Consider the following 72089-nt stretch of genomic DNA (forward strand, 5'->3'; position numbering starts at 1 on the left):
TCTTAGCTACTAACAGTTTTGGAACAACGAAAAAATAATGGAACTTTAGTTTCATATCATTCTAAAAATAATTAAGAAACTTGAATTAAATTGGGCTATGATATATTAATGATGGACATTTGGTAGATGGAGCCACAATGCTATTTATCTGTTAATAGCGTGGGACCCTTGTGGAATTGAAGTCCAAACTACTTGCAAAACTTTGTACGTTATTCTTATCTTAAAGGTTCATTTGCTTAGCCATTCTCATATTTTGATTATTGAATACAGCATAAGATGTATTGCAATTTAATTAATAAATGTTCTCATAACACGTGAAAGTTCTTGCTCTGACAGAACATGACACAATGTCAGGCATCCCTGAGGCTCTAGAAGCTGCTCTCGATGCATATTGTTAACATAGAATTGATGATATATATATATATATATTGATGATATATATAAATGGTTTCAGGGGAAGTGAGCCACTTGCAGAAGAAGCTATACAAATTACAATTGATATCTAATGCAGGGGTGTGGCTGTTCTAGCTCATCCATGGGCACTGAAAAATCCTGTTGCCATTATCAGGAGGCTGTAAGAGGCTGGCCTTCATGGGATGGAGGTTTACAGAAGTGATGGAAAACTAGCAGGTATATATCTTTTATTTTTATTGTTGTTTGTGGAATTTTGTTTTTGGTGACTGTGCAATCAATTGCCATAGAATGTAAAAGGTTTATTTCTCCATCTTCAGATATGTAACTTTCTCATTTACGTTTTTCCTTTGAAATTCCCAACAATTTCCAGCATAGCCAAAAAATTTAGACCCATTATTTCTCGAAAACTCGAATCTTCAAACCAGGGCCGGCTCAGGCCCTAGGCGAGTTAGGCCCTCGCCTAGGGCCCCCAATTTAATAAGGCCCAAAAAAAAAATTTTTGAGTTAAAAAAAATTATTTTGGACCAAAAAAAAAATTGAAGGCCCAAATTTTTTTTAATAGGGCCTAAAAAATTTTTTTATCAAAATTTAAGGCCTCAATTTAATAAGACCCCAATTAATAAGTCCACTATAAATTTTAAAAATAATTCAAAAAATAAATTAAAAAAAAACAAAGCATTGAAGCCTTATACCAATTCCCTAAAGCTCCTGACGCTACAGTACCCTGACGCTACGGTACGCCTACCTCATTCATTCATCATCATGTCCTCTCTCTAGAAATTTTTTGTTTTTGATGAAAATATAAACGTTAGAAATAAAATATTATAATTTATTTTTTATTTATTATTTAGCCATATAGGGAAAGCCAAAAGCCAAAAATATAAACTGCTGTCACCATGGGCATTTTAAATATCAGTCTCTATATTTGCCACTTTACCTCTCCTTTTTGCTTGTTCTTTTCTGAGTTTTTCTTCTCTGCCTATCTCATCATTTTCTCTTCCTCTCCGACTCCGAGTGACTAAGTCTCTTGTCCTATTTCCAAGAACTGCTTCATAATTCCTTCGCCAAATCAGGTTTTATTGTTCTATTTTTGTTATTTATTTTATTATATTCATAATTTATTTTTGATAAATCGTGTTTGTTTAATTTGTTAGTATTTTTAATTAAACATGTCTACTAGAAAATATGCATCTGGATATGAAAAACTTAAAAAATAAAACAAAATAAAAATAAAAGTAGACAAATTGATTGAATCTCAAAGATGAGCTCTAAATAAATTTGTTATTAGCAATAAACCAAATATTGAGGATAATTTAGGTGAAAAACTCATAAATGAATAAGAAACTCATCAAAAAGAATTAGAAGATAATGAAAATGTTATTGATGTATCTAAATCTATTGCTACAAATATTTATGACCTTGGCCAATGAAAAAATATTGATGAGAAATTAAGGGATTTGTTAGTAAATGGATTAGCCATATTATCAATTGAAAAAAAGATATTAGAAAATCTTGAATATAAAAACTTAATCAGAAATTTTGCATCTCAAAAAGCGAGTAGAAGAATATATATATATATATATATATATATATATATATATATATATATATGTTACTTTAAAAAAAAAAAAAAAAAAAATTGAATTTTTTTTTAAAAAAAATTTGGTACTTAAAAAAAATAAAAAATTTAGACCCAATTTCAAAGTTTTGCCTAAGGTCCCAAAATATGTTGAGCCGGCCCTGCTTCAAACTAGGATCACCAAATTTTCATAAGATTCAAAATACTGTACAAGATACTGTTCATAACACTGTTTGATGATACTGTTCATACATCATTGCGGGTACCGTTCACATAGCGCTGCGTGGGTCATTTACTTTTATATATGCATGACAATCTCCTTGTATGCTTTCTGCACTGTAGAGCCCTCTTGACGATTTTAATATGATTATATGCTGTTGTTGAACATTTACAATGCTGATATTGTGAAGGGAATTTATGTCCTTCAAAGTCATGTAATCTCATCTCCTGCTTATATTCTACATTTGGCACTTACATGGTAATTTACTTGTGTTGGTCAACAGCATACACTGACCTAGCAGATGGTTATGGTCTTTTGAAGCTGGGAGGATCAGATTATCATGGAAAAGGTGGGAATGGTGAGTCTGAACTGGGAAGTGTGAACCTTCCAGTATTGGCTACTCATGACTTCCTAAAGGTAGCTCAACTAATCTGGTGTCGTGCCATCCAGGACATTTTAGAGAGTTATGCCAAGGAGTCTTCGGATTCGAATCTAGCAAAGATTAGAAGATTTGGGAGGGCCCGGATATTTAAAGGGGGCTCCCCCATGAGTTGCTGTAAGGACTTAATCGATCGTTGCTTGTCTTTGTGGTTGACCAATGAAGAGAGGCAAAATGCAGAGTTTGAAGCCATTAGGCTGAAGCTTTCCAATATCTCTATTAATCAGGGAGGACTTCAGGTTCCTATCGAGAGTAAATAGTTGTGAGTTGTTTCTCTATACTAATTTTCTTCCTAGGCCATGATATCCATCTTGTTTCTCAAATCCAATTTCACCTTCTCATTTTTGGCATTTTTGCTGTTAACTAATTGTTTCTCTTCAAGATAGATATGTCTAGAAGAGGAGATATTACCTTGAAGAATCTAACAAGACACGGAAAATAGATGATTGTTTTGTTTGCTACTTTGTTGTCTATATAAAGTTGGATTTTAGGTTTTTTTAAAAAAAAAAAATTAATGAGATTCAATTTGAGTTCTTACTTAAATAAAAGTTTGTTTAGGCCACCTATCCTTACCCTCCCCTTTTATTGTCACATCGTTATAGTCTCCTTTAAAAATACTGTTAACTGATTAACATTGTCAAGGCAAATGTGTCTTCCTTTGTGGGGCCGGACATTTTCATCTTGTAAGCACTTGTATTTCATTCTAAATATTTTTAATCTCAACTTAATATATTATATATGTTAATTTTCTCATCCATTTTTTTTTCCTTTTTGTTCAACAACATTTAGTGACCAATAAGGATGATCTTGAGTATGCATGATGTTGTTAGGATTAATGTTAGGGTCCGTGCCCTATGAATCATTTCGAATTTGATTTTATTTGTATAAAAATCCTTCTGTTTTTTAGACTTATTTTGTTGGGGAAATTGTCATTCATGAGATGGATTCAAGGGCACTGAGTATGATTGATGTAAAAAGATTTAAATCACAAGCTCCTTTTAACTTGTAAATTTGAGTTGATAGTCAATGATAAAATTGAGCATTTTTGTGGTGAAGACAATGACATATCAATACTATATGATAGAATGGTTTGTGTTGATCATTGAAAGTGATTCTTCTACTTCATATATATGTTGATGCATTGAAATGAACCACCATAAGAATGTGTTCTACAAATTGCCATCACCTGAATGCATTTCTTATATCTACTAATTGAAAATAATATTAATCTTGAGGGAATAGTAGACTCATATGCGAAATAATAATCACTTTGATTTACCAATTGGCAATTGAGATCCATACCTTGTATTTTGAGTATTGTAAGAAAACTTATTCTTCATATGAAATATAAATATCTCCTTGAAATAATTTACTAGAATTGATCATTTAAGTTCATGCCTAATAATTTTAGTTAAGTGGTTACCAAAATAAATACTCTTAAAAGATTTTATTCTTCAATACAAGTATTGTGGATGATCATGTGATTGAGTACTCAAGGAGAGGTTAAGTTGAGTAAATTATAATTAATAGGACTTGCAAAGTTTTATTTTTAGGTCCCTTCCCTATTTCAATATAAGTTTTATTACTGCAAGACACTTTTTTTTTTGGGGGGGAGGGGGGGGGGACTATTTTCTCAGCCTCTCATGTAGCCGTGCATGACATAGAGAATAGGGAAGAATATCAAAAAAAATTTATTTATTTATTTATTTATTTTGTCTTTTCTCACCCTCTCATGTAGCCGTGCATGACATTGAGAATTCAAAATATCAAATATATTTTAGGGTTTACATTTTACATTATTTTTACATTCAAAATATCAAATATCAAAATATTTTACATTCACAAGAAAAAAGATTCTCCCTTCATGTATATTGAATTCAATTATATACACTAAGATTCTCTCCCTCCATGTCTCTGTCACATAAACAAATATTATAACTAATCGAAATAAATTCTTCCAAGAATACATTGAGAATGAGCCGCAAAGTCACAATTTTTACAGTAATAGAACCATAGTTTTTCATCCACTTCTTTTTCGCAAATTTGACAATAATATTCGTCGGTGTCGTCTTTAGCAGTGTAAGTAAGAGACAGGAGATGTGTGTCATATCTATGCTTAGTTACTAGTGGAAGAGTGGCACATTTAATGCACAAGCGGAACTCACAAGTAGTGCATTCAAATGTCTGAGCGTCACTAGGTCTTTGACCACAAGCATTGCACTCTAGTTGATTAAATTCACCTAAGAAGAGGGGATGCTGGTGACCTTCATGTTGAAAGACTTCTGGAATTAAAATACATTGAGCATCAAATACTCCATCATCATTCAAACACTCGACACATCTGTAGCTGAAGCCACTTCGAGTTCGGTTGCAAGCCCAACAGGTGAACATTTGCACATTGGAATCTACATTACGTAGGGTGAGTGGGTGTTTGTGACGCAATTCTCTCATAACCTTTTGGGGTAGTTTAGTACATCTTATATGGAGAGAGTAGTTGCACTGTACACAGTCGTAAAATGGGGGCAACACTATAAATTGCATACACCCTGCACAGCTCTTAACATCCAGGAGCTCTTCATTTTTAATGATTAGTTTATGTTGTGGATGACTCGAATGTTCAATCTCTTGAGGGGCAGCTTTTTCATCCTCTTTTAGAGCGTTGCCCTCGACCAAATGAGTAGCATAGTCAATGGAATCATTAGTCTCATCCATGATCCTAAACCAATATGCACACCGTAAATGGGCAATGTAGTCACACTTCTGATCATCACAACAGTAAGCTGCATACTTTGTATCCACCTCTTCGTAACAAACTTCGCACTTGTGCTTTTTAACTTGACTAAGAGAGAAGGTGCAAGTGAGAGAGTGACCGTGTCCTCTAATTTTGATGGTGTCACTATGTACAAATTTAGCACAGTTAGAGTGAATCAGAATCAGACAGTTGTTACAATGATACGCGATGTCACTGTGTTGCACACCACACGCTTCACAAGTGAAGTGGATCGAATTTCGAGTGGGGTTGAATGTGTGTTGGTTACATTTTCTAGCACCAAGTCGCCAACGAGAAGCACATTTAATGTCAAGCATATAATCGCAGTCGATACATTCGTAAAAGAAGCGTTTACTGAAAACTTTAAAGCAAGCACCGCAACGATTTTGAGTCTCTTCTGGCAATTTGAGAAAAAGGTAGCTGTGTGTGATGTGCAGAGGATGTTTTGGTCTATAGTAGGGTAATTGTGCACATTGTTGATGAATGAGGAAGGTGCAGTTGGGGAAGTAGCATTTGTAAAAGGTAATGTAGTTGTTGTTGTTACCTAACATTAACAAAGACGATACCGGTTCCTCGCACAATGAGCAAACTACTACTTTCTTCTTCTCTCCATTCTTCTCCACCTCGTTCATGGATATCAAGTGATGTGTATCTCTCAAATCATGTGATCGGTTGTGATCTGTTGGCTCGGGGCATGATTCATGAATCAAAAAACTGCATTCCTCGCATTTGTAGTCGCGACTTCTCAATGCTGACTTTTGAAGCAGCAAGCAATCGTCTCTACTTTCCAGCTTATCTATGAGCTGCACGTGATGCCAATGGACACCCGCCATCGTACTTACTCCCTGCTAACACACACACACGCAGAGGCACAAAACAAACCCAAAGGGTGGTTAGGCATTTACGTAAATTTGACTAAGGAAAGATTAGTTCCAAGTAATACTCGGCCACAAACTGATTTAAGAATCCAACCAAGCTAAAGCAATTATTGAAGTGATTTCAGAAGGATCTCCTTTTGTAAGGGTATATACGTACAGTTGTCATTAAAGGAGATTATCATGGTGATTTTTGGAATCCTTTTCAGAAATCATAAAATTGTTAAAGATAATGGAGAGGATTAGCTCCTTTTTTTTGTTATTATTATTTTTTTTTTTATAATCTTGTCAATTAGAATTTAATTCCTTTAAGATTTCCTAATAAACATGTAGGATAAAGAATTGTGAGATCGATAAATATACAAAAGATCATATTATCCATGATTTATCATATTTAAAATATTTGATTTTGGGTGGATTAATCATATAACTAGCAAGGAAATTGTCTTTAAAAGCTTATATTTGTATATTTGATTTTGGCTAGATTAATCTATTTTTCTATCTTATATCTCTTGATTAATTAATTGGTTTCCTTTCGGAAGAAACAACTTCCAACTTTACAAAAATGGTTTCTTGCTAAGTAGATCTATGGCCGAAAGGAAAACTTGAATGGACCAATAACAGGTACTATAAAAATTAACAGCTAGCTTTTGAGCTTTTACAAAATTCTTGAAATACATGTTAATTAATATCACCACAAACATAATAGCAATAGAAAAGACCATTATCAAGGAAAAAAAATGAGAGAGGGAGAGATAAGAGTGTGTAGTACCTGTTATACAACTTCAATCTTGTTGTGCCTTCTTTCTCCTTAATCGATCACACAAACCTTTTTTATCTCCTTTGGTAAGAGAAAATACCAATCACAAAGATGGTTTACAAAGGATGATTTGGTAGAAGAAATAAAACAATATTGCTATGCTTCCCAAACTCATGTGATTGCATGATTTATAATGAACATAATTATTCCTTTCTTTTTTTTTTTTTTAACTCTCCAAACATTCTTTTCTTTATAGGTGCAGGTTTCTCTGTTCTCTTGAATTTGTCTGCTTCTTCATCTCCACATCTTCTTTTCTTTTCTTCTTCATCAATTTTTCTCTCTCTATGTACATAGCCCTTTATTCTCTTTCCCTATCTTTTCTTTTTCTCCACAATTTTGTTTCTTGCAAGTTTAGATGGTTTATAAAAGATGAAATTTCTACTGTTGTAGACAAAACAAAAATTTGTTGTGTCCCTAAAAAAGGTATGGAGAAACAGGTTATAATAAACCTACTTAATTTTATTTTTCCTTCGCCTTCAAACCTTTGGGGGGTTCTTCGGTTAAGTTTGCTTTGTCTGTCATTTTCTTTTCTCAAAATAAAAACATTAACAAACAATTTAAAAACAAAGCACCATTAAAAATACTTTTTTTTTTTCTAATTTTTGTTACGTCAGAACACTTTTACAAGTTAAAAACTAAAAACACTCCAAAATACAGTAACAAACAAACCTGTTATTTCTTTTCATACATGCTCATTTTCTTCGTCTTTAAATCTCTTTCTTTTTGCTTCCTCCTTTTCTTTTCCTTTTATACGTGCTCCTTTATTCCTTTTTTTTTTTTTTTTTAATCTCCACATGCTCTTTTCTAGCAATCTTAGATATCTATTGCAAGCCTCACCAAGTTAGCACCAATATTGAAGTTCATTATCCTTGAGTACTAGGCCTAACAATAATAGAGATGGTTTATAAAGGATTAAACTTCTAATTTCATGGAAGAAAAATAAAAAAATAAAAAAATAAAAACTTTGCTACGGTCCCAAAATTTCGAATTTTTAACAGCGATGACCAAAGAAAGTAAGCGCAAGAGCAAGAATATTATGAAGCGGCAACGATAGCTCAACGCTTGAATAAAGCTTTAGCTATTTAATCATTCCTGTTATATCTTATCAATGTCATTCTTTTGTCTTTCGTTAGATAGTTTTATTATTATCTTTAGCTACTTATCTTTCATTTATCTTTCATTAGATAGTGTCCTTTTCTATAGGTCTCCACATCTTTCCTTTTTTTTTTTTTTTTTTAATATATGTGCATGCTTCTTCATTCTCTTGCTTTTTCTTTATCTCTACACTGCACATTATTTTCTTGCTAGTTATTTTGAGGAATAATAGTGAATGAGCCTTTAGTTTTGTGCCCTATCATCTTCTGTTATCATTTCTTATCAAACCCACAAAATGAAGGTATGGGACGGGGTTGGAAGAGATTTAGAACAAACATAGCTATGCCTGAGTACATGCATAGAAAATGAAGGGAAAACAAAAGCGAATGCAATTCCTAGAAATCTTTAATATTTTAGAGATGGCTTTGCGCATTATCCATTGGGTGCAATCAAGATTGTCAAACCCCTGGCTAAAAACATTTAAAAAAAATTAAAATTAAAATTTAAAAAAAAAAAAATTAAAGATTTTTGGGGAAACATCCGGCTAAAATTTGATCTCAATCAGCCTCTTATTGTAAGTTGGGTTTTCTTGACAATGTTAAAGCATATTCTATACTCATCTGACCCATGCTTTTCAAGTGAGGCTCAATGCTTGCGGGTTACGATTGTCGGCACCAATTTTATTTTTTTCAAAGATCAGAATTTGCACGGCATTTAATTAACAAACCTTTATCCTATTGAAGACCACAAAATTAAGAAGGGTTATTGTCCTATATATATTCAAAGTTGAAACCTTTAATTTTAAATAATGCAAGGAAATGGACCTTTAACTTATCCTTGAAATTCTATTGAAGGTAAGTTGGCTCATGTAGTCATGTGCATGATTTATCTATCTAGTAGCTCTTGATTGGTATTTTTATAATAGCACCTGTCATACAACTTAATGCTTGTCGTGGCATTTTTTCTTCTTTGGTAAAAGAAAATACAAATCTGTCATGCCTTCTAACCATCACAAAGATGATTTATAAAGGATGATTCGGTAGAAAATATAAAACATTCCTACGCTTCCAAAACTGTGAGAACATGATTATTCCTTTCTTTCTTCCTTTTCTCTAAACCCTCTTTTCTTTGTGTACACATTCCTCTATTCTCTTTCTTTATTCATTTCTTCATCTCCAAATCTTCTTTTCTTTTCATCTTCATCAGTTTTATTTTTTTATTTTTTTATTTTTTTTATTTTATTTTGTGTACATAGGCCTTTATTCTCTTACTTTATCTTTATATTTTTCCCAACATCTTCGTTTCTTGCAAGTTCATATATTTATTACAAGACTCACCAAAGTTAAAATCCAATATTGAAGTTCATCATCCATGAGTACTCGGCCTAACTACAAGTAAGATTGTACAAATGATGAAATTTCTACTTTGGTAGACCAAAAAAAAAATTGATATGCCCCCAAAACAATGAAAGAAACGGGTTACAATTAACCTTTTTTTTTTTTGCCTTTTTCTTTTTTTCTTTGTCTCCAAACCTTTGACTTCGTTTGTTAAATTTTTTGTTTTCTCTTTTAAAAACAAAAACATTAATAAACAACTTAAATACAAAACACTCTTAAAAACATAAAAATAAAAAAATAAAAATTCACCAAAAACATCTGAACAACCTCCAAAAACATCACATCGGAACACTTTTTTAAACTAAAAACAAAAAACACCCTCCAAAAACACATTAAGAAACACTGCCATAATTTCATTTTCTACACTCATTTATTCTATTACTTTATTATTTTCTTTGTTGTTACCATGCACAATAATTGATGAATAATATAGAATCAAAAAGAGAGTCGAAAACACAAATTTAACGTGGTTCGGCAATTTGCCTACGTCCACAGAGAGGCGGCTATATTTTTACTCTTAATGATTCAAGGTTACATCATACATATATATATATAGAAAAACCCTAAACCCTATTTGTACGGACTTATTAAGAAAATTCCTAAAATATCCCGTACCGTGCCGTGGAGGCGTTGCCCCCGCACCCCCACAACCTAATCATTCCCCCCCCCCCGCCGCCGCAGCAAACTTAATTATGCCCATGGACCAATAGACTCCCACTGCGTGAACGTCTACTTGACCTTCTACTGGTATTAATATGAGCTACCAGTTCCAACATTCTTCTTCTCTTCATCTTCTTTTCCTTTCTTCTTCCTACTTTTATAAAAATTATTTTTTCATGCTTATTTATTCTCTTGCTTTATTTATCGTTTTATTAATCTACACACATTTTCTTGCAAACTTAGGGCCCATTTGGAAGTGCGATTTTAAAAATTATATTTTTAAAAATTGCGTTTTTAAAATCGCTACTTTTTAAAATCAATTATATTAGCATATAATTGCGGTTTCATGGCCAAATAGGTAAATATTGCGCCAAATATTGTTTTAAGCGAAATCGTGCTTTTGGTTTAAATTTACACTTTTTTAAATAAGCACCCCATTGTCAGCTGATAAAAATCGTAAATTTTTCCACGATTTTAAAATTTATATTTTTAAAATCTCAATCTTAAACACTCTAAAATTGCAATTTGATTTAAAAACGTAAAATTCTTTTTTAAAAAACACACTCCCAAACGAACTCTTAGATATCCATCGGAAGCCTCACCAAGTTACCATCAATATGAAAGTTTATCATCCTTGAGTACTAGGCCTAATTATCATAGAGATGATTTATAAAGTATAACATTTCAACTTCAGCGGACAAAAAAACAAAACTTTGCTATGCTCCCAAAACTATATATGACAAATGTTTAATATGTTAGGCTTTTCACATTAAAAACTTGGTGCAATCAAGATTTTCAAACCCCTGGCTACATACATAAACACGAAGGAAAGATTTTTCTGGAAAAAAACCCTGCTAAAATTTGATCTCAGTAGGCCTCTTATTGTTTCAAACAACATTTAGATATTGTAAGTTGGGTTTTCTTCACTGGACATGTGCATCAGATTCACAATCCCATCCAAAGTTTCGTGAAAAACCAATTGGCAAGTGGATCTATGAATGAATGAATTGAAGGGGAAAATAAAAGTGAGCAATTTGACAAAATGAAATAAGAATTTTGACACAATTCATTCCGTGAAGAAATAAGTCACATGAATTTAATATATAATTACAACATCAATTAATAATCCTCATAAGAAAATGATTTCAACGATTTCCCTACCCCACAATTTTCTCCTGCAGAAAACCAACCAGAATATTGGAGCAACACGTGCAGAATGGCGACAATATCAGGCTATATATTTGCCAGTTTACATTTTTTTCTTGATTACTTTTTGACTGTGATAGATGAATGAATCTATTATTCCCGCAACTGTGAAAATACCTAAACAAAGAGATAAGAGATCTTAAGTAATAAACCAACATCCAGGTAATGCATCTGGTCTATAGAAACATAAATCTTCACTACTAGAAGAGAGAACCCTTCATATGTTTTCTTAAATGAAATACTTGGTTGAAATGTATACATGCTTATGTCTAGGGAGAGAGAGAGAGAGAGAGAGAGAGAGAGAGAGAAAGAGAAAGAGAAAGAACAGAACCTCCAATTATTGCAGAAATGTTGGTCAAAAAGTGTAAAAAAGGAACATGCTCCTCCTTGAAAGTCACCTGCAATATAAAACGTAAAAGATGGATCTGGAATATTATGATGCATCTGATTTTTGAGTTTATCTCAAGTGACATAATAATAGCCCCTTATTTATCTATCCAGAAGTGCAAAGAACTACTGATACTTGTATGATAACTTCCATGTTGGGGTTGTTGGAATATACCGCTATATATATATATCTTAATCTACCTCAGCTTCCTTTCATCCGCAGATTTTTCTCCTTTTTGGTCCTTATCATGAGTGGAGATGCAGCTATGATAATGTGCATTTATAATTTTTCTTTCGAATGGAAACAAAACTAAACATGTGAAAATGGAAAAAGAAACATAATCTTTCATCAATGACACCTAATCCACCCCAATAATCATGAGAGACTCCAAAATCACACTTCCAAATGGCCTGTTAGCTGTGAACAAAGATACCAACCTTAACGGGAGAAATGTCATAAAAGAAGAAAATTCCAGGAAGAGACTGAAAAAAGTGACCCGATTCGGAACTCCTAAAATGCTCTGTCACAGAATACTGTACAAAACCATTGAAGGTGCATCTCAGGCATATAGTAGATCTAATCAATAAAATAAAAGAATAAGATTATGTCATCTTCAATGTACCTGATTTGACTGGATGGTACGACCTCGAATGTCAGTGTATATAGTAGGGACCACCTGACAAATTTATAAGAAAAGTATAAAGATCCATGCTGATTTCCAAACAGTCACAAAGAATATAAGACCAAAATTCTTCAACCAGATGTTCAAGACTACCACAAAGGTTCCTCATCATCAAAATATATATATGATTCTGATTACGACTATCAACAATGTTAGTGGGAAATCCATAAGATGTTATAATATATTCAATGATCTGATAAAACAACACCATTCCTTAAATGAGTTAAGCACATGATGATTTTATAAAAAACTCCATAGACAATTTAGATACAATGTGTTACAGCAGCCCAAGATCTACAATCATCATAAACTTTTCCGATTGTTAGAAGAGTTATGGTATTAGAGCCTTAGGGTTTGAATCTGGGCACCCTTTGTTTGTAGTAGTATTTTTCCGCTATATTTGTGTTGTTTTGTAAAGTGCTTTTCTGGTGGCAGCACTGCCCGTGTGGGCATAATGCCCACACGGGCAGTGCCTTGGTAGCAGAATTTTTTTTTGTTTTACAGTGACCAGAGGAACACCTCGGGTGAAGAAAGAAAAAAAAAAAAAAAATCAATGTCGTTGCTGCTGGGGTGCGAGTTCTTGTTGCTGGGTGTGATGACCGGCATGTTCTGTGGTGGCCGGCAAAGTTGCAATGGCCATCAGAGAAAAAAAAAATCCGGCTGTTTGATGTTTTTGTTGTTGAAACGTTGATCTGTGATCATCATTTGATGCTGTAGTTGCTGTTTTTGAAGTGGGCGGAATATTCTGTCTTCTCCGGCAAGCTCCAGCGAAGGTCCGGCAAAGCTCCGGCAACTGTTCAGTTTGACTTTTCTGCTGTTTTTTCTTCTGTTTTTGGCTCTGCCGGGGTGGTCTACCTGTCTCCAGCCAGTTTTGAAGCTCCGGCAAAGTTTTTTTTTTTTTTTTTTCCAGTAGCTATTTGCCGGCGAAACTCGTTAGTTAATCATGTGAAAAAAAATAAAAAATAAAAAATTATTGTTGGTTGTTGGTTGTTGGTGATCGATGTATCCGACCGGCCTTAGTGTTTTGCAGCGAGAATCAATCCCAAGTTGTTATTGATCGATGTATCCAACCGGCCTTGGATTCTCCGGCAAGAACCGATCCAATGTTGTGACCGATGTATCTGACCGGCCTTGGTGTTTTACGGCGAGAACCGATCCCAAGATCGTTGTATCCGACCGGCCTTGGTGTTTTGCGGCGAGATCCGATCAAATCTTGGTTGTTCAAGTTTCCGATGAGTTTTCGACCAGTGTTGAAGTTTTATTTAATTATCTTGTGATTTGTATTGTGTGCTCCAAATTGTTCCAGCTTTAGGGGGAATGTTTTTCTAGTTATTTTTCGTTTGCTTGTATCTTCCAAGCTGGATTCATATGATGTATATGCTCCAGCTTGAGGGGGAGTGCTAGAAGAGTTATGGTTTGAGTCATTAGAGTTTTGGAGATACTTTAGTCTTTATGGTATTTCCCTAATCCTATATAATAGGATTCTTGTATTAGGTTAAAGATAAGTTGAATAATATAATTGCCTCCGCCTTTTGTGTGTAAACCATTCATACAAACTATAACACCGATATTGATTGTATGTTCTTGCATTTAATTCAAATATTAAATTTATATCACTTCTTAGTTTTCAGAATATAAACCTCAAAATTAATAAATGAAAAAAGAAATTTCTATACATAGGAAATGATCATTCAGCATTTGTTTATGAAACCTCAAAGACAGAAACATAACAAGAACATAATACCAACCTTGATGAAATATTGGTGCATACCATTTGGTGTTTCATGTACCCATTGCACCCTACAAGGCGTTGAGAAGTGAAAAATGTAAATAACATATTATATCCAATAAATTTTGATTTAAGGGTTCCTTACTTGCCTAAATAAAATAATAGAAGAGGCTATTTAATAGACGCTTAACACTTTGAACTATATAACTATTTCACTTTTTTTTGGTAATTCTTGAAATATTAAGAGGAAGAAAGACAAGAAGAAATGAGTAAACATGACTATGGAAAAAAAAAGTGGCATATAGAAAATGCAATTCCCAATTTGGAAGAGGTTGCATTCATCAGAATTTTCAAAAGCCAGATTTGATTCAATACAGCAGTTTTATATGATACAGCCTATGCACTTTTTTATAAAACATTCAACTAGAAACAGTGTTTCTGGCTTTATTCAATTTGAACCAGTATGCATTAATGCAATATAGAATACTTCCAGCATTTCTAAACATGTAAAAAGCAATGCAGGAGAAGAAAGAAACAATTACCCATCAAGGGGATTTACCAAGCCAGGAAAGTAGTCACCAAAAGCTAATTTGTTAATCCTGTGACTGATCTGTATCGTGCACAAGACAGTTAAAACAGTCGTGATCTCAAATTTAGAACATAATACTCCAGGAAAAATGATAAAGCTATGTTAAAATTCCATAAAAGAAGATTTTGTTTAAACCAAAGAATTTTTGGTACTAAGGTAATCTTACATTATAACTACCCTGTTGGAAACCAAGCAAATCGTGTCCCTGAACAACTGCATGCTGAAAGCTTTTCCCAAGTGCAAAATCAAACTTTCCAGCAACTTTATTAACTTCAATTGATCCATGAATATTACATCCTTCACCTTCCTCATTCTTGATCTTTTCAATATAACCTTCTCGTTTGCACTGAAAGCCAAAGGACAAATAGGAAAGTCAAAAAACAATGTAAAGCTACAGAAAACAACTCACCAAGCTTGGGAACTGAAATATGCATCGAGCATTTTCAGTTGAAAACGTAAAAGTTTACACAAACTGCACAAGACAACTAAAAAAATAAAAGTTTTTCTTTATAACTAATCAAGATATCATTAAAAGAGTAAAGTGCCTCCATGTACACATGAATTATACAAGAGAAGCCACCAAGTTATAGGGGCAAAAAGAACAAAAAAAATCATGATAATTAATCACTAAAAGAGAAACAAAAGCAACTGTCGAAAGGTACAATATGTTGAAAAATAAAAACTTAATCTCCATTAAAGTTCTCCCACAATCCTCAAAACTTCTATCATTCATTTACCTCTATAGACATTAGACACCATAAAAGACACAAAGGCGCCATCTTCCACACAACAGCACTCAGAGTGCTGCTGACTATCCATCAACAACCATACAAATCAACTACTCGTCTAGGCATACCCAAGACAACACAAATCAAATGAAGAAAACATTCTTAATGGTACAAGCAACCTCACAATGAAGCAAAAGATGGTCCATGGACGCCCCATTCCTTTCACACATACAACACCAACAACCACAATGACCACCACTTCCGGAAATTGTCCATAATAAGGATCTTTCCTAGGCCTCAAACCAACCAAAAAGGCCACCCTCAATAAAACCTTAGTCTGCCAAACACTTTTCCAAGGAAAACAGAAACCATCATGACTACCCATGACACTGTAGAAGGATTTAATACCAAACAACCCTCTTTTGAAAGGCACCACAACTTGTCCTCCCCTTTCCCGTCTCATTCTCACTATATACAACACCATAAACAACAAGGAAAAGGCTACAACCTTCAAATCAAGAGCCACTCTAACAAAGTTCACAATCCACTGAATAGTACTTACTAGAAATTCCACGTGAGTTGCCACAGAAGCAACCTTTGGGCAAGCAACACCAAATAAAACTGTAAAGGCTTCCTTGAGGGTTGTATCCCCACACCAAAGATCATGCCAGAATCTAACCTTTGGGCCATTTCCCACATCAAATCTAGTATGACTACAAAACTTCCCCCAACCTCTCATAATTTTCTTCTTTAAACCCGCCCACATGCCCCAATAGGCTCACTAGAACACCACCCTCCCCGTAAACTTTCATTTCGAGAGTCCACCATCACTATCCACCAATGCTCTCCCTCAAGCCCATAGCGCCAAAGCCATTTACTTAAGCGAGCAAGATTGAACCTCAGCAAGTTCCTATCCCCTAATCCTCCCACAGAGATTGGTGAACAAACCATAGACCATCTCACCAAGTGATATTTGAATTCTTCACCTAGCTCACCCTATGTAGAAATCACGTTGGAGCTTCTCAATACAGTTTGCAACACTCATAGGAAGAGGAAATAGGAGTGTGAAGTAAGTAGCTAAGTCGAATAAGCACATTAAGATCTAGAGTAGTTGTCTAGTGAAAACAGTTTTGAAAAAGAAAGACTTGTTCCACCACCTTCCTTTCACGCACTTCAAAATTTATGTCATTTCTTTCCCTACAAAGACACCACAAAAACAAATAAAACCATCTTCCACATTGTTGCACCTTGAAGACTACCACACCCCTTTTCCAACAGGCGAATAGATCTCTACTATTTTAGGCTTCTTTTTCTTTTCTTTTTTTGATTAATGAGAACTTCATTGAAAAAGCGTAAGGCACCATGAAATACACGGGCCAAATACACAAGCTTTTACAAGCCCAAAACCCAAGAAACAGCAAACCCCAGCAAAAATCCTCCCAAACACCCTCCAAACCCAACAGAAACAACCAAGAAAGACCCCACAATCACACTAAAGACATCCAAAACCCACCTGAAGCCATACAACAAGGCGGCTCTACGCTCACAGGAATAATACAACAGACAAACCCCAACAAAAACCCTCCAAAAACACCCCCAAAACCCAACAGAAGCAACCAAGTAAGACCCCACAAACACCCCAAAGGCACAAAAAAATCACTTGAAACCCCACAAAAAGACATCCCCCATCCAACCCATGATCACCAACTACTACCTTCCCCTCCCCGAAATCGTCTTCGGTACGGAGAGGAGAGAAACAAACACTCAAAGAAGTCAGTTGCCAAGGAAGACTTACCAATAACCGACGAAGATGAACCACCGATGAGGTCTATTGCCAGAGACAACGGCGACCAGGCCAGAATCTAAATTGATAGAGACAACCACTCACGCCACCATCAAATTTGGAATCTCCGTTGGAGGCTGAGATCCCTCAACTATGGAATCTACCGATGGAGACTGAACAAAGGCTTCATTTGTGGTCACCGAAAGTAGAACCATCGCCGGCAAAGCAACCAGGAACATAACCACCACAAGTGAAACAAAAACAAGGTTGGACACGCTCAAGGCCCTACAACCCTTAACCAAACCCTAATAGACCCTGAACTTAGAGGAAAGGATCTGAGGCTTGAACTTGGGCTTCTGTTTGGGCTTGTGAAGGGTAGCCCAACTCTGCCAATCACGCACCAAGGAAAAGCACCCAACATGCTTGGGCTTCAGAGAAAGCCCAAGTTCCTTCAAGACGTCCAAAAAGACCCCCAAAGCTCGAACCAACTCAGAATTCAAACTCACAAGCTGATCCTTCCACACCCAAGAAAAGTCAACAAACCCTTCTGCAAAACGATCCCTTCGACTACAACACCAACAAGGCACGCCACCTTCCCTCAAGCATTGGACCTATGTTGGGCGGTAGAGCCATACCCAAACCAGGCTCACCCTGCTTCCCAAACTTCTTCCACACCAGAGAGGAAACATCATATGGTGGAGACCCAACCGTGGTTTCAATAAAGGTCAAAACCTTTCTCATCTCCCCAACAACTCGGCTCCATCCCCTCCCTTCATGGCCCTCAGGGAACAAAAACCACCCACTCCGACCACCGACGGCGTAGATAGCCACTTCCAAGAAACAGTAGCCCCATCTCCACCTCTCCAGACAACGAGCACCTTCGACCCCTCTTGAGAGGAAATGACAAACTCGAACCTAGGATTGCACAATAACTCTTCCACCATCGAGCCAACCATGCGGAGCATTTGTAGCCCAAGACCACTACCATTAAAAATCTTAACCTTTTCTCCGGCCAGAGCTCAGACATACCTTCCACCACCAAAAAAATACAGGAATAAGCCTCCACGAAACACCGCTTCGCCATCCACAACCTTACGCGACAACCCCCAAGGAAGATCGCACCCAACACACCTCCATGCACCACTCACATCGTCGCTGGAGTGATAGGAGCAATCTTACTTCAGCCGAGTAGCCACTCAAAACAATGACAAAACACCACCAATAGGCCTCCAACTTCAGTTGAGAATGGCCCAAAATCCAATAATAAAACCGTGCGGGCTTAGCTCAAAGCGGACAATATCATACCACTTAGAACAGGGGTGTTACATAAAGGGACCTTACTCCGCCAAATACACTACCAAGGAAAGGGGGTGCTATCATGAGGTACAAGGACGTTATAGAAAGATCTAATGGTAAACATCCCTCTCTTGAAAGGGGCCCAACGAAGCTTGTCTTCCCCTCCTCGGCTCAATCTAAGAGAGTACAAGAAGTTAAAGAACGAAACAAAGGCTTCCACCCAATCTCTGAGCTGCTCTGATAAAACTTACATTCCACCAATGAAAATTACTAGATAACTCCAAGTAAATTGCTGCGGAAGCATCCATAGCGCATGCAATACTATACAAAACTGGGAAAGCTTCCTTAAGGGCCTAAAATGCCACACTATATGTCATGCCAGAATCTAATCTTGAAGCCATCTCCCACTTCAAATCCGGTATAACTAAAGAATTACCTCCAACCCGTCCTCATATTTTTCCATAAATTTATATTGAAGCTAGAAAAAGAATACAAGCTAGAAATGTACTAAATTGATTTCTATGATTGAAAAAGTTCTCCAATCCATGGATAGGGACAAAAGCATAAATATATAATATATTCTTTAGGGGGAAGAGAGCATACATTTTGTAGGGACCATCATTAATAAAATCTAAAAAATAAAAAAATCTTTCAAATTTTTGGATAAATTTCATCTTTAAAGGAAAGGGGGGGGGGGGGGGGGCCTGCGCAGGGGGGCACATTCTTGCCTGCCACAGATATTAACCTTAAGATTCAGAAGCAATAGAAATCACTAATTCAATTTCAGTAACAGAAACAATAATTCAATTTGCTCAACTTGTTCAAGATCCTAAATGTTGATGACCTTAGTTTTTACATTTTTATCAAAGAAAATTTGATGTGTGCTTGTCGCTTTCAATAAAACTGGCTATTACTTATCAAAAAAAAAAAAATTGATGTGTGCTTGTGAAGTAAGAAAATACCCTGAAAAGGAAGAGTATTGCAAACTGACTAACCTGGTCTATCAGATCCATATTTGTTATAGCCCAGCCTTTTTTCCTATATGCTTCACGAACTTCTTCACATGAATTACAACAATCCTCATCAGACTGCAAATGGGAGCAAGCGAGAAATTAGGAAACAACAAAGCAATTACAGAAAGAACTGACCTTTACAGATTGCTTAAACATGTTAGGGAATATTCTAATACAAATCAGCCAGAGATCAGTGCTACAGGAGAAAAAAGAAAGGCAGGCGAGGATATTAAATGAGCAATTAACACAACATTTTAATTTTAGCATATTGTGTCTCCGTCCTCTTTGCACAAATTTAATTTAAGTACACTAGATTAAGTCTTTAAAAACAAGAACAATCAACAGAAGTTAGAACCCCATTGTGCAATGCATTTGAAATACAATGGTACTAATTTCCTAAAATTTTTATTTCATGAATAATACTATACAATGGTATTAATTTCCTAATGTTGCCATTCAAACAAAGAATGCCACTCTCGACGGCGCCTTAACTTTTTCGAAATACTCTTCCAAGGGATATTTGACCTTACATTATTAGATACCTAATAATACGACTTAACTTCAAATGTTTTCCTTTGAAGATGGAATCCAGCAAATTGTATCCTCGCCTGCATGCCTTAGTGGGTGCCTTCTCACCTATGTCTCTTAATGCTCAGTTATCAATGGTAACATTCAATTCCACCACACTTCCTATATTGATATGTAATAAGAAATTTTATCAAGAAAAGAAGAAACTACGAGTATGTTTGTTAATGTGTTATGGGGAGTATTATTGTTGTTGATTTGAAAAGGTGTTTTGATTAGACGTAAAGGTGTAAACTCTTTTTAGAAGTTTTTTGTATTTTTTTTTTTTGTTTTTTTTGATAAGTAATGTAGTATGTATCAAAAAAGCGCAAAGCGCCTCTAAGTACACAATAGAGTATACAAAGGAACCCAACCAAACACCCTAACAAACCAAAAACCCAGAAAAACCTCTAAGTACACAAGGAAGAATACAAGGAACCCAACCAAACACCCAAAAAAAACCCTAGTGCACCTCAGGGGGAATCCTAGTGCACCTCCGGGGGAAAGGAAAATGCATTTTTCGACCCCAAAAATCCCCGCCGACGCTGGCCCTTCACCAGAGAGATGGAGCAATCCAGATTTTTGAACTCCCTCATCCCCTTGGCCTTAGGGGCAGAAGCTTCAACCAAGGGCTCCCTCTTTTCAATGACAGAAAAAAGGTCCCGAAGTTTTTTGTCTTCACTTCCCCAAGACAACCCCACAACGGGAGCGAGGCTCATCGCATCAAGCACCCTATCGGAATAGCCCTCCTCCCCTTCCACCGAAGTATCAACCACAACCTCGGCAAGCAGGTCCTTGTTCTTATGCAACTGCTTTGCGACTTTTTCCTTCACCCTCCGAGTATACCATAGTTGGGACGTGGAAACAAAGGAATAAATGGGAGTACCACTCTCTGTCATGCGAGGAAAAGGACGGCTAAGACTCCTACCCATCTCAGCCGCCCCATCGGAAAGGGAAGTAGTCGAGAGAGAAGTGCAAACCTGAGACGAGGGCAAAGAGGCAGCAGCAGGGGAATGAAGACCCAGCTCAGCCACCCCAAAGGTAGGCGAGACAGTAGAACCTACATGAACCTCCACCGGCAAAGTGGGAGAGACTTCCGGAATAAGGTCATTTCCCTTAGAAGACAAGGAAGATTCCTTTAACACCACCGGAGAGGGAGAGACAGCTCTCGGACCAAAGAACCCACGACGAATCAAACCTTTCGCCGGAGAAGAAGGACGAACAACCTGAGTTTCCTCCCCCTCAGAAAAAGGAACCTCCCTATCCCTGCAAAGAGGGCTCGCCGAAAAGTCCACCTCCCAAGGAACAGAGAAGGCCTCTTTGAGAACAGAAAGACGCACCGAATCAGAAAGCTCTAAAGACACAGGCGCACCTAGGCGGGCTTCAAGCACCGAAGAAAAAGAATCCTCCCAGTCCCTACGCAAAGGGCTCGCCAGTAAATCCTCCGCAGAAGGGACAGAAAAACTAGGATCTGACAACAGAGCAACGCCCTGAGAAGACCCATCACTGGCAAACCCAACCTTCTCGCCTAGAACTTGCACCGGAGAGAGAGAGAACTCCGCCGAGGAAGACCCATCGCTGGAATCCAAACCCGTGACTTGCAAACTCAAAGAAGACCTAGCCAACAGCTCCAAAACATCTTCAAAGACTAGAGGAAGCCCTGGAGAAGACACCAAGAGCGACGCAACAGCAGAAACAACCTTTGAAGGCAAATAATTCGAGACAAATTCTGGATTTGAACCCAGCTCCGAACCTGGATCCAAGTTTTGACCCGACCCCGTTTTTGAAGACCGACCCGGAAGCGCAACCCAAAACAGAATTGGTTAGGCCCAAAATATGAACCCTTTTCCTCTTGCAATTGGGCTTCAAGGAAACCCCAGCACGGACCCAGTCCAACTTATGTTGGATTTGCCCTAAAAGCCTCAACAACCCACTAATACCGATCTTACCCTTTTTTGTGTTTTAGAAGAGTGTCTTGTGTTTTACGTTGTTTGTGAATGTATTTGTCTTGAGAACAAAAAACAAAAGCATTAATAAACATAGTCCAAGTACCCAGGGCACAAAAGGTTCGCCCTCCAAGATTGTTCCATCTTATAAGCTCGTCAAGTACAAGTGCTTTAGGATATTAGATGCAGCTGAAGGGGTAACTAAGCTGACCTAACTTCTTAAATAATCATAGATAGGAATGCTACATCTTAGCCCCACTTCATCAAAAAGAAAATTTCACGTTCGCAACATGATGTTCTACTTTAATTAGTTCAAACCTATGGATAAAAGAACTCAAGAATATGCAGAGAATTAAATAAAAATTTTATTAGATAAAGCACTTAAAATGAAGGTCTCAGGCATCTGAAAGGAATAACTAGGTGGAAAAGTCCAAAATATAAGTATATGAAAAGCATCTGCTATAAATAATTTAAATATATAATAAAACTCTAAAATTGGATTTTCCAAAAGCAGGAGAGGCCCACAAGAACCAAAACATAGAATGCTATGGTACAAGACAAATTATCTAGAATGGTAATTTCAAAAGAAGATGATAAATTATTTTTATTTAGCGTAAAAGGGGGAAGGGTGGGGAGGGGTGTAAGGTAAATAACTATGGATTGAAATATTGAAAAAAACAAAAAAAACAAAAAACAAAAAAACAAAAAACAAAAAACAAAAAACTAAAACTAAAACATAAACTAAAACAAAAACAAAACAAAACAAAAACAAAAACAAAAGCAAAACTAAAAACAATAGCAAGAAGAAAAACTTAATTAGATAAATGTGGGAAAAGAAAAAGACAAAAACAAAGGGAAAGATATGGATGATTTCGCATAGGGTTCCAATCTGAATAGATGGAACCAGTTTGATAAAGGTGATTGTTGCCATCTCAAATCTAAAGTATTCACGATTCATACCCACAAGAATGTCACTAATCCACAATATATATATATATATATATATATACCAAAATCTAAAGTATTCATGATTCATACCCACAAGAATGTCACTAATCCACAAGCATTTTCTGGTTTGATGGTCCACATTGGTACCTACTATATGGCACTGTTCTCTGCTTCAAAATTACATATAAAATCTAAAGTATTCACGAAGTGCCATATAGAAGGTATCAATGTGGACCATCAAACCAGAAAATGCTTGTGGATTAGTGACATTCTTGTGGGTATGAATCGTGAATACTTATATAATTTTGAAGCAGAGAACAGTGCTGCCATATAGTAGGTATCAATGTGGACCATCAAACCATAAAATGCTTGTGGATTAGTGACATTCTTGTGGGTATGAATCGTGAAAACTTTAGATTTTATATATAATTTTGAAGCAGAGAACAGTGCCATATAGTAGGTACCAATGTGGACCATCAAACCAGAAAATGCTTGTGGATTAGTGACATTCTTGTGGGTATGAATCATGAATACTTTAGATTTTGGTATATATATATATATATAAGTAATGTTTATATCAAAAGCGCAGAGGGGCGCACCCAAGTATATAGGAAGTATACAAGAGAAAACGCCTAACTAGAAGAAGAGAAAAGAACAAGAAAATCAAGATAGCTAATCACTAAAGGAGCAAGCCAAGCTGCTGTCCAAGTGAAGAGCGTATAGAAGAAGAAGGCCGTGAGTTCCTCCAAAGATCTCTCCGAGTCCTCAAAGCATCTCGCATTTATTTCTAACCATAAACACCACACTAGGCATAAGGGAACCATCTTCCACACAACAGCGCTCCGGGATCGCCCACCCGCCCACCAACAAGCAACCAAGTCTGCCACCTTACTAGGCATAACCCATGACAATCCAAACCGGCTAAAGATAGCATTCCATAAAGAGCAAGCGATCTCACATAGGCCTAGAAAAACTTCCTTAAGACATGCTTCTCCACACCAAACATCACCCCATGAGGCACAGAAATGTCAGCCGAATGCCAACTACCCCACTCAGAACCATACTTGGCTTCCACGACAATTCTCCACCAAGCCTCTCTCTCGTGTGCATAACGCCATAGCCACTTTCCTAACAAAGCCTGGTTGAACAGACTCAACTTCCTGATCCCTAGTCCTCCTTCAGAAATAGGAGCGCAAACCTTGTCCCAGCTAACCAAATGATATTTGAACTCATCATTTAAACCTCCCCATAGAAAGTCTCGTTGGAGTTTCTCTATACGCCTGGCCACCGAAGCAGGAATAGGGAAAAGGGACAAAAAATAAGTAGGAAGATTAGAGATGGTGCTCTTTATAAGAGTAACCCTACCTCCCTTAGAAAGATACAATCTTTTCCAACTTGCCAACCTACGATCAATCTTTTCCAAAATATCATTCCAAATGGGTTTAGCCTTAAAGCAAGCGCCCAAGGGGAGCCCCAGATATTTTTTTTTTATAAGTAATAAACTGTTTTAATAAAAAGCGTAAAGGCGCCCCAAAGTACACTGGGAGTATACTATAGGATCACCTAACTAGAAGGAGAAAAACGAAAGAGAAAATCATCATAACTAATCGCAACTGGAAAGACATGCGCCACAGTCCAAAGATACAAAGTATGTAAGCAAGAGGCTAGAATGTCTTCCCAAGTCCCCTCCAAATCCTCAAAACACCTATTATACATTTTCCTCCATATACACCAAAAGAAGCACGTAGGCACCAATTTCCAAACTGCGGCACTCCCACTCCTCCCTGAAGACCACCAACAAGCAAGCAAATCCGAGCCCCAGATATTTCAAAGTTAAAGAATCCGTCTCACAACCCAAAACACCAGCCAATTCTCCCATATTGTCCACATCACCTACCGGGACCAAAGCTAATTTAGCCATGTTCACCTTTAAACCTGAAACAGCTTCAAAACAGACAAGTAAGGCTTTAATGGAACGAATTTGATCAATATTCACCCCATAGAAAACCAATGTATCATCTGCAAATAAAATGTGAGATATGTGAACCCTCTCAGATAAACTGGCTCCCATTGAAAAACCCGAGATAAGACCCCTTCTGATGGCAGCAGTAATCATCCTACAGAAGGCATACTCCAACATCTTCTATTGTTAGGGAGTTGGAGATTGCTTTTTTACAAGAGGAAATCAGTTGGAGACAATATATATATATATATATATATATATATATATATAATAGCTTAAACCCATCCTAGAATAGCCTAAAATTGTGACATGTGCGTGAACCCATTTTCTTAAACGCTAAACCGTGCCTTTGATTACTGAACCGGTGATTTTTAAAACTGAACCATGAGTGAGTTTTTTCGCTTAGTTAAACTGTGCATTTTTGCTGAACATCATTAATGATTAGGTTTTTCCCACGACTCTAAATCTCACCCTCTAAAAATTCCCACCATCTCTGTGGCTGTGAGTTTAGGTTCTTTTAACGTGCGTTTAATCCCTGTCCAAAGCAAACACGCTCTCACTTTCAATAGGTTTTCTTCCTCCGCCAAACGTTACAAAACGCTTCCTCCACCAAAGCAAAACTGCCACTCAGACTTTCAGAGAGTTTTCATAGAAATCATTTTGACAATTTCTCTCTTTATGATTTTGTTCGATTCTTTTCGTTTTGATTGTAACTTAAACTTTCTGAAAAGATTTCTCTCTTTATGATTTTGTTCTATTCTTTTCATTTTGCTAAGAAATGTTTAAACTTTCCGATTATTGCAACTTCTTAGAGGTGTTTATTTGTCTCTCTTATCTAATTCTCCCTTTGTGATTTTGTTCGACTCTATGCGGAAATCTTTATCAGCCCTCACTCTGACAAGGAATATATGGAGTTTATTCGGTCTGTGGTTTCTGTTTAATCAAGAAGGCTATGTTATACGCAGTTGCTGCAATCAGCAAGACCCATTCCAACGTCCCCTTCATCAACAAAGGTTTCAACTTTCACTCTTCCTTTATATTATAATCTTAACTATACTTACCCATGTTCTACTTAATACATGTTTCGTATTTGTTGCCAATTGAATGTGTCAAAACTTTTTTATTATTTAATTTGGTTAATCTGGTCTATAATTCTTTGGTGGATTTTTTTTTTTTTTTTTTTTTTTTTTGGTTCTATTTGGTTTGAGGAATTGTACTCTAGTATTTGTTTAATTTCTGCGGTTGTGGTTTTATGTGTGAATCTTATACAGGTGGAGAATGTTGTACTGTATATGGACTTCGTTATTGGTGGGCTGTGATGGGTTGGTATAATGGTTGTGGTTGCTGATAATTCATCAAAAAATATAAAGAAATCATTTTTTGATAAGTAATAGTGTTTGATTTATGTGGTTCCATTTAAGAATATCCCATACATTTAAAGGGAGAGAATAAAAATGTATGTTAAGGTTTTATAATCTCTTATTCCCAGCCAACTCTTTCTCTCTCTTTCTTTTTCTTCTCTCGCTTTCTGTTCTGGGAGCCGACGCCACTCTATCGAAGGCATACTCCAATATCTTATTTTCATGTTTTTGATTTTCTCTTTTACTCTCTCTCTCTCCCTCCCTCTACATTTTTTAGGTTAGCAAGGTAGTTTTCTGCCCTAGCGGCGGCGCTGGTTAGGCGCTGTGCGCTAGGATCTGGTCAGCCGCTATGGAACGGCGCTTCTCCATAGAAGTGAAATCCTTTTGCCTGTCAGCGAAGGAAGGGTGTCCTGATCTTCGGTTGGAGGAAAAGAGAAAAGGGTTCGTAGGGGTAATTTTCGTGAGCCAACCTTGTGCTTCATGGTTGGTGGATATGGTCGAGGAGGCGAGTCAATCTCTGTTGAAGGTTGATATCGCCAAGTCATACCGTGAGGGCGACAAGGCTTTGATGGTGCATGGGGGTGTTAATAAGGCAGGTAGTTTCCTGGAGGTGGCCGTCTTTGCTGAGGGAGGTCGTAAAGGAATCATTTGGCTACCTGCGGGCCGTGGAGGGAGGGGATGGCGTCGGTTTGCAAATGAATTGCGGAGGTTGTTGGGTCCAACAGCCTCTACGCATCATGTTCCGGGGACGCAGCTCAAGCTTGGTTTGGGAGAATCCTTCTCTGGATGTCACCCTGGGCGCTCCTTTGCGGAGGTTCTTCGACTGGCGGCTGGTTCTGAGGAGCCTTTCGTTGGGAGGAGGGTTAGATCTTCGCAACACATTGATCTCTTCCCGGTGAAGGACTCTTTCGAGACCGGGTACGGTGAGTATGAGTCGCGGGTGATGGAGGACTGGGTGGAGTTGGAGTCGCCGGATCCTGCTAATCTGGCTACATGTTTCAGCCCGACGGCGGATCTTACGAAGAAGAAGAAAAAGAAGAATAAGACGTTGCTAGGTTTTTTGCGTTCTGTTTTGGGCTGGGTCCTAGCTGGGTTAGTTAAAGAACTTTTAGGTGGGCTGGGTGTTCGCAAGTTTGGGTCTTTCCTTAAGCCCAAACACGCTGGGTATTTCAAGACAGCTTGGCGCAGGGGATTGAAGCGTCGTGGTAAGTTTTTGCCCAAATCGCAACTATGTGGTTCTGCCTCGCCGGGAGAGATTGATGTTCCGGCCGATCGTAGGGAGGCGTGCGAATCTGAGGTTTTTGCGCCGGTCGCCGGTGGTCTCGCCGGGGTTTCTAGCGATGATTCCGAGCTTGCGTTGGTGGGGCTGTCGTGGGCGGAGGTGCATCCGGAGTCAAATCAACTGGTTTGTGCGGCAGGGTCTGTTTCTCTTGGAACGGCGATGGTCCCTGTTTTTCCGACGAAGGCTGCTCTGTTGCCGGAGAATACCCAGAACTGGCTGTTGACTCCGGTGAGTACCCGTGTCTCTCCTTTGTCTCCGGTGGTGGTCTCTGCTCCTCCGGTGGGAGCTGGTTCTGTTCCGGCGAAGGAGGTTGAACCCGTTAAGACTGCTCCGGCGAAAGGGTTGCTACGTCGGGGGTTTTTAAAGTCTAGAAATGTCTCCTCTTCCTCTCTGCCTGGGATGAAGGAGGCTTCATCGTCGGTAAAGGGCTCTAAGGTTGTAGTCGAAGATTCACTGACCTGTTCTATTTCGGGAAAGCATGCGGCTGAGCTGGGTTTGAGATTAAGCGAACCTTTTCCTCGAATGTCGGAGAGCGGTGCTCCGATTTATTCCTCTGTTTCCAAATCTCAAATAGGGTATGCCCGGAGGGTGAAGGAGAAGCTTGCCAAGCAGTTGCAGAAGAACAAGGAGCTGTTTGTCGACGTTGTAGCGGAACCCTCCGAGAAGGGGGCAGGGAACTATTCGGAGGTGGTTATAGATGCGGCGAATTTCGCCTCCAGTGTGGGATTGTCTAATGGTGAAGGAGGTGATGAGAAGAGTCTTTTGAATCTCTTTTCGAATATTGAAGGGGAGCGGGAGCCCTTTACCTCTAAGGCAAAAGGGAAGCGGGAAATCAAGAATTTAGAATGCTCCATCAACTATGAGGTTAGAGAGAGACTTTCTCCGAAGCGGTACTATCGCCGTCAGGGTTGTGTTGGAACCAAAAATGCATTCTCCTTTCCTCCAGAGGTGCATTAGGGTTCTGGTTTTTTTTAGGGCTGGTGGTGGGTTCTGTGGGCTTCAGTGTTTGGGTTTTTTGGGTTCTTGCTTTGGTTTTTTCGCTTGGTGGTGGTTATAGTTGGGTTGGGTTTCTTTGGGGTCTGTTTTTTGGGGTTTTTTGGGCTACCTATGTATACTCTTTTGTGTACTTAGAGGCGCATTGCGCTTTTTTTTGATATATACAATTTACTTATCAAAAAAAAAATCAGAACCCTCAAAGACCTCTCTCAGATCAAGTAAAGTGTTCTTTTCTTTTGTTTTCCTGAAAAAAGAAGCTCAATTTTCTGGGAAACAAATTCTGATCGTGTGTGTGCCTTTGCTAGGAAATTTTCACTTTGGGTCAGTTTCTCTCTCTTTCTGGGATTTTGGGGGATTAGTTTGATAAGGATGTTTTTGTTTGTAAATACTCAGTACCCAGCAACGAAAATTCATGTTCTTTTCTGTGTTTTTTTCTAGGTTTTTAGTGTTCATAGGAATTCAATTTCGCGGAAAAAATGCTAATTCTGGAAAAGTAAGGTTTCAATATGCGAAAAGTACAGAATGTAACTCATTAGAGATGCAAATCTTTATGCACTTTCTTTTTACCCTGTGTTGTTATCTACAGCAAAAAGAAAGTTGTGGTTGTTTGAGTTTCAATTTATATTGTGTTTTATGGTTGTTTTTATGCCTTAGTCAGTATCTAAACCTTATGTTGCACTGATTGAAAGCGTTGGAGGGAAGGGAGAATGGGTTGATGTTGGTGTTGGTTTTTATGTTGGCTGCATTCATTTAGAAGTTAGGACTTTTTTTTGCTTTTTTAAAAAAAAAATTATGCAGCCAACAGTTTCTGATTTTTATTTTTTTTCTGATGGAGAGTGTCTATTATGTTCACGGACCTGAGGTATTTTGACAATGGAAATTAACCTGATCAGTTGAAAGGCCAACAAAGACACTTCTTCACCTTAGCTGTTTCTATAAATTAGGCATTCATTAGATTCATGTTATATATAAACTACCATTCTATTTATTGATTTTTTCTTCCTTCAACACCAGCTTCTATGTTTATTTATGTGTGATGTACAATTACATTGACAAAGTAGTGTTTGGTGCTGTTTGATGTCCAATATTTTGTTTATATTTAAATTGCTAAAGTTTTTTTTTTTTTTTTGATAAGTAAATTAGCAAAATATTTAAATTGCTAAAGTTGTAACTTGAAAGTCTAAATGTTGTTTTAAAAAATCTATTTGGTTGCTATTTTCATCTTGCACCTTTCTTTCCTATACTTTTTTTTCCAATATTATTATTCTTTTTTTTTTTCTTAAATTTCTCAAGATGTTTCCTCGAAAAATTCTTTGAATTTAAATCATAATTAAAAAAATACCCACACATGACGCGGGTTATATGCTAGTTAAAAGATAATGTAGCAACATAAGGGATACCAGATTATCAAATGTACCGTTTCTGCACCAAAACAAGAACCACAATATGCTTCATTATGTTCAAGCCTGCCACCATGTTTCTGTAAGGGCTTCTCAATCTGTTTAGAGAAAGAATAAACGTAAGAATCAGCAGATGAAAGCAAATATATGCAAAGAACAGTAAGGGTTCTTTTTTTCCCCAATAAACTATTGTGTTGAGTGAAATAGTCACACCAAAAAAGATTATCATCCTTCACAGCTCAAGTTATGAAATAGAATGCAGCAAACATCATATGAAAAAGATAAACCAAATTAGAACTGTCTTCCTACTTAATATGATGACAACTGCCAATCCAATGCGAATCTATCATGCTTCTCCATTTTGTAGCAAACTGAGCAGGCAGCATGTCAACCACAGACAAGCCTAACAGCATAATAGGCTTCCAAACTAATCCTTCAAAAACAAAAACAAAAAAAAGACATTTGCTCAGTTTCTACTAAACTCCCACCCATATGTTGCCCCACCAATTCCTTATTTATATAATCCACTATAGAAGTAACTGATTCAGCAAGCTGCAAAGCACCTACATGTGCATGTTTTGCATCAGTCAAGATGAATTTTGTCAGCCTACACACTAGTGCTAACTATCTCTTAGGAGAACATCAAAAATCGAGGGCCATTGGATTCCATAAGCAAGACCTTGAGCTAAGCTATGAGCCAAAACAGCAGCATTTAAGAATCCTAAAATATGAAGTTTAATACCATATCAGAAAGAGTTTGTCTAAGTAGTATTGCACCTTCAATATTTAATTCTAGCCTTTTGAGAATTTTATGTTATTTGATTTCACTATATGGCCTTCATCTACTTTTATGAGGAAAAGTCCACCATCTTTTAATATCCACTAATATAATCTCTTATTCTCACCATCAATGAACTTAGTCGATACACCTCTACATTCTTTCGTTATCCTAACAAGTTCAAGTTTGCTAATTACTTTGTACCCAAGTTTATGAAAAAATGTCACTCTAATTTAGCCACACTACTTTCTCAGCTTCCTTTTCAACAAAATTGTATAATTCAAAAGTAGTTGCTAGTTCTACACATTTGTCAAGCTTTGATTCATGCTCTTATCTCACATACTACAATCCCATCACATCAGCATCAAATTTCTTCTTTACACATGCTAGTACCCTTTATACATCAATTTTTTATGAATAATAATTTATTAAAGAAGTATACAAGAGATACAGCCACCCTAAAGGTGTCTACAATCTAGAACCCTTCATACATAAATTGACGTACATATTACTTTGATATAGGCACAATACCTTTCATCAGCTCTCTCTCTCTCTCTCTCTCTCTCTCTCTCTCTCCATGCCGCATCGATCCTCTTTAAAAAGATTTCCACAGTCAAGATCATTTCCAACACAGCTATCTAAACAAAGGACAAAAGAAAAAGGCAACTTTCTGAAGCACTACATACCAGATATTTTTCCTAGGGAAGAAACCACCATACACTGAATGCATCATTATAAGAGCTAATGTCAAAATTACCATGGCTGATTAACCTCAACTTGTCCTACCTTCTCCACCTCTAAATCAAATAGAGTGGCAACCTATTTGAGTTCCCATTCCTGAACTGCGAATGGAATTCTAATAAAACAAAGCAATTGGCGCTTTCTTTTTTCTTTCTTTTTTTGACGAGGAACCCCTTCAAGGCAGTGCTACTTTGTGTACCCACCCCTGTCGGGTAAACCTCAAACTCGTGTAAAGCACTTCCTTCACACAGAACAGGTAATACTTCGGTTTCGCCAGTAGGCTAGCCCCAAGAAATTGTTCGCACCCAAGGGAATTCAAACCTTAGACTTGATGGAAATGCCTCAATAATGACAAACACGCCAGAGTACAATACTTTTTTAGCAACTACTCCAGACAACACATCATTGCTAAAAATGTAATTGAGCACCATTCCCTATGACAAACTTCACACAAGCAGAGAAGAACTTACGACCACACCTTCTACCTTCCTAGCCCGACCCATGAAAACCCAGAGGAAGCAAATTCTCCCCAAAATGCATTGAGGCCTCATAACAACAAAAGTACACTGGACTCAAAGTTCCCAATATGTCAATCCAGTAACACATATCCAAAGATGAATGATCTCCTATGCATAGAGCCATAACAATTTTCGTTAGGAAGCTTCATTAGAAGTACTATGCTATCTTAATCCCAAGCCTCTTTCGTTGCCCCAAGGGCCTTGATTTTGATAATAACAAACATCAACAGCAACAAGCAATTTCAATCCAGACAACAACGGTTCATCTTCCATAGTTTTTTTTTATTATTATTATTATTTGAATAAATGCATTGACAAGAAGGTTGAGATTTTACCCATTGAGGTTATAGATGAGAAAAATGTTTTAAGATAACTTAGCTATGAAAAATAAAGATCTGAGGAAAACAACATTACGAAAGAGTGTCAAAAGAGTGTTTTGATTATTAAAGTCAAAGGTCAAAAACAGGAAGGAAAAAAAAGAGGATAATTTTGGGTGAGAAAAAAAGATTGATTGCCAAAGATTTAAGCGAGAAAATGGATCTATATGGAGCTGAATGGCAAAAGAAGATCATTAATCCAACCCATACATTTCAATAAACCTCTGTTGTTACTTTGTTATTGAATTTGTTTTATCATTGTCCAGTTTTTTATATATGTAAGTAACGTATTTCATTAAAAAAACACAAGAGGGGCGCAACCCTATTATTCATGTTGTATTTGAGAGATACTATAATGAGAAAAAGAAGAACAAAATCCACAACTTGCTCCATTTGGAAGGACTCCATACTATTCTATCATCCTCTCCTTGTAATACCTCTCAAAGAAAGATACTACCACCTCCACCTCCCAATTCTGAATTGGTCTAGTAAAAATTACATTCCACTGAATAATCCCTTCTTGAAACTGCATGTTATTCGCCACCCATGCATCCTTTCTCTGAGCAATACTGAACAAATCCAAATTAGATATCTTCAACAAACTATCCCTACACCAAACATCATGCCAAAAACTAACAAATCCCTCCATTTCTCCTCAAATCCACATCGCTTTAACAAATTTTCTTCAATTTAGATTTAATAAAACAACACATCATGAATACATTGAATTATTGTGGGAGAGTGATAGTTGTTCTAGGGGGGATGATACCCATTGGTACTAGATTCAAAGGATTAGTGCAAAGTCCAAAGCAACCTAACAACAAACCTTTGGAAACCAAAAAGAATGATGTATTCAAGGTGGAAATGAGAGATATTTGTTCCACCACAAAGTATTCTCTACCTACCTACCTACCTACATGTGTCAATTTCAGGTACAAGTACCCTTTTGTTGAAGGTCGTTCGAGCTTTTCCTAGGAATATGGCATGGGTTACTTTAGGACCTCCCCTACAGTATCATCACTACAATAGAATTTAAGTACCAAGTTCATGATGGATTAGTGTGGTTCCTCTATGCCTAGGACACCATAACATCGAATCATAAACAAAGAAAGGCATGAGAGAAAAGCATATTGACTAGTGATTGTAAGCTCCAATTCTAGACTGGAGGAGATACCAAATGCCTCTACCCTGCCCTCCCCCACTATCTATCTTATGGATGAAAGGGTAAAGGCCTTTGGTTTTTTCATATTGTCAAAGAGTTAGAACAATGGTTTTTCAAGTTGTCAAAGAGCTGAACAATGAAAATAGATGGTGAGTGCCTGATCAAATTGATCTAGACATTCTAAGATCCTTTTTCAAATCAAACATGCTCTCATTTCAAGTCGAGATAGATAAATAAACAAATCTCATTGCAATGATCGGGGCGTTCGTAGTGACTAAGGGGGTCAAAGACCAAGTAAGTTATTTATCAGCCAAGCATTCTTCTTATGGCTAGATCTAATCTCCTAGTCCCCGCTGAAAGGGAAAAAAATTTCAACTTCTTCCTTTTAAAAAGGGAGGATTTTAGTACAAGAGGATTAGGAAGGACGAACCTTGGGTCTAGCAAAGGTATGCATAATATGATCACTACCAAAATTGTTTTGTTTAGAGACCAATATGTTAATAGAAACAGGCAAAAGGTTTTTGGACCAAGACATCTCCTTCCCCCATTAGAAAGGGGAGGAAAGTGAGATTATGGGATCCATCTCATGTGGGTGATGAATTGTGTATGTACCAATCATTTCAAAAGAAAATGATGTTGATGAAAATAGGTATTAATCTGATACACGACATGTTAAAAAATGCGCTGAAGAAGATGCCACAAAATTGTTCTCACTAACCTTTGGCGCGCCAATCCCATCCTGCCTAGTTTCTATTACATTATCATGAGCATCAATCCTTTTCTTGAATATATCATGTCTCTGCAAGTAAAACAATGTGTCATACATCATATGCCAGCAAGAGTACGCAAACATGAAATGCAGGAAAATGTGTCAGATGCAATAAGAATGCAAAGATATAAGTATTCAGAGTTTCAAATACTTGGCAGGGCTCCATTACAATATGATTAGTATTATAACACTGAAAATTAATCAATGAGAAGTCTTTGCTTGAAATACATACGATATCAAGGTGTTGCTCTCCACTTATATCCATGGCATCAATACTGAGTAATGAACATGGAACAGCTGGAAAGGTGACATCAAACTGCAATTTCAGACAGAAGATTGAGCACAAATAAATAAAGCATGAATAATAACTGTTCAAATTTAAAAAGACAAAAATATGGATGGTATATCACACTTGAAAAACTATCATAAGACAAAGCTTTGCTGCAATAAATCACAACGCCTGATATTTCATGCTTGGAGAAATTACCACAGTTAAAAAAGTTTCAAAGCTTTGCAAGGTGCAAATCTTTGAGCAATAGAACATTTAAAAATGAGATTCACAAAAATAAAAACCACTAGAACCTGCAAAGACTAAAATACTACCCTCAAATACCATGGGTGTGTTTGGCAACCCCCTCCCCCTTTCCCCTTCCCTTATTTTCACTTTTTTCCAAAAAAAATCAAACATCTTTTCAAAACTACTTTTTTTCATTTTTCTCTCACAAAAGTCAATATCTTACACTTTCATATCACATCAATCACTTCCTATTACTATTTAAACAAAAAAATTCCCAGTAAAAGGGTTTGCCAAACACTACACGTCTCATATTAGAATTTGCAGATTATGATTAGAAGAGATGAGCTGATGAACATTTTTGACCCAAAAGAAAAATTGATGATTACAGCGATATGAAGGGTTCCCCCTCTTGAAGTATCAACTACAAGCTTTGTCTCAGAAACAGTGTGGAGGTACAATCCTGCAAGCACAATGAACTGATTGATTAATAACAACCTTAAAAATCCAAGCAGAAGCAATGACTAATATTGGGAGGGAAAAATTAAAGGCAGAAGAGATGGAGAATCTTTTTGGTAAGAACTTATCACAAAAAAAAAAAAAAAAAGGAGAATCTGTCAGTAGAAAAAAGCCATGCAAATAATCACCTAATAAGTTGGGAGTAAGACTAAGTCAATTCCAATAGGAATCGCAAATATGAAAAGTAAGAATAATGAAAGCTACAAAAGGGCCTTCCATCATCAGCATCTTCACCAAATCAGCGATCAATTACTGTAACAAATTTCTTTGTCTAACAATGAAATGACATTAGCATTCACCAGATTGTAATTGCACAAAGATCTTCACAATTGTTGTGATCCTCAAACTATATACACATTCTCTCTTACCACCATATTGATCAACAACATTTGCAGAACTCTCATCAAGAAGCTCAAACGGAGGAGTAAGGTGGTCTTGTTCCCCAACTCTAGGTATCAAGTCTCTAGAGGAGACTAAATACTTTTTTTTTTTTTTTTTTTTTTTTTTTGTGGGGGGGGGGGGGGGGGGGAGGGGGAGGGGGGGAAGGGGCCGTGCGTGGCAGGGTAGCTATAATCCTTATGGGCACTTAGTTTAAAATGCAAAAAGTAAAAATTCCAAAAAAAAAAAAAAAAAAAAAAAAAAAACCTTAAATGAGTGGCTAAAAGCAACAAAAAGCACCATGAAATCAAGGAAAGGATAAATGAAAAAATGATCTGAAATCTGGCTGGTAGTTACTTCTGTTATGCAATCTTTTACGTAACTGTAGGTGAACTCTAATATTGCTTTTTCATATTGCCTAAACTTCGATATTACTAACAGATATGTTACAAGAATTTATAAAATCAGAAAATACCATAATAACTTGTCATACTCATTTTGTTTTTTAAATTTCTTTATACTACTTTCTTCCAATATATAACCCATCTATAGCGAAAAGCACTATCCCACCACAAGAAAAAGTTGGATCCAGCTCTCATAACATATGCCAACCACAGGTGTCAGCCAACTGAAGATGCTATCTGCTACGCCTTAAGAGGATGGTCCCTCGCAGGTGTATCCTTCTGGTTGATACTAGACAAAAAATACTAGCTTCTTTCATCATATATTCACATATGTGTTTCCAATGTGTTGCTTTCATTGCTTTGGAATCATTGAGATAATATGTCCTTCTAGCCTATCTGTTTCTATATATACATATTAATGAAAAACATATATACTTGGCTGCATATGTAGTTGTGTGTGTATATGTAAGTGTGGGTGGGTGGTGTGCACCTATTTATGAAAAGTTAAGGAATCATCATATTTCATCCAGATTCAGCCAGTGAGCAACCTGGACTGCACCAGTTTTGCTTAGTGAAGAGACAATACAACAGATTAAATCTTACAAATTCTTTGTAGCTTTTGCATTCAATAATGAGAAGATTCCATTAACCTTTCTAAACGAGTCCCCTCAAAGGCCTTATAGAGACTCTAATATTTAGACACAATTGTTATTATTCTTCCTTTTCTTAGCATCCTTTTTTTCTGCAGTGTTGCACAAACTTTTGGCCCACAATCTGCCCATCTTTAAGCCATATTCCATCCTAAAACATTAATACCCTTGGCCAGAAATTCTACCATACTGTTCTACAATGTTCTAGACTGACAAGCCCGAATTTCAGTCACTGTCAAGAAACTACAAGATTTTTCTTTTTTCTTTTTTTTGGATAAGTATATTAAAAACGAGCGCGAGAGGCACAACCCATGTACACAGGAAATATACAAAAGAACCCCTGCTAGGTAGAAAAGGAAGCACATAACTCTAAGAAATCAGAAAATGTATACACATGCGAATTAGACCAAATCACGCTCCATGAAAACATAGTATGTAATGCTAATTTTTTCAACTTTAACAAGTCCCTCTCACGATCTTCAAAGATTTGTGCATTCCGTTCTCACCAGAGACACCACATCATACTCAATGGAATTATCCTCCATATGTGCAACGCAATCCGATTACCCACTTGTCCTCTCCAACTCCCCAAGCAATCACTCACCCTTCATGACATAATCCAATCAACACCAAAGAGTTGAAGAAACATGTTTCATATCTCGGTTGCAACCTCACAATGCCGGAATAAATAGTCAATGGACTCTCCACAATGTTCACACAGGTAACACCACTCCATTCTCATAGATGTAAATCACTAACCACTTACATTCTTAGCCACACTAACTTTTATTAAGCCCCATAATCCTCAGGCCCACTTTTACTCTATAGGACATACAGTGAACGCTAGCAGGTTGAAATTGATGCTATGCAATCCTAGTATCTGATTTCAAGGCTTGTCCTACATAAGCATAGTTGTAAGACTCAGAAATAGTTTAAATTAAACTCAACTGGTGAAACCACATTTAATAAATAGCATAACTAATTTTTTTTTTCCTCTCTTTTTTTGGTGCCTTTTGTTCTTTACTATCTAAAAGTGGAAAATATGGGGGTTCTAAATTTCTATATTAGCTATCAAAAAGCATTTTATAAACTAAATTGACCACAAGCACCAACTTAAAAGATAATCGTAGGATATTAATGAGCAAGCCCTGACCCCAAAAACAAAAAAGAAAATCAACTCAACCAAACACTACTGATTGCATTTTGGTTTGCAAAAATTTTAAAAAATAAATAAATAAAAAAGGATGCCAAACGGAATTGATAGACCTATAATGTGATCATGACGTACCATTAAATTTAGGTGCATCTTAAGTGCATAGGCCCTATGCAATCCATGATGTAATACATAATATAGGTTAAATAGGTTTATAATGGGTGAACACAGAGTATTAACATATAGGGTTGACTGTCATATCCACTTCATAAAGTAGACAAAAAACAAAAAAAAAATAATAATAGCCCTAATTTCCCATAAGAAGCTTGCTCCATCAAGAGTGACATCAGAAGAGAGGTGGTAGGGATGATATTTGGTGTACTAGCTGTGCATGTACCTTAGATATTTGGTGTTAATGTCCTGTTCCCATACTTGTCAGAACAGTACCAGCCAACAATCTAAATAAAGTTGGTACAACTAGTTAAATTATATATATATGTGTGTGTGTGTGTGTGTTGGGGGGGCGGGGGGGTGGGGGAACTTTACTTAACTCCCTTGAACTTTCATCATTCTTGCAATAACCCCTCCCCCCCAACCCAAAGTTAAAACTCTCAATTTTTCAACTTTAAAAATTTAGCAATGTCACCCCTGCATTAGGACTTTCTGTTAAACCATAACAGAGGCCATGGAAATTTTCAAAATACCTTTGATTTAAAAAAATAAAAAATAATTGCACAACATGGGTTGGGTCTTGTGACCCACTGGTCCTTGCGAACCACAACCAAGTTTGGCCATGGTTCAGTGGGTCACCATGATTCTGGCTCAAATTTCTCGAAAAAGTGAGATTTTACAAGAATTTTGAGCGAAGAAGGAAAAATGAAAGTGATTGAAATTGCACATGAAGCGAGTCCACGAGTTCCTGAAGAAGTGGTCTATAGTGGCAGACAAACAAAAAGAAAAGTAATATTAAATGTTGGGCACTAGTTATAGATGAGGATCCTATTGTATTGCATCAACCAATTGTTGCTGAGGTAATATTAAATCACCAGTCTTTGTAACCAATGGCCAAATTGGGCTTGGGCGTGGGTCTCATAGAATGCCCTCATTCAAGCACAGGCTAACCACTGATTCAATATTTAAACCAAAAGCCAAATCTTGATACTAGAAAACTGAAGGAGCAGGTCGCACTCTGTCCCGCTCAATGGACGAAATCTTCTCTCCTTTGCTTCTTTTTTTCTCAAAAAAATTAATTTTTAATTAGCTAATTCGGGTAATTTTGTAATTTTAAAATTTTCACAAGGTTATAAAGGTCATTTCAACTCTTTACGGTCTAATTTCACCCCAAACCCTAACAGTCGGAGTGACATTGCAAATTTTTTCGAGTTGGATGATTGGGTAAAAAGGATTCCCCTCCTGTGGGTGGTTGCACCTCTAGCACCTTAGTTGTTGGTAAGGCTAAGGACTTCAGGTTGAATGGATTCACCCAATCCCAAAAGTGGCCGGTAGGTTTCGGTCTGTCCTGAGAGATCGTGGCGTGGGATTAGGGCGGCGAGATTTGGGATGGGGAGAATGGAGATTCCCCTTACCCTTTGGATGGTTTTTCCCCCAACCCTCTCAATTGGGTGTTAGATTATGATGAAGAGGAGGAGCCGACTTTGGTGCTTCTGGATGCTGTTAAAGATGATTTTCTTCGGGAAGTAAAGGTGGTGCAGCCTAAGACTAAAGGCAAGAGGTAGCTATTAAATTTAGGGAGCTTCGTTAACTATGGCAATGCAAAAGTGACATAGCGGAAGACTAAGGTAACTAATCAAAGAGCAGCGTCTTTGATTCTGCAAGGAGAAACGTCTTCGTCTTCAACCCAAAAAGATAAAAACAAGCCCGCAGGCTAAAAGAAAGATAAAACTCCGCAGAGTATTTGAGAAAGAATTCTCTAATTTTATAATAATTCAATTGATTTAGTTTTACATAATAAGCAAGCCTATTTATAGAAGAGAAATACTTGTAGGGAAAGTAAACCAACTTCTAGTAGAGAAAGTAAATCTAATCCTAATAGAGAAAGTAAATCTAATCCTAGTAGGAAAGTAAACATAATCATAGTAGCAATAGTAAACCTAATCCTAATAAGGAAAGGAAAATAAAGCTCTAATAAAATAAAATAAAATCCTAATATAAAATTAACAATCAGCGAGAATCGTGACAATCTTTCCTTTTGTACTTCCATTGTCTAAGAACGGATAAAATTCTGATCAAGCGACACTCCTCCAATATTATTATTGATATTTTCCTTATTTTCTTTTTTACCGAAAATATAAGTAAATATCGTCCTACATCAAAAAGTGTCCGCCCGGCGAAGAAAAGGCAAGGCTCATGTGCGGTAGTGTTGAGTGGTCTTGTGGGTTTCGAGCGTGTGGCCTTTAGGTCCTTGTTGGCTTGTTGGGTTTTTTGTGAGCTAGAGGTTGTTTCTGTGTTTTTGGTGTTGTTGGGTTTTCGGGGGTGCATTCTCTTCTTTCTTTTTTTTTGTATACTTTTGGTGTTGTTGTGTCCTTTTGTATACTTTCTGTATGCTTGGGGCGCCTACGCTTTTTATAAAACTTCTTTGATATTACCTATCAAAAAAAAAAACAAGAAGTTGTAAACCCCAACTCTCCCTCAGAGATCGAAGAACAAACTTTCAATCAGCTTACCAAGTGATGTTTAAACTCATCGCCTAGCCCACCCCATAAGACTTCATGCTAAAGCTTCTCAATACGGTTTGCAAGACCCACAGGGAGAAGAAAGAGGGACATAACATCCTTTTCCAACAAGCCAACCCATCCACATCATCAACATCACCCACAAGAACCAATTTTGACTTGGTCAAATTGACCTTCAACCCCAAGACAACTTCAAAACATAAGAACAAGCATCGCAAATGACGTAGATGATTTGATTCAGCTCTACAGAAAATAAAAGTATCATCCGCAAACAGCAGGTGAGGAATAGCAATCCCACCACCATTCTCTATCCCCATGGAGAAACCAAATAATAAACCCTCACTCACTGTAGCTAAAATCATCATACCCAAAGCCTCCATCACAATGACAAATACCATAGGAGATAGAGGGTCTCTATGTCTCAAGCCCTACAAGCTACTAAAAAAGCCGTTAGGAGTGCCATTCACCAAAACAGAGAAACGCACCGACGAGATACAATGAGCTATCCAAGAGCACCACTTCCCCTTCAAACCACATCTCCTCAACATGTACAGCAGAAAATCCCAATTCACGTGATCATAAGCTTTTTCTAAGTCCAATTTGCACAAGACACCCAGCTCCCCAAATTTTATTACGCTATCAAGGCATTCATTGGCTATAAGAACTGAATATATGATTTGCCTACCTCAGATGAAAGCATTCTGCTACTTAAAAACAATCTTCTCTAACACCATCTTTAGCATGCCAGCTAGAATCTTAGCAATAACTTTATAGATGCAACTCACAAGTGTTGTGACAAAATAAATTCAGGATCTCAAAGAAGCAGAAAAGAGCAAAATAAAAATAAACCAATCACACAAGACACTAACATTTAAGTGGTTTGACTTAACAAGCCTACATCCATCAGTGAAGACAACCCGGAAGAAATTCACTATCAAAAGATGGAGTACAAAGAGTGGTAAGTTGAAAATCACTCGAAGCCCAAACCCCTAGGACACTCAAATCTCACTCTCACACAAAAGAAAATTCATGACAAAAGAGAAAATACTTCTCTAAATTCTCTACGCTAATTGGCATTACAAACATGAGAAACAGCAAGGTGAGATCACACCAATTCTCCCTCACACTGAAGTGGCACTGTCTTTTCTCTCAATGTGTTCCTGTTCACGTTGACGCGAGCTACCTTTTACAGATGTTGATGTTGGTAGATCAAATAAGTTAGAAACACAACTCCAAATACGATTTGGAGAAGGAACACAAGAAGACCCCAATTCATAAAGGAATATCAAAACCAACTTGAAGTGGAATTTACTGTCGGCTGAAAATTGGTCTCCAACACCAATTTATAAAAGCAAGGACATATGGGCCCCACACATTTATTGACTTGAGAAATACAAGTCATATCTTGACAACAAGACTAATCAAACAAAAGTCCTTGGGATCAACAGCCCATGGAATCTTTGAAACGGAGGCGATGAATGTAGTAATAAGGCTCCTTTCAAACTTATCTCTAGCATGGAAATCACAAAGGACCTTCATAATGTAGCAATACTTTTGCCTTCTTCATTCTCTCCTCCTTGCCTAAAGCCCTCTCTTCTTCAACAATATGAAAAACACAAAGCTCTTCCCAAATGATCCTTTTCTTACTCCTAAATCACCAAATACCTCATCATTCCATCTCCTTAAATCAACTTTCAAAGCCTTGAGCTTGCTAGCCACAATAAAGCTCAAAGTGCCTTGGAAGTGGTAAGAATCCCACCATTGTTTCACCTTATCCACAAAACGCTCAGACTTGAGCCACGAGTTCTCAAATTTGAAGTACCTACTCCCTTTATGAAAGTCAACACAATAAGGAGGATCAGAAAATTATCCAAGCAAAGTCTAGAAAGAGTTCTTTGGGACACACCCCAAAACTGTGCTTCCCAAGTCGGACAAACAAGAAATTTGTAAATCCTAGACCAAGAGGGAGACTCGATTGTTCGACCAGGTATAAGTTCAACCTATGAGAGGGAGGTCCATCAGGCCCATATCAAAAATGAAGCTAGAGAACTCCATCATAGTTGGGCATAAGCGGGCATTTCCCGATCTCTCACAAGGGAACCAGGTAATGTTGATATCACCCCGAATACACCAAGGCAAGTTCTACCAATTGAGCATACCAGCCAACTCCTCCCAAAGAAGCCTTTTATCTCTATTGGTAATAGACACCTGCAAAACCCCAAGTGAAATGATCTTCAACATTTCTAAAGGTAACAGCCAGGGTGAATTCCCCCACACACACGTCAATCTTTTCCACCACCCTTATGTCCCACATAATCAAGACACCACTTGAAGCCCCTCTGAAATCCAAACAACATCAATTCACATAATGGCAACCCCACAAACTACCCACTACACGAGACAAAGCCCCCAGCTTAGTTTCTTGAAAACAAACAATATCAACTTTCCTCTCTCTGAACAAATTTCTCACCCGTAGGCGTTTATCTCCCCCCCCCCCATTCAATCCCCTCACATTCCAAGATAAAATTTTGAGAAAACCCTCTCCTTAACAATACCATATTCAGGGTTGGCCCAAAAGCCTAAGGTTTTGCATTGCAGTACTGTGCAATATGCATGTAAAACGTCTAATTGGAACTCCTAAAGTGAAAGTCTCTGTACAAAATTGGACCTAAGAACCAAAACCAAAACTTGAAATCTACAGATTCTTACCTCTGTAGAAAATTACAAACTTCAACTTCCAAACTTTTCTCACCAACCAAACGAAGCTTAAAGGAAAATAATCATAAAAAATACACAGTTTCAAAACCCACAAAAAAAAATAAATTAAAATAAAATAAAAAAATATAGTGAGAGAGAGAGAAAGGGGCGCATACTGAGCTCGGAGAAGAAGAGAAAGAACATGAAGGAGAAGGACACGAGTGTGATAACGCCACCGGAGAAGGTACGGCTGTAGAAATCCTCATTGACTTTAGGGTAGGCATCCAGTTTCCGTAGCTTGTGAAGGATCTCGGCCATCGCCACCGAACCCACACCATACAACACACGCCCTCGAGCACCAAACTTTCAAACCCCCCTTTTTCTACAAGGATCTCTCTCTCTCTCTCTCAGCGCAAGAAATGTGTCTGAGCGGCGCTTACGCGAAGAGAGAGAGTGGGAAAAGGGAATGTGCCGGACGACCGTAATCGACAAACGCTGTGGTGATTGGGTGCGAATGCACTTCTGAGTTGTCTAGATTTGGTTAGTTGGTCAAACAACCCTTGAACGACGGTGTTCTTTATTAAAAGTCCTCAATTGGGTCCGCCTTGCCGTCTAATGGTCAATTCCGCGAATTGTCTTCTCTATGAATTATGATTATTTGCCGTAACTTGAGGGGTTGGAGGAGAATCTACGAATTCTCTACCACCAACATTTCATGATTTTTAAATTTGACAAAGTTTTTCTTTAAATTGAGTTTGATGAACTTTTTTTAATGCAATTTATAAAAATAATATATGTTTTTTTTTAATAACATGTGAGATGTATAGAAGTTTTTAATATTATTTATTCTAACTTTGTCATTGTTATTAAAAAAATATGTGTATTTCACATGTTTAAATGGCACATGTCATTTTTATAGACTGGGTTAAAGAAAGTTTCTTCAACTCAATTTGAAGAAAAACTCTATCCTTTTAAAATTGATATACCCTATCATTTTATTTATAAAAGCATGATTGGGATTGTGGTTAAGAAATAGAGTTGTTAAGTCAAAAAAATATTTTTTGACAAAAGCTTCATTTTCAAAACTTATGTCAAAATGTATTTTGGCCATTTTTTAGCATTTTTGATCCATAAAAGTACTTTCAATTTTTTTTACCAAATGAATACTTTTTTCTTCAAACAAATTTTTTGTGTTAAGCATTTTTAAGCTCCTCAAACACACACTTAAACAAACCCTAAGACCCACATGCAAGTTTTATATATTTATTAATAGATTTGAAAAAAGAATATGGATAAAGATGAACGGGGGATATGGGGAGATAAAAAAATAATAAAAGTATTTCTCTTTAAAATTATTATTGAATATGAAATTGGTAATCATTAAATTTTAATTTAATAATAATTTAAAAGGCACATAACATTTGCGGGATAAAAGTATTGCCCCTCTAGCATTATTAGCATGAGACTAATCGATAAGCGCCGGATGTTGCACATTCAAGCCCCTTAATTTACGTATGTTAATTCATTAGCATTGTTATTTGTTTGATTTTGTTTTGTTTTTGTGTTTCAGGTCTCATTTGACAAACCATTGGAAATTGGGCTTAAAAGGACAACAAGTTGAGCATTCTGGATCTAGGATCGATCGCAGCACTCCTGGCATGCGCTCGAGCGTCTGCAGCCAGGGATCGAGCGCATGCCTGCGTTCGTGTGCACAACAGTTAAGCTCGAGCGCACAAGACCTCGGATCGAGCACACTCGGGCATGTACAGCACGGCAGCAATTCTTTTCCAGCATGGACTTGGTTTTCAATCTCGCAATTGGACTGGGTGACTGACCTCCGATTTTCTGAGGATTTCTAGGGTTTTTAGGGTTCTCCTAATCCCTATAAATATGGCTCTAAACATTGTAAACAGACACATCGCTTCCTAGAGCGAAAATTTCAGTAAATTGTCTATGAAGCTTAGAAGATCATGAGCAGCTAAACCCAATTGTGGGGTATTGATGTAACCCTTTCCAAGCACAATGGTTTGATTGTATTTAATTTCTAGTTTTTCAATTTATGCATGTTGATTGTATAACTCTAAGGATTGCTACAATTGATTTATGTTCTTCATATTAAATGCAATTGTTCTTTAATTCCAATTCAATATTGGTAAAATTCTTATCTTGTCTTAGAAATTATTTTACTATTATTGAACTCAAATCATTCTTATTTTCTGTGATTATAAGAATGATGGTTATACAATGGTTCTTAATTGACATGCTATCAATAGGGATAGATAGACCATACCTAGGAAAGACGCATCGTACTACACCCTAATTTAGTGCAATTTAGGTAGACGATCCGTGCCAACCGAAGATGGGTTATGCTATTCCGTTAATTGTATAAAATTATTTTCATATGTTTTCTTGTTTAAATTATAACATGCGTAGAATGAATTGCTAGAATAAAATATGGTTAACCATTGATGTGTGGATAGTGGTGAAATCAATACCCTACTCTCTCTCTCTCTCATATATTTACTTCCTTTATTTCCATTTATTTTATGCACTTTAAATTCACACTAACAAATCATTCTCTTTTAATTAAGTTAATTTTAATCTTTCAAATTTTGATAATTAAACCCTTGCAGTCCTTGAGGTTCGACACCCTCAATATAGCCCGTATCCTACAAAGATTCGTCCTATTGCGAGTAGTTATTTTTATAATTGATAATTTTGGTCACAAAAATACCACATCAATTTTTGGCGTCGTTGTCGGGGACTGCTTAACGGTTTTATTGTCAAAATTTAAGGATTGATTTTAGCTTAATAATTTATTTTTCAGTTCTAAGTTGCTAATTTTAATTATGTTTTGTGTTTGGTTATTATTTTTTTTAGAATTTGCAAACAGGTCAGTAAGCTGCCTTCTCTGTGACTGCGATCGAGCGTAGGTCGCGTGCGATCGAGCGCACGGACGCACTCCAGCAGGAATCAAGCCAGCAGCGCTCGAGCCTTCCCCTCCTGCGCTCACACCCATCTGCGGCAGTACGCTCGAGCGCACTTGCGGCAACCTGCATCCAGAACCCTAAGTGCATTTAAGGGCCGTTTGTGAGCTTTACTTTTCTGTTTTAGCTTAGTTTTTCTTTTCTTTCTGTTTTGTTTATGCTTGGTCACCATTCTTTGTCTTTTCCATTAATTTCTTGCGACCTTGAAATTGAACGAACTCTTAGACAAATTAGATCCCAAAGGACCCCTAATTTGCTAGAAGAGCGTTCCACTGAGACCATGGGAGACGGTAACCACGTAGCTTTGCAAGATCACTATCTTCCTACCACTTACACTACTCCCACATGTCTCAGGCTGCCAGAAATTACAGCAACCCATTATGAAATTAAGCCCAGCACTATACGAAGTTTACCTTCATATCTAGGGCTTAGCATTGAAAATCCTTATAATTTCCTCAGTGATTTCGAAGCAATTTGTGATACCACTAAAATGAACGGATTCACTGAGGATGCCCTAAGGATGCGTCTTTTTCCTTTCTCCCTCAAGGAAAAAGCCAAACATTGGTTCTAATCCTTAACACCCAACTCTATCACTTCTTGCGCTCAATTGCAACAAGAATTTTCTTAAGAAGTATTACCCCATAGGAATAACCAATGACACTAGGAGAGCCATCACTACCTTCTCCCAATATGAGGGAGAAGATTTCCATGAGACTTAGGATAGGCTACAGAGCTTGCTTAGATCATGTTCACACCACGCTGTCCCAAAATGGCAGCTAGTGCAGTGTTTTTATGATGGCCTAACCGAGTTCAATAGAAAACTGGTAGATGCATCATGTGGGGGAACTTTTATGTTAAAAAGTGAAGATGAAGCATGGGCTATGTTTGAAAATTTGAGTAACAATTATGTTCAACAGGTCTCCACCAGACGAAGGGCATTAGCACCTAAAGCAATCAAGACAGAGAGTTTGTATGAAGCAGGCTATCCCCCAAACATGGCTAACCAAGTGGTTGAGGCTATCACCAAGAAGCTGGATCAATGGATGATTGCTGGTTTTGCTCCTAATGCTGCTCACACGCACACACTACCTGAACCATGTTCATTTTGTTCCAGTCCTATGCATCATGTAAATAATTGCCCTGTTACTGGAAATTATACTGATATTGCTAATGAGCAAGTTAATGCAGCTTTCTCCAGACCAAGTAATTATCCGTACTCCAATTCCTACAACCCAGGTGGAGAAATCATCCAAATTTCTCATGGAAGAATCCAAATTCGGGCAACTCAGCCCCAGGGCCACACAATCAAGCTCAATCCAACAGGCAGCCCTACCAACCTCATTCCACTTATCGACCTCCACAGCAGCAATACCAGGCCGCACCACATCCCTCAGATTCTAATTTTGAGGATCGGATGCTAAAAATGATGAGTGAGCTGGCGGGCAAGATAAAACAGACTGTGAAATCTCAATAGGAGACAGTGAACTCACATTCCCAATCCATTGCCAAGCTAGAAGCTCAAGTCGGACAACTTCCCAATGCCTTCAATAGGAAGGACGAAGGAAAGCTTCCAAGTCAGCCAGTGACCAACCCTAGGGGACTATACATGGTAGAAGAAAGCACATCTCATCTGGAGCAAGTTCAAGTCGTCACCACATTGCGAAGTGGAAGACTGGTTGACAATCATGTGGAAGAAAAGAAGGATGAGCAAATTGAGGCCCCACAGAATCTGCATCAAGACAAGGGTAAACAAGTAAGCATCGAGGCATCTTCATCATATGCCCTCACTTCTGAGGTACCATATGAGCCTAAGGTCCCATTCCCAGAGCGGCTTAAGGCATCCTCCCACTTCGGGAAACAAGGAGAGAAGATACAAGACATGATGGAAACCTTCAAGCAGGTTCAAATCAACATCCCACTCCTTGATGCCATCAAGCAAATTCCAGCCTATGCAAAATTTCACAAGGACTTGTGCACTCAAAAGAGGAAGAATCAGAAGCACATTCCCAAGAAGGTCATTCTTACCGAGCAAGTAAGCTCTCTGATTCAGCATAACACTCCTCCAAAGTTCAAAGACCCTGGAGCGCCTACAATTTCATGCGTCATCGGAAATACTGAGATTGAGAGAGCTCTCCTCGACTTAGAAGCTGGTGTTAATTTGTTTCCATACTCGGTATATCAAAAACTGGGCTTAGGGGAATTGAAACTGACAAGTACTGTCTTGCACTTGGTTGACCGCTCGGTCAAAAGACCCCGTGGCCGTGGGATTGTGGAAGATGCCATTATCAAGGTGGACAAGTTCTACTATCCTGTTTACTTTATAGTTTTGGACACAGAACCGGTCTTAAATCCAGAGAAGCAGATTCCAGTCATCCTTGGGCGTCCTTTCCTCGCCCCAGCCAATGCATGCATCAATTGCCAGACGGGAGTAATGAAGATCTCTTTTGGGAATATGAAGATCAAATTGAACATCTTCAATGCCTTCCAGAATGCACCCGATCAGAATGCATGTTTCTTCTTGGATGACATTGGAGAAACTGTTGAAGACCCACCTCCTGATCCTCTATTTGAAGTTCCATTATGGAGAAACCCACCGGAGCCTATGCCTCTCACTTCAAGTATTCCACCACCTGATGACAACCCCACAGGGGATATATTTCATTCAGAGGTTGCTGAAGTGGATTTCATTTGGGTGGAAATTTTTTGGGCAAATTCCCTGGCTACCCCAGTTTTTGAGAACTCCCATAGAGACAAGAGGTTGATCATGAAACCAGTTTAGGACAAACACCCTGAACATCGCCATGGGGAGCATCAAGACTTATTAGCTGAGAGAAGCAGCTTCGGTATGTTAAGAGGAATCCTCTTCCTTGTGGAGTGCTACATGATCATAAAGAAGAAGGAATGGAAGAGCTTGCTTGGACTTCTGAAGGATCGAGGTAAGATCCTTCGGGACTCGGACTTACATTGAGAAATACCTCATAGGATCAAGCGTAGGCCCTGTGCGCTTGACTCCTCATTCCACCAAGGTACATGATCTCCATCCAGGTTTACTTTATCCATTGTTGTTTCCTTCCTTGATTATATTTTTGCAACAATATGTGTACTTGATTGGTATTTGGTTGGGGTATCACCTTTTTTAAGACGTGTTTTTGCATTCAAGTTTGGGGGTATAATATGCCCCCATCTGCTCATTCAGGTATTCCTATACTCTTGATCTTATTCTTTAGTTCTATACATACATTGGGGACAATGTATAGTTCAAGTTTGGGGGTATGGAAAAATAAAACACGGTCTATTTTTGTTGTTATGTCATTCTTAAGCATATGGTTGAGCTTTGATTCTGGTTTAAATTTCATTGATAGGCTTAAAGTTATGAACACATGATCATATGACTTAGGGATTTTAAGTCTTGTTACTTACTTTTGGCAACATGAGATGCTTCTTGTTTCAATTTAAATCTATCTTGAGCACACTGGCATATGTCTGTGAGGTATGAATTTTGAGACTAATTATGTTTGTTTTCAATATCTTGAATTATGTTGGGTGACATATTGGGTGAATAACTTTGGCATGCTATAAAACAAAGAAAAAAAAAATCACGTTTGAATTTTTTCCTGAGTAACCGGACCTCTTGCCTCATTAAGCAGTGAGTGTTCGTAGCCTTTTTGACTCGAGTTAGTAAGTCCTTAGGGGTATCTTTACACCTAGTGCCCTAAAGCCATTTGGTTTGGGAGTCATTGGTCTAACACTCGATACATGGCTCAACTAGAAAGCTTAAGGGAGCTAAGTATTGCAAAGCCTACAAAAAAAAAAAAAAAAAAAAAAAAAGTATGCCTTAGTTGTTTCCTTTGATACGAAGTCCAATGAATTCTGAGATATTGATTCATTCATACTGGGATTATTTTGAAGCCTCATGATTATGTGTTAGTTCACTTTGCACTAATTGAAATTTGTGTATCTCAATCTGCCATTTGTAAGTAATTTGACTTGTAAATTCTTTGGAATTTTGAAGATGGAGTTTATAATTTTAAGCTTGCTAATGAATGAGAACCATTATTTTTGTGATACTTTATTCTCTTGAATGACATAATGATGACAATGTTTGTAGGTATCATTCCTAGAAAATCCTCACGAGACTTCACTCGTCCTCTAGAGAATGCCTAGGGGTTTAAAAGGCTTGTTACATATGCTAAATGCAACCGTACATCCCACGAAAGCTGGATTTATCTTTTTAGCTTTCACCTTATTTTCTGTTTTGTATTGCTAAGGGACTAGCAATATGTAAGTTGGGGGGGTGTGAAAAGCGCCGGATGTTGCATATTCAAACCCATTAATTTACGTATGTTAATTCCTTAGCATTGTCATTTGTTTGATTTTGTTTTGTTTTTATGTTTCAGGTCTCATTTGACAAACCATTGGAAATTGGGCTTAAAAGGACAACAAGTTGAGCATTCTAGATCTAGGATCGATCGCAGCACTCCTGGGATTGAGCGCACCTGCGCTCGAGCGTCTGCGGCCAGGGATCGAGCACATGCCTGCGTTCGTGCGCACAACAGTTAAGCTCGAGCGCACAAGACCTCGGATTGAGCGCACTCGGGCGTGTACAGCACTGCAGCAATCCTTTTCCAGCATGGACTTAGTTTTCAGTCTCGCAATTGTACTGGGAGACTGACCTCTGATTTTCTGAGGATTTCTAGGGTTTTTAGGGTTCTCCTAATCCCTATAAATTGGGCTCTAAACATTGTAAACAGACACACCGCTTCCTAGAGCGAAAATTTCAGTAAATTGTCTGTGAAGCTTAGAAGATCATGAGCGCGGCTAAACCCAATTATGGGGTATTGATGTAACCCTTTCCAAGCACAATGGTTTGATTGTATTTAATTTCTAATTTTTCAATTTATGCATGTTGATTGTATAACTCTGAGGATTGCTACAATTGATTTCTGTTCTTCATATTAAATGCAATTGTTCTTTAATTCCAATTCAATATTAGTAAAATTCTTATCTTGTCTTAGAAATTATTTTACTATTATTGAACTCAAATCATTCTTATTTTCTGTGATTATAAGAATGATGGTTATACAATGGTTCTTAATTGGCATGCAATCAATAGGGATAGATAGACCATACCTAGAAAAGACAGATCGTACTACACCCTAGTTTAGTGTAATTTAGGTAGATGATTCGTGCCAACAAAAGATGGGTTATGCTATTCCGTTGATTGTATGAAATTATTTTCATATGTTTTCTTGTTTAAATTATAACATGCGTAGAATGAATTGCTAGAATTAAATATGGTTAATCATTGATGTGCGGATAGTGGTGAAATCAATACCCTACTCTCTCTCTCTCTCTCTCTCATATATTTACTTCCTTTATTTCCGTTTATTTTATGCACTTTAAATTCACACAAACAAATCATTCTCTTTTAATTAAGTTAATTTTAATCTTTCAAATTTTGATAATTAAACCCCTGTAATCCTTGAGGTTCGACACCCTCAATATAGCCGTATCCTACAAAGATTCGTCCTATTGCGAGTAGTTATTTTTATACTTGATAATTTTGGTCACAAAAATACCACATCACTAACTTCAATTAGGTTGCGGTGTAAACTAGGTATTTTGAACCCTCCAATAGGAAGCAAACATATCAACTTGAAACACTAAAAAAATAATACAACCTTTCACACTAAATAATTTTTTTTATCGCGACAAAATACTCATTGATAAAACTACCGGAGCCACCCCTTTGGTTGGTTTTGGAGACTCCGGTGTTGAGGGTTCGGAGATGAGTGGAGGGTTCAGTGGTGGGTGGTAAGTGTTGGGTTAGAATGAATACAAAAGTCTATAGAATTGATTTGAATTAATGATATGGTGTTTTCATCTTCATTGTATTTGATGTTTTTACTTAATGTGTCAAATTTCTATTGAAAACTGTAAAAATAGGTTTTACACCACATCTTAATAGAAGAGGCTCTCTATTAATATACCGAAACTTTGGATGAGAATAATTGCTACTCTCACCCATCCAAGATGGCAAAAATATACAAAAAGGTTAAGAATGAAAGAAAATTTTATGCTATATATATTTGTTTAATTTTTGTTTTTGTTATGTAAATAAAAACAGTCAAACAATCCAACACAACACTCTTATGAACTTAAAACACAAAAATTGTTTTCACACATTTATGTCACATTTTTTAAACCAAAAAGGAAAAACATTAAAAAGAGAGATATGATAGGGGCTCAGTTGAGCATCATTTAAGACCCAACTTTTACTTATATAGCACAAAGTCACATAAGAGTTGTATCAGGTTCAAAATTAAACTTCAAAAAAGAGACAAAAATCAAAAAATATGTTCACAAAAGTTGGGTCTTAGAGGGGGCTCAATTAAGCCCTTATCATATCTTTTAAAAAAATATATATGTTAAGTTGAGCAAATGGAATGCACCGAGCAAAAAGAAAATAATTAAATCAAGATGGAATGAATCCGCTTTGGGTATCAATCCAAAAAATCCCTAGGAAGATGGATGGATTGGAGACCGTCTATTTGCACAGATTGTTCGCTACTAAAACACCGCAGCTGGTGGAATATTTATGCTATCACTATAAGAATTGAGAAAAATATAAAAAAGTCCCTTCCCTTTAACTAACAACGATTTTTTAAAAAATGGTTAAATATTTTTTTGCCTCGTATGATTTAACTATAAAAAGTCAAAAATAAACAAAAATTTAGGGTTTAGTTTTTAGGGTGGCCAGATCACCCCCAAAGGTCATGGGGTAGTTTGATCACCCCCAAAACGACCGAAACCACCCCCTAGTTGGCCATGGGGGTGACTGAGATCACCTCCAAGGGCTATGGGGTGGTTCGGCCACCCCCAGAACGGCCGGAACCACATCCTGGTTGGCCACGGGGGTGGCTGGAGCCACCTCCTTGGCCAAAATGGGATGGCTACCCAAAAGGGATAGCCGTGCCACCCATTTCTTCCCTTTTTTTTAGTTTTTTAATTATTTATTATTTATTTATTTTTAATTCATACTATTTTTAAAAAATAAAAATAAAATTTTAATTGCCACATGTCAGCTTTTCATTGGGTTGACATGGATTTCCATCAATTTTTGAACGGAAGTTAGAGGAGGTACTATCTTTGTTTTTAGCCATTATCAAGGTACCATCTGCGATACAAAATGAAACCGATGAGATAAAAAATAAAGTTGTTAAACAACATGGGGCAAAAAAGTATTTAACCCTTAAGAAGAAACTCATGAAGTTTAAGCATCAGTTTCATAAGAGAGATACCCAATTTCCCGTGCACCTCATAGTCCAAGCATCAGCTCTCCAAGAACCCACTTGTTATTCCACTGCTGTCTGTGTTCTTGAATAGTGTCAGGCCATGCAAATTGAGTTTAATGCACTCCTTGCAAATGGGTCGTGAATATGACTCTCTTATAACTATAGTTAGAACTTGTATTGATCCTGTTAGGATTGATGATTTATATGGCTATTTGCTAACCCATGAATATCACCTTCAGCACTCCACTCTGTAGGTGACATCTCTGTTTTGACAGAAAGTGTTGCTCAGCGCAACAACTCCAATGCAGGAAAGTATCAAATAAAATTACAACTTATAATAGAACAAATCCTTGTAGGATAGGGCTATATAGAGAGTGTCAAACCTTAAGGACTGCACTAGTGTTGTTATCAAGTTTTTTAGAATTAAATATAACTTAATTAAAAGATGATTGTTTGTTTTTGTTTTTAAACTAAATTCATAAAAGTAAAAGTAAAAGTAGATTGTGATAAGAGAGAGAATAGGGGGTTGATTTCACCATTAACCGCATAACAATGGTCAATCATAAATTAACAAGAAAAATTCATATTATGCATGTTATAGGGCTCGTCTCACTCGAGTAGTCAAGAAAATACTTTAATTAAGAAATAAGTTTAATCCATCTTCAGTTGGCACGGACTGTCTGCCTAACCTCTAAATGCGGTACGGTCCATCTTCCCTAGGTATGGACTATCAAATATCTTAATCAGTTACACACAATCAATGGAAAAGCATAACTCATCTTAGGTTAGTACGAATAGTCTACCTAAATTACACTAAACTAAGGTGTAGACAAATTCGCCTTCCCTACGCATGGCCTATAAAATCTTATTGATCATATGTTAATTAAAACCATTGTAAAACAATCATTCATATAACCATAGAAAATATGAAGGATTGAGTTCAATCAATATAAAAAGCTTTCTAAGACAAGAGAAGAATTTTATAATGATTGAATATAAACATTATGATCAATTCTCATAGTTCTACAACTATCATGCATACAGAAAATTTCAAATTCAAATACAATTAAACCATTGTTACTTGGAAATGGCTACATCAACATCCTATTACGAATTTAGCCACTCATGGTGGTGCTGGGATGACCTCTTGCCATTTTCATCTTCTCTTCAACTCTTCAAGCCTCCAAGAAGATCTTTGAGAGAATTATTTTCTTAAAACCATGCACACCTCTCTTCAAGGCTTAGAGACCTATTTATAGGGTGTAAAAAAATCCTAGAAGGCCTAGGAATTCTAGAAAAATCATACTTCAATCTCCTAGTCAAATTAGGAATCAATCCAAGTACAAATCGGAATAGGATTCGTCCAAATTTGTGTTCTTATATTGCGGGACGATTGTGGCATAGCAAACTTCCAAATTAGGAAAATCCTATTTCACAATGAGTTGTATAATTTTGAGTTATCTTTCCAATGCTGCTAGTTTTATCTTAATCCGATATTTGAGATGAAAGTTATTGTCCACATATTGAGACATGTGCTAATCTTAAATTTAATCCAATCGGATTTTAACTCCAATTAGTGAAATTCCGATTTAATCATTTCCTTGATTTGATTAAACTTAAACACATCATATATGTCATCTATTATGGTTGGTTAAGTTTAACCACATCTTCCAGGTCTTCTCAAAGTGTGCTTTAAGCCCAAAATCAATGGTATTTCATGTATCTTTATAAAACACCTAAAAACACTAATACAACACAAAATCAAATAAATAACAATGATAAGGAATTAACATATGTGAGTTAAGGGGCTTGAATGTGCAACATTCGACGCTTATCAGGAACCATTCTACTTCAAGCAAAAGAGGCACTTCATCAGACAGGAAAATTCCTGCGAAGGATGAATGTGCATTCTGTCATCAAAAAGGCCACTAGAACAAGGATTTTCCTAGATTACAAGCTAAGGGCAAGGAGCATAAAGCTAATGTGGTGAGCATGAAAGCTTAAGATTCAGATTCAGATGTTGCTTTAGCAAGAACATCGTTTGATTACCATTCAGATGAATGGATAATGGATTCAGCCTGTACCTTCCATATTTGTACAAACAATGAATGGTTTTCTAGTTTGGATTTGATTGATGGTGGAGTAGTTCTTATGGGAATTGACGTCGCCAGTAAGAAGATGAAAGGGATAGGAAAAATTCGTTTGAAGTTGCATGATGGATCGACTAGAGTGTTGAAAGAAGTTTGGTATGCACCGGACATGAAGAAAAATCTAATTTCTTTAGGTGTTCTTGAATCGAAGGGCTACAAGATCGTTATGGAGAATGGAATCATGAAAGTGATTTTTGGTGCACTGGTGGTGATGAAAGCTACTTGACAGAATAATTTGTATCATCTGCAAGGGACTACCATTGTAGGAGCAAATGCCATAATTTCTAACAACTCTAAAAAGGTAATCCCTGATAATAATAAATTGTGGCATATAAAATTGGGTCATGCAGGCGAGAAGCCTTTGCAAGGGCTAGCAAAGCAAGGTCTGTTGGACGTTGCCACAACAAACAAATTTGGATTTTGTGAACATTTCATTATGGGCAAACAGCAAGGTCAAGCTTGGCACAGCGATTCACAACACGAAAGGGACTCTTGATTATGTTCACACCGATGTTTAGGGACCTATGAAGGTTCCATCATTGGGAGGTAAACATTATTTTGTTACTTTTCTTGAAGATTTTTCCAAGAAAATTTGGGTGTACATCATGAAGCATAAAGATGAAGTCTTGAGAATTTTATTGACATGGAAGAAAATGGTCAAAACTTAAACTGGTAGAGAAATTAAAAGACTCATGTCAATTAATGGCGGTGAGTACACATTGGATCCATTTTTGAAGATAAGCCAGGATGAAGGGATTGTCAGACACTATACGGTCAGTAGGACTCCACAACTGAATCGGGGTGGTAGAGCGCATGAACCGTACTATTCTGGAGAAGGTACGATGTATGTTGTCCAATGCCGGATTGGGCAAGAGTTTTTGGGCTGAGATTGTGAATTATGCGTGTCACCTTATAAACAGGTTGCCAACTGCTGCAATTGATGGAAGAACTCCTACTGAAGTGTGGTCAGCTAAATCAGCTAATGATTATGATAAATTGCATGTTTTTGGTTGCCCAACATACTTCCATGTCAAAGATAGCAAGTTGGATCTGTGAGCCAAGAAAGCTGTATTCTTGGGATTCAGCACAGGTGTGAAGGGATACAGACTCTAGTGTCCCAAGTTGAAGAAAGTTATTCTTAGCCGAGATGTGAAGATGAGATGGTCAAACAATGCAAGGTGGAGAATTCTCAAATTGAAGAATCTGATCATTCTACATGGAAGACTACCCAACAAGTGGAGCTTGAGGTTCCAAGACTATCTGTGCAACCTGAACAGATAAACTTCGCAGTTGCGATTGAAGAGGAGAATTCAAATGAAGTCGAAGAAGTGACCCTAACCCAACTCTACAGCAACCAAACTCTATTGCAGTCAGTAAACCAAGGCGATAAATATGGAAGCCTGCTCAGTATATTGATACAATAGCTTATGCACTACCAATTATCGAAGATGATATTCCTTTAACCTAGAGAGAGGCAATTGGCAACTCAAAAAAAGCTAGGTGGAAGGAAGCTATGGGTGAGGAGATGCAGTCTTTTTACAAGAATCAAACTTGGGAGGTGGTTCAACTACCAAAAGGGAAGAAGGCAATTGGGTACAAGTGGGTATACACCAAGAAGGAGGGTTCTACAGAGCAAGATGGCATTCGTTTCAAAGCCAAGTTTGTAACCAAGGGTTACTGATAAGCGCCGAATGTTGCACATTCAAGCCCCTTAATTTGCATATGTTAATTCCTTAGCGTTGTTATTTGTTTGATTTTGTTTTGTTTTTGTGTTTTCAGGTTATAAATAAAGATGCAATTACTTCCATTGATTTTGGGCTTAAAAGCACACTTTGAGATGATAGCCAATCATAACAGAGGACCTATATGTTATGGTTAAGTTTAATCAAATAAAGGAAGGGATTAATTCGGAATTTCTCAAATTGGAGTCAAAATCGGATTGGATTCAAATTTGGATTCTGCATACGTCTTGGTATTTTGGCCATAACTTTCAGTTCAAATATTCAATTTAGGTGATTCAAGTGGCACTGTCAATCTAACTCAAATTGCTACAAATCATTGTGAAATATCATTTTCCTAATTCGGAGCGCCGCAATGCCAAAATCGCCCCACAAAATAGGAACGCAATTCTGGGCGAATCCTATTCTGATTTAGACTTAGGTTTTCTTTATCCTAATTGGACTTGGGCTTCAATCTCCGAAATTTCTAGGATTACTAGGGCTTCTAGGACTCTCCTAAGCCCTATAAATAGGCCTCTAAGCATTGAGAAAAAAGACGCACCGCTTTCGAATGTAAAAAATCAATAAAATTGTCTTTGGAGCTTAGAAGATCATGAGCGGCTAAACCCCTTCGTGGGGTGTTGATGTAACCCTATCCAAGCACAATGGTTTGATTGTATATAATTTCTAGATTTTCAATTTATGCATGTTGATTGTATAACTATGAGGATTGCTACAATTGATTTCTGTTCTTCATATTAAATGCAATTGTTCTTAAATTTCAAAATCAATATTTGTGAAATTCTTCTCTTGTCTTAGAAAGTATTTTACTTTTGTTGATCTCAAATCATTCATGTTTTCTGTGATTATGAGGATGATGGTTATACAATGGGTTTAATTGACATATGGTCAATAGGATTTGATAGGCCATGCCTAGGGAAAACGGATTGTACTACACCCTAATTTAATGTAATTTAGGCAGACAGTCTGTGCCAACCGAAGATGGGTTACACTTATTCATTAATTGTATGTATCCTGTGAAAGAATTTGATAATTTATACCTAGGGAAGACGGATAGTACCGCATCTCAGTGGTTAGGTGGACGATCCGTGCCAACTGAAGATAGATTATGCTTATTCTTTAATAAGGTAGTTTCTTGTTTATTTATAACATGCATAGAATGAATTTCTGGGATTAATTATGATTAGTCATTGTTGTGCGGATAGCGGTGAAGTCAATACCCTACACTCTCTCTCTTATTTTAAATCTCTTTTATTTTCATGCATTTTACTTTTAAAGAAAATCAAATCAATTCTCTTTTTAATTAAGTTAATTTTAATCTTTCGAATTTTGATAATAAAACCCCTGCAGTCCTTGAGGTTCGACACCCTCTCTATAGCCGTATCCTACAAAAATTCGTCCTATTGCGAGTGGTTATTTTTATAATTGATATTTTTTGTCAGAAAAATACCACATCAATTTTTTGCGCCGTTGTCGGGGACTGCTTATCGGTTTTATTGTCAAATTTTAAGGATTAATTTTAGCTTAATAATCTAATTTCCTGTTTTCCGTTACTAATTTTAATTTTGTTTTTGTGTTTTATTTTTATTTTTACTTTTTTATTTTTTAGAATTCTCAAACAGGTCCGTAGCTGCCCATCTCTGTGATTGCGATCGAGCGCAGCCCGCGTGCGATTGAGCGCACGTTTGCACTTGACCTTCTGTGCTCGATCCCTCCAAGCCTACGCTCGCACCCATCGACGGCTGTACCCTTTCCCTGTCGTGCGATCGAGCGCATTAGTAGGAGTCAGCATCCAAATTTTCAGCGCACATAAGGGCGGTTTGTGAGTTTTTATTTTTATTTTTCTGTTGTTATTTTATGTTAATTCTATTAGTTAGTTCATGTGGGGAGGCATTCCAGCACCGCATGGACCATGTTCATATTGCTATAGTCTTAATCATCATGTTAGAGATTGTCCTACAGCAGGACAATTTTCTAATTATTCTTATGAGCATATGAACAGACCGTTCTCTAGACCGGGGAATGACCTTTATTCTAATCCCTATAACCCGGCATAGAGCAACTAGTCTAATCTCTCGTGGCAAGCTCAAGCTCTTGGAAATTATGCTTCACAATTTTATGAACTGTACCATCAACCATATCCGCAGTTCAACGATCAATCATATTCCCCTCAATATCAAGCAACTCCACTACAGAAATACCAAACCGAACCACCTCCTCCGATGGGTTCTTATTGTCAAGAAAAAATGTCAGCTTCTTAGGAAATTCTTTTAGAAAAGATGTCGAAAATTGTGAGCGAGGTGAGTCAGGCTGTTCAGGAGATGGTGAACTCTCAATCCATTGCCAAGATAGAAGCTCACGAAGAGGAACCATCTCCCATCTATTGGCCTCCACAACAGCAATACGAAGAGGAGCCATCTTCATTCTACTCGCCTCCACAACAACAATACCAAGAGGAGCCACCTCCTCTCTCAAATGCTAACTTTCAAAATAAAGTGATGAAGGTTATTAGCGAAATGAAGGAAGCTAATCAGATTATGGAGTAGCAACATGTGCACTATACCCCTCAATTCTTCGCCGAGATAGACGCCAAGATGGAAGCTCATGTTGAAAAAATCATCAACCACCTCAATAGGATGGAAGAAGAAAAATTTCAGAGTCAGCCGGTGGCCAATCCTAATGGACACTACATGGAGGAAGAAAGTACTTCTTGTCATGAACAAGCTATCACCACACTAAGGAGTGGAGAGGTGGTCGAAAACCACGTGAAGAAAGGTAGGAGGAGTAAAAGAAGGAGCAAATTGAGGTCCCACAAGATCTACATTGGAAAAAAAGCAAGGAAGCGAGCACTAAGGCTTCTTCATCATCACCTCCTATTCCCGAGATGCCATATGAGCCCCGAGCCCCTGTTCTAGGTAATATGAAATCTTCATTTTTAGGGATAGATGACACTATCCTGGTCATTATTTCATATGACTTACCAAGAGGCCAGGAGGGTAGTTTGTTAGGGCTGTTAGACGAGCAAAAAGAGACCATTGAGATAGAAAAACTCCCTAAGTATTCTCCCCATTTTATTCCAATTCATGATTCCTTTTCAGATGAGAAATTGTTTGGGAATACTTAGAGGGATCAACCTCGATATGCTGACATTTGGAATTACCTATTTGTGGGTAAAATTTATTCTCTTTGGTCCAAGAGAAGAAAAGATTGGTGCTTCAAATTTAAACTTAATGCTCAAAGAACACTGCGCGCATCAAGGATGTGGATTCCGTTGACTTGGCGGATTCCATATATTTTGACTAGATGAGTCAGTTTCATAGGATTGAGTGTAGGCACTGTGCACTTGAACTTCACTCCACCAGGGCATATGATCTCCATCCAGATTTATTTTATCCATTGTTACTTCATTCTTTGTTTATATTTTTATAACAATGTGTGCACTTGATTGGTACTTGGTTGAAGTATCACCTTTTTTAGGACGTGTTTTCACATTCAAGTTTGGGGGTATAATATGCCCCCATCTGCTCATTCAAGTATTCCTATACTCTTGATCTTATTCTTTAGTTCTATACATACATTGGGGACAATGTATGATTCAAGTTTGGGGGTATGGAAAAATAAAACACGGTCCATTTTTGTTGCTATGTCATTCTTAAGCATATGGTTGAGCTTTGATTCTAGTTTAAATTTCATTGATAGGCTTAAAGTTATGAACACATGATCATATGACTTAGGGATTTTAAGTCTTGTTACTTACTTTTGGCAACATGAGATGCTTCTTGCTTCAATTTAAATCTATCTTGAGCACACTAACACATGTCTGTGAGGTATAAATTTTGAGACCAATTATGTTTGTTTTCAATGTCTTGAATTCTGTTGGGTGACATATTGAATGAATAACTTTGGCATGCTATATATGTATAAAAGAAATTAAAAAAAAAAAAATCAAGTTTGAATTTTTTGCTGAGTAACCGGACCTCTTCCCTCATTAAGCAGTGAGTGTTCGAGTCAAAAAGTGAAATTTTTAGGTTGATTAATAAAATTGCTAGCTTAGCTTCGTAGCCTTTTTGACTCGAGTTAGTAAGTCCTTAGGGGTGTCTTTACACCTAGTGCCCTAAAGCCATTTGGTTTGGGAGACATTGGCCTAACACTCGATACATGGGTCAACTAGAAAGCTTAAGGGAGTTAAGCATTGCAAAGCCTACAAAAAAAAAAAAAAAAAAAAAAAAAAAAAAATTATGCCTTGGTTGTTTCATTTGATATGAAGTCCAATAAATTCTGAGATGGTGATTCATTTATATTGGAATTATTTTGAAACCTCATGATTATGTGTGAGTTCACTTTGCACTAATTGAAATTTGTGTATCTCAATCTGCCATTTGTAAGTGATTTGACTTGTAAATTCCTTGGAATTTTGAAGATGAAGTTCATAATTTTAAGCTTGCTAATGAATGAGAACCATTATTTTTGTGACGCTTTATCCTTTTGAATGACATAATGATGACAATGTTTGTGGGTATCATTCCTGGAAAACCCTCACGAGACTTCACTCGTCCTCTAGGGAATGCCTAGGGGTTTAAAAGGTTTGTTGCATACGCTAAATGCAATCGTACATCTCACGAAAGATGGATTTATCTTTTTATTTTTCAATTTATTTTCTGTTTTGTATTACTAAGGGACTAGCAATATGTAAGTTTAGGAGTGTGATAAGCGCCGGATGTTGAACATTCAAGCCCCTTAGTTTCAATATGTTAATTCCTTAGCGTTGTTATTTGTTTGATGTTGTTTTGTTTTTGTGTTTTCAGGTTATAAATAAAGATGCAATTAGTTCTATTGATTTTGGGCTTAAAAGCACACTTTGAGATGATTAAACTTAGCCAATCATAATAGAGGACCTATATATTGTGGTTAAGTTTAATAAAATAAAGGAAGGGATTAATTCGGAATTTCTCAAATTGGAGTCAAAATCGGATTGGATTCAAATTTGGATTCTGCATATGTCTCGGTATTTTGGCCATATTTCAGCTCAAATATTCGATTGAGGTGATTCAAGTGGCACTGGAAATCTAACTCAAATTGCTACAAATCATTGTGAAATAGCATTTTCCTAATTCGAAGTGCTGCAATGCCAAAATCGCCTCGCAAAATAGGAACGCAATTCTGGGTGAATCCTATTCCGATTTGGGCTTAGGTTTTCTTTATCCTAATTGGACTTAGGCTTAAATCTCCGAAATTTCTAGGATTACTAGGGCTTCTAGGACTCTCCTAAGCCCTATAAATAGGCCTCTAAGCATTGAGAAAAAAGACACACCGCTTTCTAGAGTAAAAAATCAGTAAAATTGTCTTTGGAGCTTAGAAGATCATGAGCGGCTAAACCCCTTCGTGGGGTGTTGATGTAACCCTATCCAAGCACAATGGTTTGATTATATTTAATTTCTGGGAAAATTACAGTTTATCCCCCCCAAAGTTGTCATCGATTTGCAATTCCACCTCCAAAGTTTCAATTTTTGCAATCAACCCCTCTAAAGTTTCAATTTTTTGCCATTCAGGCAGTCCGTCAGTCAAAGCCGCTTTGATTGACGGAACAGTGATCACGTACGACGCACGTGATCACTTTATGCGGTTTAGTGCCCAAAATACCCCCATCAAGTGGTTACACCCTCACTCACTCCCTAACCCGGCTGACCCACGCCCTAACCCAGCTGACCCACGCCCCAACCCTGCTGACCCAACCCAACCTAGACTTAGTTACTACAACAAATAAACAAAACTGAAAAGTGTGAAAAAAACCCGAAGCACACACGAGGGAGGGGAGGACGCTGCTGACTCACGAGCGAAAGGGATCCGAGAGAGGTAGAACCCACCTCCGACAGCCACTCGACAATCTACCTGACACCCACTTGAGATCAACCCAAAGTTTGGAGCTTTGTGCATTTGTGTACGACGAGGTAAGTTTTTGCCTTTATTTGATTCGTAAATTTACACCGAACTGTGTAGTAGCGTTCTAGGGTTTTTCGTAAATTGGGGTTTTCTTGAGGGGGTTTTTAATTTGGTTATCCCTAACTCTTTGATGTTGATTTATTGTTAACAAATTTTTGTTTTCTATTGTATATTGATTTATTGCAACATTGGGTGAACTTGGTTGTTTGTTGTTGTGCAAATTTATTTAACTCGCAAGTGCACGAATCAATTGTAGTTTAATGGATTGCAAGTGCGAGGTCGATCCCACAGAGAATTGTATTTTTGAAAGAGCAATTTATATCTAAACTAATTAAATTCTAATCTAGTTCCAAAAGGGTTTTGATTTTTGAGTTTTGAAAATTAAAGGATAAACATAAACTAAATAAAATAAGTAAATCTAAGGATAAAGGTACTAAGGTTTGGGAATTCACACTCACCAAATCATAACAACATACTTTATGTTCATCAATATTAATCCGAAGTTCTCACAAATTAAATCATAGATATGTTTTACTATGCTTCAAAGAATTAATCAAAACCATCTCATGTATCCATTCATTGACCAAATCACAAAAGGAATCCAAATTCAATTGAAACACCAGATGTATCCGTAGAATAAATCACAAGGGATATCCAATTTTTATGAGTTAAAAGCCAAGCAATCAATCATATGAAATTATCTCAAATCATCACATGTATCCTTGAATCACAAGAGATATCCAAGAATCAATCAATACAATTGATTAAAAGTAAAACAATTGAAATAAAAAACCCAATAAAATCAGAATAATAAAAACTTACATAAAGGTGATGTTGTTCTTCATCGGTGAGACTTCATCCCCAACCTTAGTTGGGAATTTAGCTCCACATAAAAATAAAATCTAAACCTAAATCTAAACCTAAAGAAAAACTAAACAAAAGAATTTTGCTTTCTGGTATTGTGTATGTTTTCTTGAATGCAAAGAAGTCTATTTATAGGCTTAGGGAAGTCCTAGAAGCCCAAGTAAACCTAGATAATTCGGAGGTCTGTCTCCCAGTCAAAATAGAAATCTGAAATCGGAATAGGATTCATCCAGATTTGTGTCTCTTAATTGCAGGGCGATTTTGACATAGAAACCGTCCGAATTACGAAAATTATATTTCACAACAAATTGTATTATTTTGAGCTAGCTTTCCAATTCCGTTTGAATCACTTCAATCCGATATTTGAGCGGAGAGTTATGGTCAAAATACTAAGACATATGCAGAATCTGAATTTGAATCCGATCCGAAATCTTATCCAATCTGAACTTTAATCTGATTTAACCTTTTCTTAGATTTGGTTAGACTTAACCACATCATCTAGGTCTTCTCAAAGTATGCTTTCTTCCAAACTTCGCATTTTTCCCTTTAAAGCTGTAGTTTTTCTTCAATGACCTACAAAATACTAAAAACACAAAACTAACATAAAATATTAAATAACGACACAGCTAAAGGATTAACTAATGTAAATAAAGGGGTCCAAATATGCAATATTTGGCACTTATCATTTGTGTTGGAACAAAAGTGGTCCCCAAAGTGTATAATGTTGTTATGTGAACAAAAGTGGTCCCCAGAGTGCATAATCTTGTCGTGTGAACAAAAGTGTTCCTCAAAGTGTATAGTCTTGTTGGATATAGAATTTTAACTGACTTACCATGAAAGTAGGGTTTTCGGTAAATTGGGGTTTTTGTGAGATGATAAATGAGTTATTAATTTCGTAATAATTGGGTAATTTTGTTCATCTTTTTCCCAATAAACCATTAGAGTTTGGCATGGGGTTTGGTGGTTATGGATGAAGGTTGTCTCTTTCCTTTTTCTTTTTATTAATCAAGTGAGATATTTGGAGTTGAAAGTAAAAGGAAATAATAACATGTTTGAAAAAAAATTAAAAAATGGTTTGGTTTGATTACAATGACCCTATGCAAATAATCCCTCATCAATTTCTCTTTCTTCGCACTTCACTCTTAGGGCTTTTTATTTCATGGTTTCTTGTGTGTATTAATATCACATGTACTTCTATATCCTTTTCACATGTGCATTTTTAATGGTTCTTATGAGAACAGCAAGCTCAGAAATAGTCCACATAGAATGCATAAATTATAAAGGTAGTCATAGATGTTAAATTCCACATTAATTATTTTCTTTTATGTGTGTATGTATTTGCAGTGACCCACGCAGGAGCATGTGAATGCATCTGCCCATGTTCTTTAAGAGACTATTTATTGGCTTGATTGATTAACATGCTGACATGAAACCTTCCAGCCAACTGTCTAAACTTTTTGGGTGGAATTTATTTTATTACTTTCTCTACAAGTGGTATTAACATACGTCTGGCTTAAAAAATTAAAGAGGCCTTCTTAGTTCTTAACTTCTTTTCTTATGTTTGTCCTAATTTCAAGTATGGTATGATATATATTTAACTTATGCTCTAGAATATGAGTAATTAATATTATACCTTTATCTTACTATGCCGACATGGCAGGGCCTAGTAGTCATTATATATGTATATGTATGTCTATAGAAATACTACTTGAAAATTATGTAGTTTAAGGTAATTAAGAGCTTTGAGACCCTCTATTAGAAGAGCCATTTAAAAGGAAATAATAACATGTTTGAAAAAAAATTAAAAAATGGTTTGGTTTGTTCAGGTTTAGTTGGAGCTTAGTGTGTTGGTTGATCAAATTGGGGGACGATTAGCATCAACTTAGCAAAAATCGGTTTCTAGTGACGGTTTTATTTCTATAGCTTATAGTCTATTGAATAAGACATTTTGTTAATGTTGCCTACATGTATCATGCTGACCACTTGAATTCTCTATGTACTTCTTCTTTTTTCTTTATTCTTTTTTGTTCCCGGCCAAATTTTAAAGACAAACTTCACTTAAGCTATAGGTCGATATCTCAATAATCTTTTCCTTCTAATTTGACCTTCTTCTTTTTTTTTAAAAAAAAAATGTTAAAATTGGGTAATGTTGTCATATATTTAATCCCACCCATGCATGTTTGCAAGTGAGATAATTGTTTGCAATGGAGATAGTTGGGTAATTTTGTTCATCTGTTCATCTGTTTCCCAGTAAAAGAATTCTCCCTTCTTCCTATATTGTTTGATCCTGTTTAGAAAATCCAACTTTTTGGGAGAATTTCATTTAATGCACTATTATTATTTTTTTTTAAAAGGGATGCACATCTTTTCTTATGTTTAGATCTAGTCTTCTTGTTCATATTTCTACCTAATCAAATCATCCCATGCAAGATGCATCAATTTGCATCCTCTGTAGCATTCGGTATAAACTACACAAATAGATACAAAAATTGCAGATATTCAAATCTCAATCATTATTTTAAAATTAAATGATAGACATTTTGGATTGAACAATATTTAGTATTTCATTAATAAATAGTGATAAATAATAAGGTAAAATCTATACCATTTCGGTCTTTTGAGCTAGAGGTTTCAATAAGTGCGATATAGGGGTATTGGTTAAAATCATTTAATTAGCTAAGTTTCCTCCTCTTTTTTTTTTCTCCTTTTCTTTCTAATGTAATTGACTAAGCTTGACTATTCTATTATGCATGTCTATATTTTTACAGATTTGGCTTTAATTAGTAATCAGCTACATAATCAAATTAGATTCCATGCAATGTTGAAAATCATTTACTCTAACAGTCAATGTAGTATTATAACTCATATTATTGATGGGACACTCCAACTTACATCATGTGCACACAAGACACCACGCTACACATTCCTCTCAAATATTAAGAAACCTAAACCCTAAATCCTAACCCTAACAAATATTTGAATTATCACCTGGTTGTCTTGCTTCCAAAATATTTGCATGTATTTTTAGGGTTTGAGCTTATATTTGCATAACTTCATTCTTAAGCAATAATTATATTTGTAAACTTATTTAAAGCTGCTTCTCATACATTTTATTCATTAATTTTGTAGGATGTCTTTGAATCTAGTGTTCGAGGTTAGGTATGGCGGTAGATTCGACAGAAGTTGTGGTTGCAATTACGTGGGGGGAGAAGTTATTGTTCATGGTGAAGGGTATGATCCTGACAACTTGTCTTTTTTTGAGCTTGAAGATATTTGTAAAGACTACGGGTACAAGCCAGGGGATCTAATATACTTCAGAGAACCTGATAAGACGTTAATGGGTGGTTTGCATTTAATCAGCTCTGATGCCGACGTATTGTTCATGGTTGGCTGCCATAAAGGGCAATATATTGTGCATTTATATGTTGTGTGTTTTAGGGAGGGTCAGGTTGATGCTCAGGATTACGAAGGAGAAGATGAAGATGAAGAGGAGGGAAGGATTGATTACAATGACCATTGGTGGAAAGGCAAACTCAGTGATGATGAGGATTTATTTGATGTAGATGTTGACGTAGGCGATACTGGAACTGGAGCAACCGGAGCAGGAACTAGTGAAGTTGGAACCGTTGGTGATGGTGATGGTGGTTATGACAATGAGGGTGAGGAGGAAGAAACAGGTGATGAAGAAGATGTGAACCATGTTGAGGCCCGCAGAATTGATGCTTCTATTAGGTCCGAAAGTGGGCGTAAGAAAAATAAAAAATTTGAAGAAGTAGATGATGATGACATAAACTCTGAAATGGCTAGAAGTGACATATTGGAGTCACCACCCCATAGTGATGAGGAAGCTGAAGGGACATCTACAAAAACGCCCGAATTTCAGCGAATGGACCTAGTTAACCCAGAGCTGCATCTCTACACGACTTTCCCAGACATACAAACATTTAGAGAAGCTGTTAAAGAGTACAATCTTTTGAGGGGCAAGAAAATTAGGTTCAAAAAGAATGAAAGAAGAAAGTCTATTGTTGTGTGTAGGGATGACAAGTGTCAGTACCGAGTATATGCAAGGCATCTTTCTGATGAGCAAACATTTCAGATAAGATCTATGCAGCCTAAACATGTGTGTGGTAGGCAATACAAGAACTCCATTGTGAACTCAACTTGGATATCGAACAAGTTGATTGAGAAGTTTCGAATTCAGCCGAATATGCCCTTGAATGTCATACAACATGAAGTGAAGGAAAAGTGGAAAGTGGATGTGACTCCAAGTATGATGTACAGGGCTAGGGCCAAGGCATGTCAAAAAATATACGGGAAGCTTGAAGACCAATATGGTCACCTGTGGGATTATTGCGAGACATTGAGACAAACGAATAGGGGAAGCTGTATGATGATAAAGGTTGACAGGCCAAACCCAAATGTGCTTCCAAAGTTTGGAAGACTGTTTTTTTCTCTTGCTGCAGTGAAGAAGGGGTTTCTGGATGGTTGTAGGCCTGTCATAGGGGTGGATGGATGCTTCTTGAAAGGGTCATTCAAGGGACAACTGTTAGCTGCAGTTGGGAGGGATGAGAATAATAATATGTACCAAATCGCATTTGCTGTTGTCGAAGCTGAGACCAAAGACTCTTGGACATGGTTTTTGGAAACCCTAGTGTCCGAGCTTGGAGTGCATGAATGGGGCTGCAAACCAACATTTATTTCGGATAGACAAAAGGTAAGTTATGTTACATTTAATTTTTGCTCTTAATTTTCAAATCACACTTAAACAAATTTGTTAAATAATTTTACTATTTTGGTCATTTTTTCATGCATTATGAATTTGTTGTGCAGGGTCTCATGCCAGCTTTAGAGTCCATGCTTCCAACAGCGGATCATCGAATTTGTGTTAGGCATCTGTATGCCAACTTCAGAGACTTGGAGGGCCATAAAGGATTGGCATTGAAAGAGCAGTTGTGGGCTGCAGCAAGGTGTGAGTTGCTAGTGAACAATATATGGAAATTCTGGATGTATTGTAGGCTTAATTATTTGTTGAAGATTATTTTATGTTTACGATGTTTTCCTTTTCCGTTTGCATGATTTATAGTGTTATTGAGACTCGTTTTAAGTCATTTTAGCTTTAGATTTGCGTATTTGAAATGATTATTTGTAGGGTTACGCACAAGGTTGGGGTTGGGGTTGGTTTGGTGTGGTTTGGTTGGTTGATGACCTATCTCACGCTAAGTCATAACAATCTTCGCTTTCCATTTGGTGGTTTTAAATGATTGTATTATTGAATTTTCATAATATATGCCTGCAAGATTCGTGTGTGTGCTTGTGTGATTATGTTGGCCCATGGACCAGAATATCTTAAAAGACTACAAAATTATTGCTTGGTTACCAAATTGTGCACTATAAACTAAGATAAATTATCGAAGGCTTTTTTTGGTTGCTGTTTTTGTACCTATGCCACAAATCTAAGATGTGGTGAAGTTGATTTGTATTTCATGTCTTTCATAATGGGTATAGATTTTCATAATTCTCAACTCGGTTGTGGAATTAAAGGTTTTCCTTTTCAATAATTTGCAAGTCGGTAGTGGAATTGTCAAGCACGTGCATTATAATTCTCTAGTAAATCGTCATTATAACACCCATTTAAATTATAAAGGCTGAGGAGAATTTTTTTAATAAGGTCCACCACTTGTAATGATAAATGTTATTTTTAAAAGGTAAAAAATCAAACTCAAAATACCCAAGTGACTTTATGGTCAAATGCATGGCATACACGCAATTCATGTATACGTAAAACAGGAAATTACAGTCATAGCAACTAATAAATTCATTAAAAAGTACATTACATTTCAGATAAGCTTCTAGAATTACACAGCTTTAAAATGTACGGCATTGTGCTCCCACAATTACTTATGTTACAAAATACCACATTGTGCTCCCAAAATAACACAAACAAAAAAAAACACAATGTCATCTCAAAATTACATAGACCTCAGTTCAACTTCAAACGGCCAAGCTTGCATTCATACGGACCACTTGAAGTGTATCCAAACAACAAAACGAAAATGACACTTAAACAAATTACCCAGGAACACGTAAGAATTGTTTGTTAATTCTTCTTAACTGCATGGAGTTTGATCTCCCCAATCTCTACTTCCTTCTGATACCGAGCAATTTCTTTATCCATTTCTACCTTCAAACACAGATTTTCTCTCTCCATTTCTACCTTCACCTTACTGACTTCAACTTGAACCATGTCTTCACACCGCTTTGCTTCTAACAACAATTTTTGGTGCTTTCGCCAGAACCAAGTTCCAACCCTTTTACATTTCACACACAGCTAAGGATCAACCCATTCAAAGTAACCACAATCTCGGTTGATCTATAAAATAGTAAACAAATATTAATCACCAATCTAAACACATACAATATTACTTTATAATGACAAAATATTAATCACCAATCTAAACACATACAATATTACACATACCCATTTTTTATAGTTACATATAAAATAGCTAAATGGTGAAGTTTTTTTCACAATCAATTTTTGTTTTCCGCTACACTATCGAATATGATAGTGTAGTTGAAAAACCATGACACATAAAATTTGAAACCTAAACCCTAAACCATTACACAAGCATCACGCCTAACCATTACACATAAAATTTTAAAATGCATAAACCTTATGGATGCTCTTATATATTGACAATAGAAGCCATGCGCGAGAAGTATGGCATGTTCAAACCACTCATGTTCAAACCCTAAACCCTAAACAAATTATAACAAATAACTAAACCCTAAAATAACCCAACAAAGAACCCACAACCATCACTACTCAACTTAAACACACATAACCAACAACGAAAATTAAAACCATAAAGAAGAAATTCAAACAAGAAATTATCAATACTTACCCTAAACCCTAAATAACACCCTACAAAAATTACAACCATAAACAAGAAATGGATAAAGAGTTTGAAGAACTTGCCCAAATTTTGGTTTTCAACCATTACACAAGCATCACACCCAAACAAATTATAACAAATAACTAAACCCTAAAATAACCCAACAAAGAACCCACAACCATCACTACTCAACTTAAACACACATAACCAACAACGAAAATTAAAACCATAAACAAGAAATTATCAATACTTATCCTAAACCCTAAAGAACCCACTACGAAAATTACAACCATAAACAAGAAATTACGTGTTTGAAGAACTTGCCCAAATTTTCGCAACACTCATCATAAACATAAAACGTGCCTTGTAATTTTCGCAACCCACAAACCTCCTCCCGAAATTGTGCTCTGTTTGAGCTGTTTTTACAACCATCGGCCGCTCAGTAGCAAAGCCTCTGCGGTGAAGATGAAGCTCCAGAACTTGAGGTATACTCCATCATTTCTCTCTCTCTTCGCAATAAATCAATATACAATAGAAAACAAAATTTTGTTAACAATAAATCAACATCATAGAGTTAGGGATAACCAAATTAAAAAGCCCCTCAAGAAAACCCCAATTTACGAAAAACCCTAGAACGCTACTACACAGTTCGGTGTAAATTTACGAATCAAATAAGGGCAAAAACTTACCTCGTCGTACACAAATGCGCAAAGCTCCAAACT

General features: G+C 36.9%; 2 protein-coding genes and 1 pseudogene across 3 annotated transcripts; 1 reads left to right on the plus strand and 2 right to left on the minus strand.

Moving 5' to 3' along the window:
- Positions 1 to 431: 431 nt before the first annotated feature.
- Positions 432 to 3019, plus strand: LOC148586316 (uncharacterized; annotated as a pseudogene). The gene is made up of 2 exons (XR_015911900.1): positions 432 to 630; positions 2497 to 3019. The product of XR_015911900.1 is annotated as an uncharacterized LOC148586316 (transcript).
- Positions 3020 to 4590: 1571 nt separating this feature from the next.
- On the minus strand, positions 4591 to 6255 carry LOC148586317 (uncharacterized). The gene has a single exon (XM_088515558.1). The coding sequence runs from the start codon at positions 6253 to 6255 to the stop codon at positions 4591 to 4593; it is 1665 nt and encodes a 554-aa protein (XP_088371684.1).
- Positions 6256 to 11302: 5047 nt separating this feature from the next.
- Positions 11303 to 44054, minus strand: LOC132179464 (uncharacterized). Its single transcript, XM_059592194.2, has 13 exons — positions 43673 to 44054; positions 35392 to 35465; positions 34721 to 34804; positions 34438 to 34518; positions 30161 to 30241; positions 19666 to 19758; positions 15030 to 15209; positions 14817 to 14884; positions 14294 to 14345; positions 12486 to 12539; positions 12301 to 12396; positions 11807 to 11873; positions 11303 to 11592 (listed from the first exon to the last, which is right to left on the minus strand). Exons 1-13 carry the CDS (start codon positions 43812 to 43814, stop codon positions 11519 to 11521), a joined length of 1146 nt encoding a protein of 381 aa, XP_059448177.1. The 5' UTR covers positions 43815 to 44054; the 3' UTR covers positions 11303 to 11518.
- Positions 44055 to 72089: the final 28035 nt, after the last annotated feature.

The sequence above is a fragment of the Corylus avellana genome, chromosome 4 (assembly GCF_965113065.1).
Source record: "Corylus avellana chromosome 4, dhCorAvel1.hap1.2, whole genome shotgun sequence".
Lineage (NCBI taxonomy): Eukaryota > Viridiplantae > Streptophyta > Magnoliopsida > Fagales > Betulaceae > Corylus > Corylus avellana.

Excerpts from the sequence above, each read along its gene's own strand:
- LOC132179464 (XM_059592194.2), bottom strand. The coding sequence starts at position 43,814 with ATGGCCGAGATCCTTCACAAGCTACGGAAACTGGATGCCTACCCTAAA. Across the intron at positions 30,242-34,437 it reads ATGGGATTGGCGCGCCAAAG|ATTGAGAAGCCCTTACAGAA; the intron begins GTTAGTGAGAAC and ends TTCTCTAAACAG. Across the intron at positions 19,759-30,160 it reads CTTGTTTTGGTGCAGAAACG|TCTGATGAGGATTGTTGTAA; the intron begins GTACATTTGATA and ends TCCCATTTGCAG.
- LOC148586317 (XM_088515558.1), bottom strand. The coding sequence starts at position 6,255 with ATGGCGGGTGTCCATTGGCATCACGTGCAGCTCATAGATAAGCTGGAA.